Here is a 68,992-nt window from a genome sequence, read left to right on the forward strand (position 1 = left end):
AAACTTTAATTGAATGTCTCCTTTCTGGGCCCTTCCTGGGCAAGCATCGGCCCCTCCGCTCACCTGGTGCAGCCGCTGTTTTTCTTCTTTATTATGGCCTGCCACAGCCGATTTAACGGGACAACGGGCGCCGGCCTAAGCCAGACAGGCAGCCGGGAGCTGACAGCCGAGACTGTCCCGCTAATTAAAGGAGGCGGCAGGGCCGGGCCTGGGAGCGCTGGGGGTGGGGGGGGTGGGGGGTGGAGGGCAGGGGCCCCTCCTCCTCGCCCGTGCTGAGGGCCAGCGATGTCCTTGTAGCAGAAGCTGTTGGAGGGAGGCAGAGGGGACGTCCCCCCGGGACGACACAGAATCCGATAAGCAGAAATGAAACAATGAGAGTGTGGGGGAGCGACATCGCTCTCGGAGACCTGATTTTCAAGCCGGTAGCGGGGGGAGATCAATCAGGAAACTACTGGGTTTTTTTATTTTCACGGCGTCAGCCCCCTGCCAGGCCTGACTGGGGGAGGAAGGTGGCCCGGGGTCGGGGTCGGGATCGGGGCGCCGGCAGCCGAAAGTCTGGCCGTTAGGGGACGGCTATATGACACGGCACCAACGTCTCCAGGCACAGCTGTGCCTTCAGCAGAGGCGCATCCCGGGTCAGCCTCCGACCAGCGGTGCTGACAGGTTCAGGCGTCAGCTGGGCTCCCCGGGGCTCACTGTCTTCACCTGCTTAGTGAGGACAGCGGTGCCTTGGAGGCGAGGCAAGGGATCCCCTGCCAGGACACAAGCTTCCCGGAGCAGGAAAGGGAGGCCGGAGGGCCCCTGGCCTGGAGGTCACGTGGGGCCTGGCTGCAGCGCACCCCCTCCCGGGAAGCGGAGAGCGAGGGATCGCGCCCTGAAGTCGTTGCCGACGCCTGGTGCCCCGGCCAGCTGGGCAGGGGTGCCGTGGGGCCGTGGCCGCCTCCTGAGAACGGGGACCGGGTGCCAGCGTCACGTGGGACGCTCTCCAGCACCCCTCCTAGCACCCCTCCCACGCGGCCCGCGTCAGGCCAGGATGCTCAGGCCCCGAAGGGTGGTGGAGGCAAGGTGGAGCCCCTCCATGGATGTGATGGTGCAGGGCTGGGGCGGGCCGGGAGGCTGGGAAGGCGGGGCCGGTGGACGAAGTCCTTTGGGCGGAGTCTCCCTTGGAAGGGGGCCGGGCGAGTGACCACTCCTGTTTCGTCATGGCGGAGACGGGTCCCGCTAGCCTGCAGGGGCTTAGAATCAACCAGTGTGCGCGTGTGTGTGCGCGTGTGTGTGCATACGTGTGCTTTGCACACCCATACGTGCACACGTGTGTGGAGGCGCGTGTGCTGGGGCGGCAGGACGACGGGCACCCAGAGGGAGGTCCTGCTCCCCTACTTGCCAGCCGCCCCCCCCCCCCCCCCCGGACAGACCCCCGTCCCTTCCCTCCCGCAGCCACCCTGCAGCACTGAGTCACCAGCCCCCGGGGTTGGAGGACCAGGCACACCGTTCCGGCACCTTCCGCTGCCTGCTGGGTGATGAACAAGCTTCTGGTGACTCACACATGCTGTGCGTGCCAACGGGCAAGCCGAGGGCGGGGAGCGTGGCGCGCAGGGCCCGGCGGCCCCGGGTTCAGGGCCAGCCTGCCACTCGGCAGCGCGTTCCGGCCGCTCCTTGCTCTCCGGGGTCGGCGTCTGCAAAACGCACGTGGTGAGGCACCACGCGGGACGGGGTTTCCCAAGGATCCCTCAGGAGGCAGGACCTCACCGCGCTCTTAGAGTCCTGGCAAAATCTCTGGATTGAAGCACTTCGTGTCACCTCTGCGCGATGGGACGTCACACGGCAGTGCCAAGCAGCAGGGCACAGTCCCGTGCTCCCAATGTCGCCTTCAGGAGAAGTTGCTACACGAGGACAGCAAGGGGGCAGGGGAATGTAGAGGCGGGGCACCTTTCGTATAAGAAGAGTGGGTGTGGGTGAGGCCTCTCCTCGTTTTTGGCTCCGAAGGACTCGCTGTCCTCACAGCCTGTGAAAACAATCTCTAACAGTAGATTTATGAAAATGAAATTACAGGAGACCCTTCTGGAAACAATTTACTCAGGAAATGGAGATTGTTCTCTCCAGACGGCCTCCTCAGTACTGCAGGTCTGGGCCACCAAGGGAGGGACACCTTACCCGATGGTGAGTGGATCTGCCGTGGCCCCTTCACACTGAGAAAGCTCTGCTCCGCCAGGCCCAACGCGCTCAGCATCGGATGGACCGTCGGGCTCCCGGCTCCTCAGGCCCCGGAAAGCCCCCTCCCGTGCACCCGGGGAATCCAGCCTCCCGCCCTGTGGCGCCCAAGTTCCCACGGCCACTTCCTCCTGGCCTTGATTCTTTCAGTGAAAGTTGCCACGTCTCTTGGAGCCACACCAGCACAGGGGGCTGAGCAAGGATCTGACCCAAATCCCCCTCCGGCCTCTGGGTGGGGGGGGTTCACTTCCCCCCGAGGAACCGCTCGGCGTCCAAACCTCGGCTCAGCCCCGCCCCAGCGTCCACTCAGCCTCTCCGGGGACCTGTAAGAGTCTGGAACATTCAGATGCCTCCCTTCGTGTAGCTCCTCACCGTCTTGTGCACGTGGACACCGTTTTGGGGGTTGGAAGGTCAGCTGCCCTGAGAGACGACTGGGCCTCTTGGAGCCCGAGGCCCCCGATCTGGAGACAGGGAGCGTCACCTCATCTCCAGGGTGCGTGTGAGGTCAGAGGGGCACGTGGGGGCGGGGCGGGTGCCAACATCAGCTTCCAATGTGGTCTGTGCTCGAGTTCCCCTTGGAACCTCCGAATAGAATGCAGGTGACCGTTCCAGTAAAGGACCACCATCCACCCCCGTCCCGTGTGCTCAGTGATCTGTAGTCATCACTGCCCTTCATTTCTGACCCTGCTCACGGATGTGACCCGGCGTCTGTATGGCGCCCCCGTGCTTCCCAAGAGCCAGAGATGACCTCTGCCCCCGCAGCCGCGACCCCCTTCCAGCTGGCTTGCGAGAGAGTGGGCGTCCTCCCCCCACCTGGTCTACAGGACCCCGTGGGTCTACGGGAGCCACAGAAGATTCCACGGACAGGCGCGTGGGGTCAACCATCACGGACTTCGGAAATGGGAAAGCCCCGGGCCCAGCCACACTCAGAACTGGGTGTCTCCTGCCGTGGCCTCGAGTTCCCCCAAAGAGCCGTGGGTTTTGATTCCATGCCAGACTTTTAATAAAGAAAATTCATCCACAGATGTCCTGCCATCAGCCAATATATTCAGTTATTGGAATCTGGGAGATTTAGTGGCTGGCCGGTTGTTTTATTTGCTCTCTGGATGGAACCATTTTTCTTGCGTCTTTAATATCCTGGAGGAATATTTTCCCTAGCAAATACTCAGTCGGAGACAGCAAATCCATTCTGGACCTCTCGGGTCATTATTTTGTTCCTGGAACTCAGAACAGGTATTTGTACATTTGCTGGCCCCTCTGTCATTCGGGGACAGTCCCAAGAAGCTGGCCCATAATTGCAGCTGTAATTACGGAACGGCCCCTGGCCGATGAGCTTGGACGGGCTCCTGTCACACCAGGAACGGGCAGGGGCCTTGGAGGCTGAATTATCGCTTGACCGAAACTTGGGGCTCTTACGTGGATGACCAGCTCCCACGCGTCACGGGGACGGGTTTGGATGCCTCACTCCCAGAAGACCTGTGAAAACGTGAAAGTGTGACCCTGCCTCCCCCTTTGACCAGCTTTCCCTGCAAGCTCGTCCTGCAGTGGTGTGACAGCCGTCTTGCTCATGGGGACGAGGATCTAATTAAGGAGCTGGGCATCCCTCTGCCCGCCCCTCCTCTCCTGATGTCACCGGTCAGGGCCTCTCTGAGCTCCCTGGCAGAAGGACGCTGGGGTTCCGGCAGCAACAAGAAAGCAGGAAAGGATTTGGGGTGGGGGGTGTGGCCGGGCCCCCCTCCGCATCTACAGGCACCTGTGAGTCGGCCTGGGCTCCTCGGATGCGCAAGGTTCTCTGTCCCTCACTGCGTCCAGAGATGTCCCTGGAGGAGACCCCAGGGCAGGGTGAGGTGGGGTCCCGTGGTGCAGCCCCGCATTCAGATTCACCCCAGGGGGCGTGGAGCCCCAGGCTGGTTCTCAGGCTTTTGGTGGCAGTGGTGAGGGGATGGGGGTTAGAGACCCGTGGAGAGCGTGTGTCCTCTGGGGAGAGGACCGCCCAGACTCTGGAATATGTCACAAGGGGCCGGAGTCTCCGTCCCTTCCAAAGCCTCAGGAATGACAAAGGGAACAATATCTCCTACTATCTTTATTGTTCCTTAGATAACTGGACAGTACAAAGTTCCCCTCATATCTACTTAAAACCTGTACGTCCCGCGTTCTGTTACCCTCAGGAACGTTCCTTTCCCACTGGAAACGGAGTTTCCCCAGACAAGCCCTTGCCACCCATGGTTACATTACTGAGATAATTTAACAAGAGGAGTAGAATTCCTTTGATTACTATCAACATGAACTTGATTACCTCTTTCTAAGGGTGAACACTGAGTATTTTTTTTTTTTTTTCTTTTTGGAAACAAAAACCATCCACTTATTAACCCAAACTACGGCACGGCATTTACAACGTTCACAGCATCAACTGAACACACAGAGCTACCGCCTCAAGGAAAGGACAGACGGACGCGGCACGATATATCTACGGGGGACACGAGCTCAAACAAGTGGGCGCTGCGGCCGTCCGCTCCACGCGGGTCCGTGGGGACGCCGAGCCTCAGCTCAGCTAAGACAGGACACGCGGTGGAGAGACGGCGGCCGTCACGGATGAGTTACACTAGCCTACGTCGGCCCCTGCGGACGCCCTGCGCGGCCCGGGGCGGGGGTGGGGGGGAGCCCTGGTCGGGACACGGCGGTCACGTCCACCGGAGCTGGGCACGATCTAGGGGGGATGTCCATGCGACCTGACGGTAGTTGTTCTCGGCCGAGAGCCGGCCAACAGTCATTGCCTTGCTTCTGCATGAGATTGTTTGACCGGAACGGGGGCCGGGCGGGGGGCGGCGCTTGGGGGTGGGGGTGGGGGGTCAGGGAGCCCTGGACTGCAGGTCCAGCTGCAAAGACGGGGGGTCTCTTCCCAAGTGTGTCGCCCTCTTGCTCGGACCAGAAGTGCACGGAGAGAACGCTGCTGATGATCGTTTCGAAGTCAGTATATTATTAGCATCGTGAGCTTATCTTGGCAGCTGCTTCGCAGAGACTTCCACGCGGGTGAGGACCCGGACCCTCGGCCTCCGGGCGGGCGCGACTACAACTCATCGGACCGGATGACGTGGAACAGGGTGACGTTGTAGAGGATCTGGTGGCCGTTGTTCCAGGCGTACAGGGCGCGGTCCTTGGGGTTGTAATCCAACATGGAGATGTGGGAGTACTTGTTCTGGAAGGGGATGTCGATGTACTCGTAGGTGGAGGCGTTGGTCTGGTACGCGTAGTGGACCTTGGTGCCCCCCGAGTAGCCGTTGGTGACGTAGAGGGTCCCGCAGATGATGAAGGCCTCGCCGGCACTGCGCTTGGGGTAGCTTGTGTTCCAGGTCTGTAGCACCTGCAGGGACACGGGGTCCAGCTTGCTGATCACGATGTTGCCGGCGTTCTGGTTGGTGGCGTAGACGGCCCACAGCCCGTTCTCGTCCACCATGAGGTCGATGTCCGAGTGGCCTCCCCAGGCGTAGTGGTACATGTTGTTGTAGCCGGCGTAGTCCAGGCTGCGTGTCTTGAGGATGGCCTCCGTCTTCAGGTCGAACCTGATGACGATGTGGCTTTGGAACTTGTTGAAGTAGATGGAGCCGTTGTAGACCACCTGCCCCGTGCCGGACCAGGGGTGCGGGAGGCGGTGGGACGTGAAATTGTCCGTGGTCATGAAGTCGGCCATGGATTTGTACTCGCGGACGAAGCGGTTGTTGTGGTAGCCGTCCATGTACCAAACCTGCGGAGAGGGCACACCCGTCAGCCGCTGGGGGTGGGGTGGGGGGAGGGCTCCTCCCTCGGACCAACCCCCTCCCCCCCCGCCCCCCCCCCCCCCGACTCCGGGCTCAATCTACCGGCCATCGGGCCGGCACCGAGAGAACCAGGGAGGCCACACGGGGTCCCGTCATGTCCCCCCTCCGAGCCCGCAGGGCGCGTGTCCAAGGGCCCAGGGCTGCTCCCCGCCTGGAGAGAAGGGTCCGGTGCAGAGAAGGGCTGGGGGAGCACACCCTGCAGAGGGGGCTTGGGGGCCGCCGGGCCCGAAACGGAGCCCTCTGCTCGGGCTGTGTCCACTGCTCCCTCCCCAGCCGGGTACACAGCAGGTGCTCATACTCATGGGGGGGAAGGAAGGGGCTCCATCAGGGTACGAACCCCCAACCAGCGAGACGGCGCCGGATGAGAACGCCCGCAGCCGCCAGCGGCTCCTGTGGCGTGGGGGCCCACCGCCAAGGGCGCCACGGAGGGCCAGCCCCCTCGAGCCAGGGGCCGCCGAACACGGGACCTCTCGCCCCTCCAGGCCGTCACGGCTGCCCTGCCTGCCGGGCAGGAAGGCACCGATTTGGCGTTTGGGGCGCCGCGCGTGGGATCTCTCTGCCACACCCGACGCGGCGGATTTTTCTCCAGGAAGAATGTGGGCTTCGCGCAGGGCCCCCGGTGTCACAAGCCACCACGATAACAAACCCAGTCGTGGCCCCCATTTGGGGCCACGGTGGAAGAGATTTCCGATTATCGCTTAAATGCCGGTTGACTCGAAAACGGTCTAGACTTTGTACAAAACGCTTTAGTCATTTTCCACCAATACGGGAGCAAATTAGAAAGCAATGCAGTTAGTCAGAGGAAAGTCTGCCGGGCTAGTGCAATCCCCAGTGCATCTGTCTGGCAATGAGACAGCTGCTTTATCCATCAAGGGCTCTGCCGGCTGCAGGAGAGATTAAGGGCGTGGGGCTTTCAGACATGGCATTACACACGCGTTAAAAAATTTACAGAAAATCATAACCTCGCTCCTGAGGCATCCATTCGGATGCTTAGAGGCAGGTGCGCTTTCTGTTTTTAACGAGATAAACACACACACACACACACACACACACACACACACACCAAAAAACCCGGGTCTCGTCTGGAGGCTTTTATTGCCCTTAGCCCCCCGGCAGACCAGCCCACGGTGATGTGGGTCTGGGATCAGAAGGGGCAAGTGCCGTGAATCAAGGGGTTTCGGAGGCCGTGACTGCGCGGCCGAGGGGTGGCCCTCCTGCCTCCGCCTGGCTCTCTCCTGAGACGGGGAGCTCACTACTGATTCCAAGATGAGGCTCCAATGACACCCCCCCCCAAACCCTCTCCTGACCCGTGCCTGCAGGAACTGCCTCTCTCCCTCTCTGAATGAGCACAGACATCTCCTCCCCCACGAGTGGGCCTGTGATCCTAGAGACCCCCAGGGTCCGGTGCCTCCTTGCCGTGGGCAGAGATGGGTGAAACGGGCATCGAATTGCTCAGGATTTGTAAACTGCCTTTTCTTTCCGGGAATTAGCAAATTGGATGCAGGGCACCATGCTTTTGGAAAATGCAATTTAGGTTGGGAGGGAACATCAGCACAAGGGGCTAAACGTTTAACCACAAAGAGACAAGACACACTATGCAGAAAGAGGCACATGATCACAGCCCCACGGGCCCCGAGAGGAGGGGTCCCTGCCTTCACAGAGGGCACCTCTCCTCACTCTCCTCTCCCGACCGGAATGCCTTTTCCCTCCTTTCCACGTCCCCAGGCTCACACGGAATCCCGACTCTCCGGCCTCGTCCTGAACCCCCACAGCTGAGCCCCTAGAGCCTGGAACCCGGCTGCCCTCTGAGCCCCGGGGCACGCCCACTCCCCAGAAAGATCACACCGGACTCCAGGGACGCAGCCAGGCACACGTGTTGGTTAAAGCTCCCGGGTGAGGTCGGACCCTCCGGCTTGGAGCCCCCGCTGCTTTACTGTGGACCTGACCCTGCCTGGCTCCTCCCGGGACTCTCAGCCTGGGCTCCTCGCCCCCCGGCCCCACCACTCCCACGTGACTGGTTTCCCACCACTCCCACGTGACTGGTTTCCGCCCTGGCCCCAGCACCAAGATTTTTAAGACCCATCTCTGGATTAGACAAACCAAGTGGAAAACCATTTCCCCAGCTACACAGGGTGAGTGTGGGGCCAGACCGTCTCCCCGTGTCCCCTCCCGGGCAGCTCAGGGCCCGGCCCAGAGCAGATAAGCAGGGGGGTCCCCTTGACAAACCGACCGTTCGAGAGTTCTTGCTCCCAGCCCAGGTCCAAGGCCAAGGCTCCCGCAAGGCTGAGCTTCTGGAACGTGTGGGGCGGCCACGAAAGGGTGGCCCAGGCCCGAGCTCCCGGCTGGAGGCCAGACCCTACCAGATGTTTGGGCACTTGGCATTCACAGCCGGGTGGGGGCGGGAGACCTTTTTCACCTCTGGGCACTCGTGCTTCCCGGGAGGACTCCTCTTCCGTCTGAGACCCAAGGCCGGCCACCCAGGTAAAGGCCCAGGTCAGCACCGCCGTGTCTAGAAGCCCGGGAAGAGGTCTGTCTTCACACACACGGGACTCTGTGGCCGGGACTGGCCCCCTGCCGCTTCTGGTTCTCATGCCCACCCGAGTGCCGAGAGGGCTGTTACCCCCATTCAGACAGAAAGCTGAGGCCAGAGGGGTCTGGTGGGTCTGCCAGTGGGCAGAAGCTATGCCCACACCAGGTGGCCAGGCCCCGGGCTCCCAGCCAGGAGGGGCTCTGCCCCAGGGATGGGGGTGCCCCTGACATCCGGGGGGTAGAGGCCAGGGGGCTGTGGACCACCCTCCTCTGTACAGAGTGATGCTGTCCCCGGCGTCAGCCGGTGGGGCCGACGAGCCACGGGGGTGCTGGCCTGGCCCGGAACCCGGCATTATGCCCTCAGGGCACAAGGTCTTGCCCTGGAGCCCGGAAATGCCCCTGGCTGAAGACCACCGAAACCCTCCCTTCCCCTCCTAGGAAGAGGGCCGCACACCTGTGTGGTGCATGGCAAGCGGGTGTGGGCGACACCCAGGCCCGAGGTTTCTTTTGCTCCCGCTTAGGAGCCCAAGCAGACACATCTTTCCCCGGGCGAGGCCGAATTCAGAAACATGCCCACCTTGACCTTCGTAGGCGCCAGTGATCTTGAGGAAGGGCCCTGTGGACGACCAGTCCTCCTGGAGAGATTGTCCCAGATACAGGCGCGGACCCTCGGTCTCTGCCTGGCCTCAGTTTCCCCTTCACAGAACGCGGCACGGATGACGTGACCCCGAGTGCCCTCCCCTGGCCTCCTACATCAGAGGCTCAGAGGCGGCCGTGGCCACAGCAGGCTGCTTCAGAGCGCATCTCACGATGGAAACAGTGGCCTGTGCCCCCGTGCCCTCAGTTATGCCATCAGCTCCCTGCTGGCTCCGGGGGCCTGATGACGAGTGAACCCCCAGACCATCACTCTCCCCAGCTTCCGCCTGCCTCTGCACCTGCCAGGCCAAGTCCCTGGCTCCCGGGGACTGAGAGGTGCTCCCACCGCGATGCCCTCTCCCCCCACTGGTCAAGCTCACCGCCCAGAGGCCGTTTCCTACGCTCCCCCGGAACCCCCTGGGGCAGGGAGCTCTCAATTTTGTAGTGGGGTGAATGGTGGCCCCCCCAAAGATATGTCCACATTCAGGAACCTCTAAATGTGACCTTATTTGGAAAAGAGAGTTTTGCAGATATCGTTAAGGATCTCCAAGTGAGGGCCTCTGGGTTAGGGTGGGCCCTAAGTCCCATGACTTCTGTCCTAAGAAAAGAGACGTAGACACAGAGGGACTGACACCTGGGACATCCACGGCAGAAGCCAGCCAACAGGAAGGAAGGTGTTCTGGACTCTAGAAGGTTGGTCCACAGAGTGGGCAACAGGTCTCAGAATCGGGGCAAGGGGTCTCCTGGGGGTGGGTGGGGGGGCGGACACAGCCCGGCATCAGGGTTAAGAGCTTCTGGAGTCCCGGTGCCACCACAGGCGTGTGGGCCCGTCACGGCCGAGAGAAGGCAGCATCTGGACACAGTGGAAGGACACCAGAGGCCAGCATAGCGCCTGGCACACAGCTGGTGCTTAATAAAGGAGTCAAGGAAGGACACAAAGGCGCCCTGAGCTAACCTTGTTCTAACAGCTCAGCGCAAGGGCATCGGGAAGCAGCAAGCTGTGGCTTCTACTCTGCAGCCCCCCATGGGTCCCCCCTCCGGCCGCCAAGGACCCCCGCACAACTTCCCCGCCCCCGGCCTCTGGCCGCGCGCCTCTCGCTGAGCCTGCCCCCAACACTGACACAGATTCCTGTTTCCCTTTGCAGCACGTTACTGGTCTCCCGCGTGTGTGGGACACCCCAGACGGGAACACGAAACAGATCACACGAAACGGCGCTCTTCCACATCAACGGCAGGGCCCGGGGACGCGTCGCGCAGCCGGCTGGCCGGGAGCTGGCGGTGGCTCCGAACAGCCCCAACCACACGGGGGCCGGGCTCTGAGCTGCCGAATGCCCAGCGCCCAGCGGCCCCCACCAGCCAGCCCCGGCTCCTCCCTTCCCCTTGCTGGCGGCTCCCCGCGAAGCCTCCTCCCGCCGTCCCTCTCTGGCACGCTCTGTCCGTCACCAGGGCCTCCTCTCCTGGAGGGCGATTGAGTCATCGAGCAGAAAATAGATGTCTAATTACCAAGAGGATGCATCAGCCCTCAACAGCCCCGCACACCTCCATCCTCCCTGTTCGGGGCGGGCAAACAGCTGGGCCTCCAGGAGCCCCGACACGTGGTATCTCTGGGAAGAGAGATCCTCTGCCCGGTGCTGTTTACAACAAAGGAAAGCGACATCAAAACGGGGGCCAGAGGCACGTCTGCAGCGTCAGACGCGGGCTCAGTGCCCCCGACTCGGGTTCATTCTCCGCAGTGACCGAGGCTGGCTCCAGGCTCCCCAAGGGCCTGTCTGGGTGTGTGTGTGTGTGTAGGGGGCGGGGAGGCGGGCTGCAGGCAGGAGGTGGGGAGAGCGTGGTCTGGGGAGACTCAGCCTGCTGCACATGTTCGTTAATAAACCCACGGACCGGCCTTTCCCGAGACCTGAGGCAAGAGACTGGACCCGGGTTTTCTCATCAAACGGCAGACGTAAGGGTGGTCTCCACACTGGCAGGTGGCTGGAGGGTCGCAGGAGGCCCGACCGGGGCAGGCACGCGTGTCGAGGCCCAGCCGCTACCTTCCCTTGTGTTGACGGACCTGCGCGCACAACTGAGAGCGTGAGCGGTGCCGGCACGGAGAGCGGTGCTCTCTCGGGGCCCTGCCTGCGCGCCTTGCTTTTGTTTCCCGAGTGCCGCCCCAGAGCAGAGCTGGGGTTCGCCACGAGGGATGTGGACCAGAAAACCCATCCGAATAACAACTAGCCAATCAAACTGTCAGAAAACTTGCCAACGCCAGCTGACTGTCCAGACTCTGGAAACAAAACGGAAATGCCCGGCAGACCCGTGTCTGCACGCATATCCCGGGTTTGCAGTCAGTCCCTGGCCGGCCCCCCCAGAGTCCTCCGCGGCAGGGGCTGGAGAACGCCAGGAAGGCAGGAAGGCGCCCCAGGCGGGGGCGGGAGGGTGGGCAGACAAGTCTCAGGCTCCCAGAGAGCCCACAGTCACTGTCCCCCACCCACCTTCCCCAGGAGGAAGTGTGCCAGAAGCATGGAGCCACCCCTTGTCCCAAATACAAGAGATGATGCCTCATGCTTCCCGGCAGGCGTGCGAGTGGGGGAGGGGAGCTGGGGGGATCAGGAATCTCGGGGAGAGAAAGCCACCCACCCCTTCCCATTAGAGTCGCCCAGACAAGGCCCTTAGAAGGTCTCGGATTTCTAACCCCCCCTGCTCTCAATCCTGCCTGAAGGAAGAGGTGAGACTTTTTACAAAAGTGATCAGTTTCCAAATGTCCCGCAACCCCCTGAAAACAAGGGGGAGGGAGGGCAGGAACCGCCCCGGAGTCTGGCCTGTTCACGCGGGGCCAGGGCGCATGGCCGCGGGACAGCGACAGCTCTGTGCGGGCTTCCTTGCGCTCAGCCAGCCAGCCCTCACACCCCACACCCCAAAGGGGCTCAAACACCACAACCTAGGCCCTGCGTTTCTCTCCTTTTCTGTGTTTTTACCCAGGGGAAAAGTCTAGAAAAAAAAAGAACACAGCCTCTTCCCTAAATCAAAAAGGAACACGAGTTTCCATCAGCCTTGAAAGGAATAACAAATGAAATACAAATGAGATGTCATTAAAGTAAGGAAGGCCAAACAGTTCTCCTGGAGCAGAGATGGGGCTGGAAACGTCTGGGGCGGCTGCAGCCACAGAGAAGGACTCCAAGCACCCCTGCCCCCTCCCCCCTCCCCAACCCCTCTCCCTGCATATCCCTGCCCCCTCCCTCTCCTCCCCCGCCCCTCCCCCTGTCCCCTTCCTCTGCCCCTTCCTCCCTGCCCATCACCCCCCTCCCCAGCCAGAGAGACAGAGTCGAGCCTCCTCGGAGGCTATGCACGGATCCACCTGCTCTGACGGTCACCGCAATCCATCTCAGGGCATCCTACAGTGACCCATCCCTGTGGTCTGGGGCTCTGGGTTAGCACGGGGACCTCAGCGAGGGACCTGGGCCCCTCTGCAAAGCTGCCTGGGCCCAGGAACACACCCCCAGGGGCCCCAAGCTGTGCTCAAGCCACAACCGCTGGAGTGGTTTTCTGGGTAGGTGGGCACCCAGGCATCGGAGCGAGGGCCAGACACACGGGGGACGGAGACAGGCTCGCCTGGCCCACGAGGGCACTCTTGTCCAAACAACCTCACACCCAGGCCCGACGGAGGGGGGCACTTACCCTGTTATCCCCTTCTGGGGCCAGAGGGTCTGTCATCCAGGACCCGAACCTCGAGCCAGAGGTCTTGATGGTCACGGGGTCACTGATGCCCGTCAGCTTGCCACAAGCTGGAAGACAGTGCACAGTGCAGAAGGGTGAGTCCCCCGGCCCGACCCCAGCCTCCCACCGCAGGAGGACGCGGGTCCCCTCCGCCCCTCTGGGTCTAACGGCTGCCCTTGTTTTCCTGGGCAATGGGCTCAGCCACAGCTCCAGCCCATAACGCGGCCGGAGAGATGGCAGGGTGCATCCGAAGGCCCCGTGCTGCAGGGTCACCCCAGGGCTCCCTGCAAGGTGCCGCCTGGGCCCTGAGGTGCCTCTCTGGGAGGAGCCCGCTGCTCTGCACCCCTCTGTCAGTCAGAACCAGACTAGGGGAGTGGCCAGCTCCTCCTCTGCCGGACAGCCTGCGAGCCTCTCCCGCAGAGGGAGAAGCTCCCTTCTGCCTGGGGGGAGCCCTGCAGCCTGAGAGCAGAGACCCTGGAGGCATTGATGGAGCAGGGCAGAGGGACAGAGGGGCCCTCGGATGTGGCCTGAGGGCCGGGACGGACTCAGGGCCACACAGCCACTCGGCACCGCTGAGGCTGGGACCCAGCACCCTTCCCACAGTCCCATGGGCCTCCCAGGCTGCACCTGTCGGCCCAGCAAAGACTCCACTCTCGGGCGAACACCAGCCTGTGTGCACAGCCACTCAGCCCTTCCAGAATCCTGGCCACAGGGCGCTCCTGACCCATAGGAGCCTATCAGCACGCGGACATGCGGTCCGCAAGGTCCCAAGAAGATCCGGGAGTTTTCGGAAGATTGTCAGTGACTTAACCCGGGGACACAGTTTAGCCAGGATAATCCGGCAAAGCGGACGGCAGGCCAGGCCTGAGAGACTAGTCTCTCTCTACAAACTTAAAGCGGGGTGAGTATATACATTAGCATCATCGCACAAGACTGCCGAGACAGACCCCTGACACCGCGGCCCAGTGCCTGGCAGGAGCACGGAGGCCGTGGCGGGATAGGTAAGAGCCACCAGCAGGCAGGAGCGGGGCTGGCTTCGCCTCCAAATTCCCATCGGTGGTGCCGCCCTGCTCCCGGCTGCTGCCTTGAGTCCACACCTATTTTTACCCGCCTATCCCTTCCCCTTCTCCAGATTTCCTGTCTGTTCCGCCTTCAGGAGCAATCGTGTGCTCTCCCACGTAAGTACTGTCCCCTCACAGACCGCGCTTCCGGGCAGCAGTCATGGCTCGCAGGCTGCAGGCGGGCCAGGTCTCCGAGAACCACAGCAAGCTTGCCGGGCCCTGTCCCCCCTCTGTGGGAGGAGAGAGGGTGGACGAGGGGACTGGACGGCCGTCCAAGGTTAGCCAGCGTCTACAGGGACTAGAAGTAAGAAAAAGTGGGTGGGTTCTCGGAAATCTCAGGAGAGCCCGTACCAACTTTTCACCTAACGCGCCTCTTGAGGATTCAGGGTGGGGTTCCCTAAGTGTTTGGTCTGGAGGAGGGGGAACGTGGGAGAAGCAGGACCCAAGGCTGGTGTCCCCCTGCCCGGTAGGGTTCCTGTGACCTGGGGGCTCTGGGCTGCCAGGAGACAGCAGCTTCTCTGAACTGGGTGGGAATCTGGAGATGCTGACCAGGGACCCCTCCAGCCTCCCCACCGCTGAGCCAGGGGACAGCGGTCCTGCCTGGAAGGAGGAGTCCAAAGGGGCCATCGCCCCCAAGGATGTCATGGCTTGGGGAACCCAGTGGGCCTGCGGGTTTCTATCCAATCGCCCACCGAAGTTCCGGCCAAGTCTGTGCAGCCATACCCCCCCCCCCCCCCCCCCCCCGTGCTGGACGATGACTGCCCGAAGGAGAACAGATGTCTGTCCCCCACGCCATACTCAGAAGGCAAAGAGCCGGCCAACGCCGCAGCTCGGCTCAGATGCCGGGCCCTTCCTGCCTCCACACCTTTGCTGGGGATGTTCCCTCCACCTGGAATGCACCCCCCCACCCCGGCTCCCCCCACCCTCCCACCGGTCCTCTGTGGCTTGGCCCAAACCCACGCCTCTTCCCGAGACCTCTGCCTTCTGAACTCGGCCCACCTTGTCCCCACTGACTCATGCTCACGACCACACATTTCCTGGGGCCGTGGACCCAAGCGGCCCGGTCTTACCGCCCCAGGCAATAAGCCCGTTGCACTCACGCTCTTTCCGCAAGGCCCAGCCCGGGGAGCTGTCCGTGAATGAGTGAGTGAGTGAGTGATCGCTCAGGTACTTAGAGGTGAAATTACTCCTCTCAGAAAATCCTCATGAGTCTACTGCTTTGCTATGTGCCCAGCACAGGGGACAGCAAGGGAGCGAGGGTCACCCTCCCCCGAGTGAGGCACAGACCTTCTTCCTCTTCCACGAACTCAGAGGGGAGTAGTGGAGACTGAAGGGGTTGACCAGGGGGGAGAGTCCAGGAGGGCAGCTGATGTGAATCATGGCTGTGAACTCAGACTACGGCTGTGGAGAAGACGGGGTTCGTCCCCAGCAGAGTCGGGGTCACGGCTGCCCTGAACCGCTACACCACGTCCTGCCCACCGTGAGCCTCCTGGCCTGGGCTGCGGAGCAGGGGAGCAGGGCCTATGGGGCTGGAGGCAGCCAGCCCTGCTTGAGTCAGGGAGTTATTTTTGGTTCTCTGTCCAGACGGGTTCTGCCATGACCTGGGGAGCTGACATGATCTCAGAGAGCCCCGTGGCAGGGCCTCACGGAAGAGTCTTGGCACATTCAGTTCAGGAAGGTGTCCCTTTCTGTCACGAGGGCTCAGGATGTGCGTAAGGTGGGGAGGAGGCTCGGGAAGCGCCCCTGCGCAGGTGCAGCTTGGAGGGGGCGGAGTTGCTGGGCCCGCACGGCCGCCCTCGAGAGCCCAGGACGGGTCTCAGGAGGGAGGATGCCCGCAGAGCCGGGAGCCCGGACGAGGCAGTGTCCTGCAGACGAAGTCATTTGCCTCTTGCCATATTCCTAGAAGGAACTCGCTTCTGACAACAGCCTGGACAGTCTCCACGAGGAGCCGTGAGCGGGTCCGGGGCCACACGCCCGCCAAAGAACCAGGCCAGAGACCAGACCGTGGGGTCGACGGCCCCACGGCAGGCAGGCCGGGCCCCCCGGGCTTTTGGTCTCCCTTGCTCCCAGCTTTCATCCCTCAAGGACTGGGAACAGTTCGCAAAGCTGGGAGCTTGGGCAGACCCGTGTCCTTGCAGGGAGAGCAGCCTGAGGACAGAGCTCAGGCTGCACACAGCCCTGGAGCCTGGGAGGGGCACCCGGAGAGGGCCGCTCACCCCGCCTCCGCTCACGGGCAGGGCAGGGCAGGGCAGGCGTCAGGAGACCTCTCAGCAGGCATAATCCTGAGCGCTTCCTGGGAGGACTCCAGAAGGCGACGCCGGCCCTGCCAGGATCCCACCCAGGCCAAGACGTGAGGAGGGCCTCGGATGCGGGTCTGCTTCCTCCCCGCCACTGCCTCGGGGTCTCCTGCAGGCAGAGGCACCCACACTCAGCTCTCAAGCCTCGACGGGACGCAGCACCCTTGGGCCAGCAGCTCGCTCACCGGCCCCTGCAGGCCCCAGGGAGCAGGTCAGGGCCAATCCCTCTGCCTCCCTGAACCTGCCACACCTCCAGGGCCAGAGAACAGGAGGGAGGCTTCAGGCTTGCCTCCTCCAGGAGAGCGAGCCTAGGAAACGGTGCCGAGGCAAAGCGCCGTGCCCGACACCCAAAACTGGCAAAAACGTCTACAGTCTGATGGCTAGCAACGTGCACGCTGGGCTGGTGGGGTCGGTGATGCCCCGGGGCTTCATTCAGATGTGTTCTCCGTGGGACAAGAAAATCCCCCCCACCCCGCCACCACAGATTGTAGTGCTCTGGGTGTCTGGGCACTTCTTTCCCACCCAGGATGGTATAATGCGGGAAGCCCTAAAATCAGCTATCCCTCCCCCCATTCTTAAAGACAGGAAAACTGAGGCCTGAAGCTAGCAGGCACACGACATGCTCAGGATGTGTTGATGTACGAACAACATTTTGCACTGGATCCTGAGTCTCTGGCTCGGCTGGTGTAGCTGCTGGGTCACCTGACTCCGCAGGCTCCCCCCAGGGAGGCAGTGAAGTTTCACGCCCCAGCTCAGGGGACAGGGCCGCTGGGCAACCGTGGTGCTCGCTTATCTGGGAATGAGGGGAGCTGCAGGGGTGTGGCCGGAAGTGCCCCCCCCCCACCCCCGCACAGGAATGCCCAGAGACGCTGAGCCCCCCTCCAGTTTTCAAAAAGGAGTTTCAGAGTCGTGTTTTTCTGGCTGGGCCATCGGGAAAAACATACAATCCCCTTGAGAGAGAAATCTTTACCAACAGAGACAAAACAAATGGAACCTTGTTTGTTTGTTTTTCCCCGTGTATGTTTTGGGGTCAGGGATCACCAGCATCGTGGACTTAAAGAGAAGGCGGCCACAAGGAGAACCCTGATTAGAGGCGCTGCACCGTCACACCGGGCAGGTAACGAGGTGCCGTTTGGCAAGCCAAGGACCAAGAGACAGACTGGAGACCAAGGCACCGAGGCGCCGGGGCGGGGCGGGGCGGGGCCGGGGGGGGGGGCGGCCGGGGAGCTGCGGGAGCCCCAGCCACCAGCCCCCACGGAGCCACCAGCCCCCACGGAGCAGGAGGCGGGCTCCTGTGCTTCGTGCTCACCGGAACCTCCAAGCAAGCAAACAGCCCGCTAAGATGGGGCCCGTTTGCAAGGCGGAAATAAAGACCAAAACAGCAGCCGCAGGACGGGAGTGTGGTCCTTAAGTTACTGAGCCTAAGTGACAGCCCAGGGAGATGGGACAGCTACTGCTCACTGTATCATCCACTGTTCATCTACCCCCACACCTGCTCACCCACCTGGCTGTTCATCTATCGACTGACTGACCGCCTACCTTCCTGCCTCCCTACCTACTTACCTATCCTCTGCTATCTGCCTGCCTACCTAGTTATCTATCACCTACTTCCTAACTGGCTGCCTACCTATCACCTACTACCTACCTCCCTCCCTCCCTCCCTGCCTGCTTGCCTACCTGTCACCCCCTACTCTGCCAGATGCAGTGTGCAGCCATGATGGGAACAGTGTCCCTGGACTTCCACCGCGACCCCAGGGCACGGGGACTCCTACACCCTCACCGTACAGATAAAGCAGGTGGCAGTGCCTTGGGAGAGTCACACGGCCACAGAGCAGCACTTAACCACTTTACCGCACTGCCTGCCCCAGACGGAGGGTTCTCCCGCTTTGGTGTTGTTTACCTGAATCGCCCGGGTGCTGGTTAAATGCAGATCCCTGGGCCCCACCTGCAGACTCCGATTCAGTGGGTCTATCTACAAGTCAAGGTGTTTCTGAACAAAGAAACGCAGAGGCGAGACCACACGGCTGCACTCCCGACACGTAGAGAATGCGGTCCCCGGGACTGGTCCTCTCTCTTCGCTCCCAAATCAACCATTTTGGCGGCCCCAGGGGAACCACGTGAAAGCCCCAAGGTTCAAAGTTGCAAGGAAAATTCACGCAGCTTCTAAAAATAGGCCAAGTGTTTTTAGGGGGTGGCATCCCCCTCGGAGAGGCCTGCGGCTTCTCTGCCTTGGTAACTTTCCACTCTGAATTTCCGTTTTGCTCCCTGACCCCTGACTGGGAAAGCATGGAGGTTTCATCGCCATTTCTCACTGGTATACACAGTCAGTATCCCAGCGAGGGGAAAACATAGTCAAAGAGCCCTCCCCCACCCCCAGAGTCCTCAGAGGCTGGGACAGACCTCTCAGTGGGGGTGTTGGCAGGGTGTGGCCAGAGAGAGGGGATGGTCAGCGTGGGGTAATTGTGGCTAGAAACCCAAACCTGTGCCCAATGGTAAGAACCACACAGCCCATCGTCTTAAACATAGCCCCATCATTGTGAACATTCGAACATCCACACGGACCCCTGCAGTGTCAGAACAGGTCCCGGGTCCCCCAGCCCCCGACACTGGGGTGCGGTGAACCATGTCACTGGAAAAACGCAGCAGACGATCCCTCATGTGACATGGCGTAAGTGCCCACGGTAAACCAGATTAAACTCCCAACGCCTCTCGCTGTCCCTTCCGGGGCTGAGGTATGTAACAAGCGTCTGCCTTTGCTGAGGTGCCTAGAACGGCATTTGAGATAATCTGGATGTTCGGACCGGCTCAAACGGGTGCGGGGGGCGGGGGAGGGGGCCCTGCCGACTCCTTCCTCGCTCTCTGGACATTCCCTTTCACCTCACAGCACTAGGGATTTTAAAAAGTATTTGTGACCTTCGGGACGTTGTAAGTTTATAAAGAGGCATTTGGGGTGTGTTTTTGTGTGTGGGGGGAGAGGGAACAAAAAGGGAATCAAGTTAGAATATCAGATAAAAACCTAAGGGAAGCTTCTTCGTAAATCAAAATGACCCTCCGTCACCCTAAGAAGTACACGGCAGGGACACGAACCACCTTGGTGTCAAAAAACGGTAGGTGAGAAGGGCCAGCGAGTCTCGGTAAGAAAACCCAAGAATTAATTGGAAAAACTGAAACGTGCTAGAAGAGTGGACCCAGACGCTAACGAGCCACGACTTGTGGAAGCAATCCACGGGAGAGTTGACAAGGCGAGCGGGTATTCGATCCCAAGAACCTGAAGGGGTTCCCCCAGCGGCGGGGGTCCTTCCCGGAATAGGACAACGGGGTGGAGGGGCCGGTGGGCTCAGAGTTGCTGCTCTATCCAGGCTGTTAGGAGGGACTCGTGCCTTTACTCCCCGTGAACGGCAAGTCCTCTACCATGGTGTGACTGGAGTTTCTCTTGTCTTTTATTCAAACTACGCCCGATGCGTTCTCTTGGGAGTTTCCTCAGCCCCTGTCCCCAACCCGGAGAGAATCTGAGATGTACGTTTCCAGCCCTATCGACCTCGTGTCCTAAACTCACCCGGGGACACACGCGCGCGCACACACACGCACACGCTCGTACACATCCTTCAGATGGTGTGTGGCATCTGATGCCTTCTCCAGATGTGCGACTCCACGGGGTCTGTGAGCTGGCCTTCTCTGCACAGGGTGGGACAGTGCCCTAGCCTGAGTGCCGCCTACCGGGGAGCCTAGGCGGGAGCCCTGCCCGGGGCCTCTCTGAAGCCAGGCGGGCGCTGTCCGCTTCAGCACCACTCCCTAAGCCTGTGTGGGAGCGGAGGTGGGCGGAGCAGAGCCGCGCCCCCGCAGGGTTCTGGTCCTACCTAGTTTTTGCATGCATGCACGGAGCCTTTCTTCAAGATTGGACACTCTGCTCTGCAGTTCATCGTAGTCATAGGCGCCAATCTCCTCTTGCAGCTCGTTAAGCACTGACGTCAGGTTCTGGACCTCCTCTTTAAACTGCAATACCAATTTGGCATCGGCCTTGTACTCCTCCAACACAGGTATCAAAGGCCTAAGTTCATCCATTTTCGCTTTTATCGCCTGCAAGGTTAAAATAAGCTGGGTTCAGTGCTCTGCGTGCAAAAACTTGCCACACCCTGCCTTGGCCTGGCTTCTCTCCCTGGGTGAGGGAGGGTGTGCACCTTCCTGCTTTCTTTATAGGCTTATGTATTCTGGTCCAAACGGGGTAGAAAAGCATATTAAACAGTCTCCAGAACACCAACATATTTGGGAAAGTCTTTATTGTCAGTTTAGAATGCAACATCTTAAGGTTACATGCTTTTAGTCACACACACAGAGTTTCTTTTTTTTTTTTTCTTTTTCAAAAAATGCATTGACAAGGGTTCAAACTATCCATGAAATGCATCTACAGTCACATGCAAAAGAGGATCCTGGTTGTATTCAAGGTTCCTTAGTGATATGGTGCTAAGTATTGGAAAATAATAGCAAAACTGCATGGTGCCCAAGCTCTCTGACCCTCTTTCATGGTTACATGGGAGTGGACTGCCTCTTCAGTCAGTGCAGCATTGAAAAAACGCTTTTAAGTTAGCCCTGCAAGCAAGAAAATGAAATACTGTTGAAGAGCTGCCTCACTAGCTTGCCTTAAACAGACAGCCATTAATAGACAAATATTTTCATGGTCACTTAAAAAAAAAAAATCACACTGCGATGTTAGATTTCGTCCAAACCAACTGCTTTAACAGTTACAGAGCTTCCCTCGCAATTCCTGTTGAAATTCTCAGTGCAATTAAAGCATGGTAAAAGGCAAGGGGCTGCTTCTCCTCCCCCGGGGCCATACTGCCCCCAGTTTTGGAACCGGGAGGGGGATGCCTGCGTGCACAGTACCAGCACGGCGCAGCTAGCCCTCGGCGGCTAAAGGCACCCTCTTCTTTAGGGGAATCTGAGTCTACCACGGAGAAGGGAATGAATGCTGCCCTTTCAGGGAGAGACACAAACTCTTTTTGGTCAAGCAGGTCAAAATCTCTCTCTGAGATAATTCGCAATGACGTGTCAGGAGCAAGGACGTGTTCACCTGCCTCCGACGTGCGCAATCGCTTCATTTCTCCTCAACAGGCTCAGGCCTGCTATCGTTTTATTTATAATATAGATTTATGACTTCGTTAGCCTGCCATTTTGCCTATATAATGTATCGCTCTTAAAAGCGGATTAGTTCTTGCTTCATGCAGGGAGCACATCAAAGGAAAACATTAGCATAAAAAGGACAGGAAGACAGAGCATCAGCAATTTCTAGTCAAGCAGGGTTGTGTAATTTGACCTGTTCGTTTATATCTGGGCTAGATTGCTAATTAACATGCATGTATACCTTAATTGAGGTGCGTATAATTTTTCAATTTGAACATTTTGAAGCTGACTAAAGTAGAAATGTATATATACATATTTCTACATATGTATATATAATTTTAGGGCCAACTCTGGCTTTAATGTCCAGAGTTACCCGGGGGGTGGGGGGGGGGGGGGGGGAGAAACACTTACCAGGAAGTGAGAAAGATGTTGGTGTCTCTCTCCTTCTTCCCTGCAAATCTACAGTGTGCCTTGTCATAGCTAAATTAGGTCAGATGTGAAAAATTGCCCTGAGTGATCCCCGCTCAGAAACGGCTCTAATCAATGAAGCTAATCCTTGGCTAATGTGATTTACCTGCAGCAGCTTGAGAATGACAACGACCAATCATGTCCCTTCCCGGCTAATCTGTGACCTGGCTCGAGAAGCCAGGTCTGGGGATCCCCCTGCACCCCCCCCCCCCCCCGCCTCAGAAGCTCACGGGGGTCTGAAAGCCATTCCTCAACCCACCCCTTTCAAGGTGTCATTCGCCAAACCAGGGCGGGGACAGGCTGCCTGTCTATTTCCAAGGACAGCAGCCCCCTTGCAAAGGGCGATTCTCGCTGGGCTCCTCCCCGGGCTCCCGGTTTCTATTTCCAGAGGGAAGGGGTGAAGCCTGAAGGGAAACCAAGCCTGGTCTCGGAGGAGGAGGGACACACTTACCTTGAACTGCCTGGCCAGGTGCTGCCTGTGGCTCTCCTCCACCTGTCTGAACTTGGACTCCAGCCCCTTCATCTGGTTCTCCATCTTTTCCACGTACTGTAAGTCTCTCTGAGTCCGCCTGTCCAGGACCTCTATGGACTGAGACATGTTCTGCACCTGTCAAAAAGGCAACAGGTTCAAGGAAGGAGCCGTAGCAGGTGCCCGCCCATCGTATTTGCCTTCTAATACACGACCGCGACCTTTTCCACATGGCCAACACACAGGGAACCGGAAGCGGCCCACACATCATTTACTAGTTAATCATCAACACCGGGGAGTGTTATGACCAAGGACTCCCCAAACAGAGCAAATTGCTTTGGTAAACATTTCGCCCGCCACGTTCCAGAATGCTTTTCCTTGCAGCCAGGGCTGCCAATCAGGGGTTCAGGAGCGTCAGGTCCTCCCTGGTCACGGCTCCAGGCACATGGCTTTGGGTGACTCTTTTTCTTCCCTGTGTCAGGGATTGTGTTTAAGTCTCTCTACTCTGCAGGATGAAACCAGTTAGGCAGGCACGCATACCAAGAAAGACGAATAGTGCCTTTGGGCTGCCCCCACCCCAGGAAGAGCCTCTCTCTCCTCCTAAATCTCCCAGCCGTCCTGTTGCCAAGGCTGATGGCAGGAGCGTGGAACCAAGGAACAAGAGAACTGTTCTCCCTGACTCTCTATCAACCCCTTTCCCCATCCTGCACACCATCCATCACGCCCCGCGGTATCACAGGTAGATGACTGCTCTGCAAACATGTACATTCCGAACATACAGTCAGGAATCGATCACCCAGCAAATGAATAATCACTGTTTTACATCTTTGCAGGCAGATCAGAATTGAGTCTCGCCTCAAGATGGAACTTTAATATTCAACAGGATTCCAGGGAGCTTGAAAGAAAACAGTTTCAGTGCCGCCACCTGCCAGAGCGTTTTATTTTCGGGAAAGTGGCTCGTGCTCCTGGGCACAGGCATTTGGGGCGGTGGGGAGGCAGAACGGAGCTCAGGGTCGCTGCAGCGGAGTTTGGGTCATTTTCCCCAGAGTCCAATCCAATTACGAGGGAGGACGACACCTTTACAACCGCGCACTTTCAGCTCTGCTATTCCGCTGCCTTTGAAAACTCTCTCCCTTTTAGAAACAGAATCATTTGGGTATGACACGTAGTCAGACTTGGCCAGTGGAAAGCTGGTAGTGGTTCGGTTTCTGTGCCTCCTGTGCATCCTCCACCCCCACAAATAAAATAAAATAAAAGAGCACATCTACAAGGCTTCTCAGTGGGAGAAAAATTGACATTACTCATTGCAGCACTTTGAAATGCCCGGAATTTTACGGTTAGTTATTTAAAAGTAACACACAAACTCAGTTTAAAAATTCACGTTTGTAAAATACAATACGTGGGTGACTCTGACTCTCTCTGATCCTTTCTCTTTAGACGTTTCACGGGGACCTGGAATATATTTGCTCTCTTACCTTCTCTCTCCCTGCCCTCCTGGCACTGAATAACCAGCTGTCTTACCTCCTCACACTGAGTAACTACAGCACTCCCTTTGAGAAGACTCGTGAGTTTTGGTTACCTTAAAGCCCAGCCCGAACACCACCTCCTCCGGGGAGGCTTCCAGGATACGCCAAGCCAGGAGTGGCTGCACACTGCTTGGAAACAGCACTACCTTGTCGGTGCCATGCCTGCAGGGCAGTAACCCACTCGTCTGCTTCAACAGCCAGGGGGTGGGAGGGGGCTGGGCCTCGTTCACTCCTGTAACCACAGCACGAGGCCCACACATCATAACGTGGGGAGTGTCCCCCCAGCAGCCACAATGCTGGGAGCAGGAACACAAATGGCGCCTCCAGTCCAGACCCCTCTCCCCTCCTCTCCTGGGACATCCGATTCCCCAGGAGCAAGGGCCTCCGTGGGCAGAGCAGAAGCCACTGGGTCCGCCGGCTCCAGTCTCGAACTGCCAACAGGGGCCACACGCTGCACAACGGGCTTTTCATTTGCCGGGGAAGGAAGGCTTGTAACCAATTTTAAATAAGATCAAATTTAAGATTTAGAAAACAAAATTTAAGGATGCCAAGCTACCCAGCTGCCTTAACACAAAACGCGACTCTCCCTCTGCCTCTCCCACCTCGAGGGAGGGTGGACCCTCCTCTCTGGCGGGTCACAAAGCGGAAGGGCACAACCACTCCCAGGAGCGCCGGAAGACCCCGCCCGGGGCCACCCACCCTCTCTCCTGCTGGATGTGTCCCTGAGAAGCAGACCTAGGAGCTCAAGGTCACGCAGCTGCTAAATGACACCGACCCCCCCCCTCCCCCACGCTCTGCCCAGCGCGGGAGCAGGAGCTGGGAAAGCGGGGGGGAGGGGCAGCGACAAGCAACGGACACACCCGGCCTCCAGGGATTAGCGAACCGCTAATTATTTACTGAATGTCTTCAGTGTTCCAGGCAGTGGGCTAAGCCCATCACGTCACTACTCCGTTCAAGCTCCATGAAACCCCGGTTGGCGAACACTATTTCCGGTCCCACTTTCTGCATAAGGAGAGCCAGGCTCAGAGAGGTCGAGCAGACGGTCTGCCGCCACACGGCGGCCAGCCACGATTCAAGGCCTGGGCTGACTCCAAAACCCACGCTTCCAAATTCAGGGCAGGTGGCTTCCTCGAGGGGAACAGAAACAGAGCCCCCGGCCCCCCGCAGGCCTTTTCCACTCTGTGGGTTTCCAGGGGCCCTCATCCCCCCGCCCCCGGCCCCGCGTCAGAACCGGGCTAGCTAGCGGTCAGGCACTGCCTGCTGCCGCCAGGGCCCCTCCCAAGGGCTCCGGGCCAGTGACAGTCAGAGCCCCGGGCGTGCGGCCCACGACTCCACCGCGGGAAGCCCCCCGGGTGGTTTCACGTGAAGCCAGGCCTGGGAGACACAGAACTAGACGCGAGGTGGCCGGCTGGGACCCCGGCCCCACCGACGGCACGCACGATCAGACCCGCACAGCTCGGTGCACGCTCCCCACGGCAAGAGAAGGGGGGGCGGCGACCGGAGGGAGGCCCCACGACGAGAACGCTGAAGCCCCCTCTTTTACAACAAAAGCTGCTGCCCTCTGAAAACACGGTGCCCACCGGGGTGTAAAATAGGACCTTAAGTCGTTAAGCCGTGGCGCGGTGGCGTCTGTAGGCAGAAAAGAGGGCTCCCGGGCCGGCGCTCTACCGGCTCTGAGAGCTTTCTAGAATTCAGAAAGCACCTCCCCCAGGAGCTCGGGGTTCTTCCTCACGGGCCCCCAGCCCCGCCCCCAGCCAGGCCCTCAGCCCCGCCCCCCAGCCAGAGCACGCCCCCCCCCCAGCCCCGCCCCTCAGCCCGGACCCCCCAGCCGCGACGCCAGACAGGCCCCCAAGCCCGGCCCCCAGACAGGGCCCCCCCACCCCAGCCCAGCCCTCCGCCCGACCCCCCCCTGCCCCGCCCCCCTCGGCCCATCTCGGCCCCGCCCCCATCCCCGCCCCCCAGCCCGGCCTCAGCTGTCCCAGAGGCCCCTTCAAGCTCCACCTCCTGCCTCTGCAATTCTGAATAATTAAAGGCCCAATTAGGCTTTGGTCTAGTTTGGTGTTAATGAACGTTTGTGGAATCTGCTAAATGCGTTTTACATTAATTCTTTGCAAGTGACGTACTGGGTGGGCTAGAGATGAGAACAGAGACCACACTGTCCTTAAAGGGGAGCGGGAGCCACAGCCCAGCGCCGCCCAGAGCCTCGGCCTCCCTTCTTCCTCCCCATGAGCCGAGCTGGGAGCGCTCCCCGCCCCCTTCCCTCCACACTTCCGGGAAACTGAGGGCAAACTGGGACCTGGTCGTGTGAGGGGTGGTGGTTGGGCGGGGCCCAAGCGAAAAGGTCCTGACCTAGCACCACAAGGTGGTCCCCCTGCCAGCGACCTGACCTGCCCCAACACCCTCGCGGCTCGGCCGGCGCCTCCTCTCGTGTCCTCAACAACGGCCAACGTACAGTTTTACTGGCGTGTGTGTGATGTGTATGTGGGGTGTGGGTGTGTGTGACTGTGTACGTGGGATGTCCACGGGGTATGTGTGGTGTGTGGGGGTGTGTGTAGGTGGCCCTGTGCATGGCGTGTGCGTGTTGTGTCCATGTGTGTCCGTGGGTGGTGTGTGTGCGTGCACAGCTCTTGGGGGGGGGGGGCAGAGGACGCCAGGCGGGGGCGCCGCTCCGCGGTTTGAGTGCCGGCCCTCCTCCCCCCCCCCCCCCCCCCCCCCCCGAGAGCCAGCTGCTTGGCTCGGGACAGGTGGTCCACCCTCTGACTTCCACTCTTGAAACGGGGTGAAAAATCTCACCAAGTTTACATGATCCTCGTGGAGATTATTTGGAACGATGGCTTCCGAGTGTGTATTTGAGCCACACGGTGCCGTTCGCAGTGGGTGCAAAGGTGAGGACCCAGTGTGATTTTGCTCCCAAAGGCCTGCTGTGGGGGGGGGGGGCAGGGGGAGAGCCCCAGGGGCAAAATCCAAAGGGCTGCAAGGACGCCCCCCGCGGAGCTGCTCCGCGCCAGCCCCCAGCCCCCTGGACTGCGGGTTTAGGGCATCGCCAGGAGGGACCGAGAGGTGGTGGCAGCGAAAGAAAGCACCCGGCGTCCCCGCACCCCGCTCCCACGTGGCTCCTCAGGGGAGCCTGCAGCAACCGGCGGGGTCTACTCGTCTCCTCCTGGGCCATCCCTGGGGGTTCTGCACCCATCCATTCACTCAGTCACTCGTTCACAAACATTCTGAGTGTGGACGTGCCAAGAAAGAGGGAGGTCTTGAAGCAGGACAGACCCTGCAGGCTGGCCGAGGCTTGGTGCTGGTGTGGGCGCGCGCGCGCGCGCGCACACACACACACACACACACACACACACACACGCCCCACACGGACTCACCTTCTCCAGCAGCTGCCTGAGCTGTTTCGTGCGGGCGTCCCGTGAACACATGGTCTGCTGGGGGGCGACCACTGTGCAGATACACCTGCCCTCGCTGTCTTGGGCAGAACTATAAACCTGCCAGCTCTCCTCGGGGTTGGTGGGCAACACCTGGAGGGGGGGGGGTGGTGAGGGAGCGAGAGGGAGAGAGAGGTCAGACCGTAAGGCAGTGCAGCAGGAAAGACACCCGGGGAGGACTGTCAGAGTCCAGCCTCCAGGAAAAAAGGGCAGAAACGGTCCAAAGACGCGTTGGTTCTGACCACGGGGAGGGAAAGGGGCCCCCGAGAACAAAGGGGCGATCTCCTATCAGGGTCCCCAGGGCCAGAAGGAAGTGAAACAGACACGACTCTCTTAATTCTTTTTTTCAAATCCAGGGCATTTTTAAATTCCAGGGATGTTTGGAGTTCTGGCATCTGACCAAATTGATAGGTTAGGAGGACGGGAGGGAAGAGGCCGCAAGCCGGCGAGGAGCCAGGGAGGAAAGCAAGTGGCTGGTTCACTCGCAGCACGTAATTCAGAAAGAAGATCTCCTCCCCACAAGGCAAGCAGGGGTGGCTGGCGCAGCCTCGCTCCGCCGTCCCTGACGCGAAGGGATGTGGCACCCGCGGCAGAACCCGGGATCCAGCCGCCCGTCAGCCCAGAGCCGCAACGCCCCGAGCCCCGACCGTCCCCGGCACCCCGGCAGAGGCCGCCGGAGGAAGCGCCAGGCTTCCGACCCGGCTGCCACGCGCGGTCCTTCAGCGGATGTCACCAAGTTTCTGGCGGCATGGCGTTCGCACCCAGCCTCGGTCCCGGGGTATGCCCAAGGACCCACCAAGGAACCGGAGCCGCGTGTGGCCGGTGTCACCTTGCCGCCCGGCTCCGGTCCCGAGCGCCAGGGGCACAGGGTGGACGCTGCTGTGGGAAAACACTCCCTGAGCACAGACCCTCCCCGGCAGCCTGCCCGGGCGCCTCAGGTCACCTCCCTGCTATTTTTAGCCCGGCCGGGAGGAGAACCTATAGTAGTCATACATTTGTTTCATTCATTGCCAACCCCAGAGGCTCAGGACCCAGACCCGGGAGCAAAGTCATTATGAGAGCACTGGAAGGAAGCACTTGAAACGGCAGGTGAACGTGACAAGGGTCTCAGGAGGGGCTCACACGGAGACCTGTGCCCAGGGCAGCAAAAACCAGGTGCGAGAGGAGCCTCCTGCCCGCCCCCCCTTCATTCCCCACCAGGAGGGGCCCGCCTGGGGTCCTTCCTTCCTCCGTTCCCCTCCGCTCAGGGCTGCTTCCCGCTCGGCCTGCCTCCCAGTGGCTCCAGCCAACATCCGACTCAGGCCTGCCCACAGGCGCCCCGGCCACTCGCCACCCGCCCCCCCCCCCCCCAAGGCCTTGATGAGGGAGGAAAAGCCACCTGGGAGGCAAGGCAGAGGGGCAGAGGGGACAGGAGGGGCCAGCTCCACAGGCAGTGCCCCCCAGGGCCACTGCACCCTCCCTGGCCACCAGGGCCGGGACCGTCAGGGACCTGGCTTGGGGACTCGCAGCCGCCTGCTCCCCCAACGGCCGCTGGCCCACTCCGGCAGTCCGTCTGGCTTTGACAAAGTAGGGCGGGCTCCGCTCGAGCCCTGGCTGGACCAGCCCTGACAGGGTGGAGCACCGCGTCCCCACCCCTTACTTGCTGAGTGACCTTGGACAAGTCCCCAAGTCCCCTGCCTCAGTTTCCTGACCTTGTCCGCGAGGGACTTAATATTAGTTGATGCGGACTCCAGGCCTCCGAGTCCCTGAGGCCCCCTGCCCCGAGAGGAAACCCCGGCAAAGGAAGGAGGCGCGCCCCTGGGGGACCGGGGCGGGGTGCCGGCCGGCGGGGCAAGCGCGGGGGGGCACGGTCACCCCCGCCGGCGGTAGCGTGGGGGAGCCGCCGCCGGGGACCCCTGCCCGTGCCCTTGGCCCCGCGCCCCCGCGCCCCCGCTCGGCGCCGCCCAGCCTGGGGTCGGGGTCGGAGGGAGCGGGCGGGAGGGCCCGCGGGGTGGCGGCGGGGACTTACGCCGGTGCTGCGGTCGAGCGTCCCGCCGCTGGCCGCCGAGAGCTTGGTGGTGTTGAGGCCCACCAGCGAGGGCAGCGTCTGGGACATCCAGTTGGTGATCATGGCCATGGTGCTCAGCACAACCCCGATCTTGAGCAGCGGCACCGACATCGCGCCTCGAGTCGCCTCCTGCGCCCGCGCGCGCCGGCGCCGGCTCCGCGCCCCCGGCAGCCTTCAGGCGGCGGGCACCGCGGCGGGGCAGGGGCGCCCGGCCGAGTCCCCGCGCCCCTTCGGCCCGCCGCCGCCGCCCGCCCGCCGCCGCCGCCCCGCGCGCCCCGGCCATGGCTGCGCCGCCCCGGGCGCCGGGGACGGTGGCCGCTGCCCGCTGCCCGCTGCCCGCTGCCCGGTGTCCGCGGTGCCGCCGCCCCTATCCGCGCTCCGCGCCTCGCCGCCGGCTCGGGCTCCGGCTCCGGCTCGGGCTCTGAGCGCCCGCGCGGGCTGCGCGCGGGGGCCGCGGCCGGGAGGCGGGGACACGGCCGGGCGGCGGCCGACGCAATCTGCCCAGGAAATGGGTGGATTTTTCCTCTCCGCTCCGGCTCCCCGCCGCCCCCTGGCTGCTGGCAGCGAGGCCTGCAAACCCCAGTCGCCAAGGGGTTGAGATGGGTGTTCAAGGAGGAGAGCCGACCACCGCCCCCAAGTCCTAAAATCGCGGCGGCTTTAGCGTCCAGACTGGTGCGCCGCTGCTCCCTCCCGGCGGCCGGAAGGACTGAGCGAGGCCTGGGCACCCCTTTGGGACCCCCCCTGGCCACCCCATCGCGCGCTCAGCCTTCGCCCTCGCTGCCCTGGACCTACTTGGGGGGTGGAGGCTCCACGCTGCCCGCCAACCCTGTCTCCCCCGCACTGGAGCCCAGCCGGGAAGGGGTCTCCAGCCCCAGCGCGGGGAGGGGAGGGGCGAGGAAAAGGGTGGGAAGGGGAAGGCTTTCTGGAATCCCCGGGGATGGGGGGGTGGGAGGTGGGGCAGGTGCTCTAAGGCCTCTGGGAGGAAAGGAGCCTCCTGGCAGGTGCAGCACCCACCAGTGTGGGCCCCTGGGTTGGGGTGGGAGGGGTCCAAGGGCAGGGCAGGAGCTGCGTTTAGGTTTGGGCTCAGGCATCTGGGCAGGAGAGCTGAAGGTGCCCGGCCCATGAGGAGTGTGGAGCTGGGCGGGGCCTTGGGGTGTGTGGGTTGGGGGCAAGAGAGGAGCCCGAGTCCTGGGGCCCAAGTGGAGGGTCAGGGCAGCCTGGCGTAAGTCCCCAGCCCTCTGCGGCATCACGGCAGGACACGCGCACGTCTCCGAGGCACGGGGCTGACTGGGTCGAGCACCTGAACGCGGCTTTAGCATTTGCAGGAGCCTTTAGGGGACGAAGGGTCCGTCCGTCCTCAGTCCCTCCCACTAAGCGTCCCCGGAAGTTTGGGAAGCATTCCCAGATCACTCACCACACTCTTTTCTGCCTGGGTGAAAATAAATCTCCCTTCCTGAACCGGGACTGGAAGGATCCGGCCTTCCCGGGGCCGGCGAAGATGGACACCACCTTCCCAGGGCGTCTGTCTCTGTTCCACGCCCTTTGGGAGAGGGGACGATGACAGCCAGGATGGTCCTGGCCCGAGTGTCGGGTGTCCGGTGTGAGACCCCAACGAAGGGTTTCCTGATTTGTCTTCCCGAGGGGCACAAGGGAGTGCAGGTGGCAGGTTCCAACCGTTTGGGGAAGGGCGCCACCTCCCAGTGTGAGCCGGTACTTGCAGGCTCCGCGGCGAGCCCCACCCGCCCGCGCAGGTCACGCCAGGCCCACACGCGCGCAGGCCGGGTGCGAGAGGCAGCATTCACGCGACTACCGGAGCTCAGCCTCCTTCCCCTGCCAGCGCGTGACCGGCAGATTCAGGGCCGCGAGCCACGCTGGCCCGGATCACTCACGCTCAAATCCCACTGCGGGCAGTGGCCGCTTCCTTGGCGGAAAGAATCTCCAGTCGAGCCCAACCCCGTCTACAGAACTCTCGGGCCGCACATCCAGAAGCGGCAGGGGCTTGGATACAGCCTGCCGTGCAGCCCGGGACAGGAGCGACACCAACACGGGAGCCGATTCCTGGACACTCGCCATGGCCGGGCACCGAGCGTGAATGAAAAACTCTTATTAGCGGCCAACACGCCGCTGCCAGAGAGAGGCGTCTCGGACGAGCCGCTCAGCACGGAGAACGCAGACTCAGGGCAGGCGGCCTGGGTTTGAGCCCTGGCTCTGCCACTAGCTGTGAGGGATTGGGCCTGCCGTGCCTCAGTTTGCCCATCTGGGAAACGGGCTCGCTAATAACAGTCAGCTCTCTCTCCGGGGGTACCATGAAGACGGAGCGCGTTAGTGCGGGAGCGGGTTTGACACCCCGTAACGGTGCCTTTCCCGATCACCCCGCTTGGCGGGAGACAGCACGCACTCGGGAGGCCCCTCCGCTGAGTGACCAGGGCTCAAGTGCATGGCAGGGCTGGGACTCGTGCCCCCGGGGACCCCTGCCGCCCCTCGTGACCGCTGCTGCTGTTGATACGGACGCACAAGTGCTCAGAAGGTATTGCTGGACACGAAAGTAATCCCCCCCGACCAGAGCCCCATTCGAGGAGGATGAGGGTCCAGATGGGCAGATAGAAAGAATGAAAAAAAGGAAACAAAGGAGATTCGAAGGGCACCACGTCCGTCAGGCTCCCCAACTGAGAAACCCAAGACCAGGTAGTTTGCGACGACGGGGCCGACGCTGCTCCGGGGAACTCGGGAGGCGGGAGGACCCCGGGACCCACGAGCTGCTTCGGCTCCACCCGCCTGGGACCCCCTCCGACCCTCGACCCTCCTCGACCCTCCCGCGCACGGGCACTGGGGGCAGGCCTGGGGACGTGAGCCCTGCAGCCATGCTGGGGAGCTGGGAGCGTTTGTGGCGTCCCCCGAGGCGTGGCTGGGAGGCCGTCTTTGTAAACACCGGGCTCTGGGTGACTCCCACGGGGTTTGCCAACTGTGGACGGTGCCTCGGAACTGCTACAGCTGCCTGGGAGCCGAGCCGACGCTGGGAGGTCAGAGAATTTGAGCGGGACTTGGGGCGACAGCTGGCTCCCACCCAGCCTGACGCCTGTCAGTCCTCCTCACCACCTCTGCATCCCTTTCTGTGTTTATAAAGGAGCAAACGGGCACCATTCACATCCCTCCCTCCCAGAGGGCGTGTGTAGACAGAACAGGGGTGTGTGGTGGGTATAGCCCTGCTCCTGACCCACAGTGAGCCTGCACCCCTGCCGCCCTGCCCTGCACCCCTGCTGCCCTGCCCTGCCCTACACCCCATGACCTGCCCTACAGCCCTGTTGCCCTGAACCCCTATGCCCTACCCTGCACCCCTTCCACCCTGCCCTGCCTTCCTGCCCTGCACCCCTGCTGCCATGCCCTGCACCCCTTCCACCCTGCCCTGCCTTCCTGCCCTGCACCCCTGCTGCCATGCCCTGCACCCCTGCCGCCCTGCACCACTGATGCCATGCCCTTTCCTACACCCCATGCCCTGCCCTGCACCATTGCCACCTTGTCCTGCACCCATGCGACCCTGCCCCACACCCCTATGCCCTGCCCTGTACCCCTATGCCCTGCCCTGCACCCCTGTGCCCTGCCATGCACCCCTGCTGCCCTGTCCTGCACCATTGAGGCCCTGCCCTGCCCTACACCCCATGCCCTGCCCTACAGCCCTGTTGCCCTGCACCCCTATGCCCTACCCTGCATCCCTTCCACCCTGCCCTGCCTTCCTGCCCTGCACCCCTGCTGCCATGCCCTGCACCCCTATGCCCTTCCCTGCACCGCTGCTCTGACAAGCTGGAGGTTGGAGGTAAGTCACTTCTGACTCCTCTAATCCCAAACCAAAGTCCTCTCCAGGGACTGGAATCCATGAGTCAGTAGGAGAGACTCTTGCTTTTAATGCATTTGAAAGGGTCATCCGAGAAGCCTTGAGCAAGTGTAATTTGATTTAGGAGGCCACACAGTATTTCCGAAAGCAAACTGTGCATTGTTGAAGAATGAGGCATTTGGATTAAAGGATCCTTGGCGTCGGCCAGCCCCAAATGTTCCTGAGGAGGAATTTAAATCCCAATTTCCACACGGCTTCCCTGGAAGCAAGGGCTCACTTACGCTCACCACTCTCAATAGCCACCGTAACACTAACTGAGCAGCTGCTGTGCCCCAGACGCCCTCACACCGGCTGCATCATGTCCCTTGATCCTCGCGGCCGCCCATGGGCGACGCTCTTGCTGCGTCAGGCTCGGGAAGACGGCAAGACCTTCAAGGTCATGGGGGGAGCCGGCCATTCCCAGGACCGAGCTCAAAAACGTGGCACACCTCTGCCTGTCAGACGTCACGGGGTCTGTCTGCTCCGGCCGCTCTGACAAAACACCGCCGACTGGCAGCTTATGACGGCAGGCATTTGCCGCTCGTGGTATGGTCCAGCCCTGGGAGGTCCTGCCTCCGGGCTTGTGGCCCGCGAGGAGGCACGACGTCGGAGCATCTCCGTTCTACAGACAGAGCACAGGTCCCCAGAGCAGGGACTCGCTCGGGTCTGGGCCTTGGCAAAGGGACAGCCCCAAAGAGCAAAGTTGGGATGCCCTTTTGCTGTGGAAAAGCAGGCACATTTTCCCAGGGAGCCTGGGTGGCTCAGTTAACTGGTGGACTCCTGGTTTTGGCTCAGGTCATGATCTCACGGTTCGTGGGATCGAGCCCCCGTGTCGGGCTCTGCACAGCGAGGAGCCTGCTTGGGATTCTCTTTCCCTCTGTCTCTCTGACCTTCCCCAGCTTGCACCCGCTCTAGCTCAAAATAAATAAACATTAAAAAAAAACTTTTTTTTTTTAATGTTTATTTATTCTCGAGAAACAGAGACAGAGCATGAGCAGGGGAGGGGCAGAGAGAGAGGGAGACACAGAATCGGAAGCAGGCTCCAGGCTCGGAGCTGTCAGCACAGAGCCCGACGCGGGGCTCGAACTCACCAACCGTGAGATCATGACCTGAGCCGAAGTCGGACGCTCAACTGACTGAGCCCCCCAGGCGCCCCAATAGATAAAGTTTCTTGAAGAAGCATGCATATTTTTCTGAAGCTATCCGCACATAGCCGGGTTGGGGGAGAGAGGGAGGGCAGACGGACATGGGAGAGGGTTAGGGGGGCCACGTGGGGCTACTCTGCTCCCTCACCCTGTGTGTGACCTTTCCATCACTCTCCTGCTGGGGAAGAACGTTTCTGCAGCAGCGAAAGGTCTGGTCTGGAGCCGGGCACCTTGGGACGTTTGTTAGCCCGGCTGCAGAGCAGAGAGCTGACCCATCCTGCTGCGAAGCCTCCTCCCGGGTCCCTTCCTTCCGCCGTCCACGCATGCGGGCTCGAGGTCCTGTGGAGCTGGGACTCACGGTGTCTATTCCAACCCCCCGGGAAAGAGCAGCCACTTCCCCATGGGACAGTGCTCTGTGACCCACAGCTGTCACCAGGGCCGCTTCTTCCCTCAGCCACGAAGCCCCCTTCTAGCCCTCAGTCCCGATTCTTTGTGCTTCAGAGAGCTGACCATTTGTGGCCCCTCCCCGCGGCCCCCCACACCCTCTGCTCCTCCTCTGGAAAGTTCCATGCTGCTTTCATAAACGTTGCCTCAGACTGGCTTGCATCCAGACCAGGAGGCCACGGCCGTGTGTCCTCTCAGTTGCCCAGCGGAAATGGGGTCTGCTTCTGGGAGTGGCACTTTGGAGACCCTGGACGGGACGGCCCTGCAGGCAGGTCGCCCTCTGAGCTGAGCTCGTGGGTTTTGGGGGCCCCCCAGACATTACTGCTTCCTGTCTCCTATTAAGGGAAGTCACCGTAACTGACTGAGGAGAGCAGTGTGGTTTCTGCTGAATTTAAGTCATTGATCTGGACACGGGTTCACGATTCCAACATGGCTCAGAAGGCCAGGTCTGCAGGACCAGGGTGCTGCCCGATGCCCCTCCCTCCCAGAGCACACGCTCCGCCCCCAGCCCCGCCTCCAACAGATTAGGACTCTGCCTGATGGGGGGGACTCAGAAACCTTCCCAGCCAGCTCTACCAAAGGGAGGTGTCGTGTCTGGGGAAATCGAGTACCTGGATGCCACGTCCCGCTCGCTCGCGTCTGACTCCGCCCCTAGGCAGGGAACGGGAACTTTCCTGCACCTGGCGGGGCCGGCGCTCGGGGACTCACGTCTGAGAGCCGCGGATTATTTCTGAAAGCCTGCCTCTGTTTCTTCTCCGGGACCTTGTTCGCTGTCAGATTTAGCACCAACACCCTGGGGTGCTGAGTCCGCTACTGATAATATTTATAAATATACCTCGGCTTCCTCTCCGATCCTCAGACACCCAAACCATCACTGAGAGCCAGAGGGAGTAACTTCGTGTCCTTCCGGAACCACCCATGAGAGCCATTTTGCACACTGGAGGAGTCGCTGCCGTGAAGGCCAAGCTCCCGGAGGGCGTCGCGCCCGCTCCCTAAACCCGCAGGACCGGAGCGAGAGGCTCTCTGGGAACGCCACGCCCCGCGCATCTGAATGGGGACAGAGCCAGGAGATGGGCCTCGGTGCGGCCACCCACTCTCCTCCTGGCCGCCAGATTGTAGATGTCGTTAAACCGCGCACAAGGAGCACACAGGCCAAACCCCTGTGGCCAGGATCAGAGCAAGCGGGTTGGAAAGCTCGCGTCTTCCAACACTGCCCGAGAGCTAAGAGGGCAGCTTCATCCCAGTCACTTGGCAGGTGTCCCAGGGTGGAACCTGGGCACAGAGGAAGGGGGAGCTGCGTTTGCCAGAAGACCCCGAGCGGGGCCTGGTCCCTCCTCCCCAGCGCTGTCTGAATCACGCCCAAAGCCGCACGGAGCTGAGTGAGTGTGTGTGTTTGTGTGTGTGTGTGTGTCCCTGCCCGCTTCCTGGGCTCAGCCGTCAAGCAGACGTAGAGCTCCCTCCCGGACCCCCATTTTGTTCCTGAGAGTGTCCACTCTCCAACGCCCGGCGGGTGGACACGGGGACTTGTTTGAGGCCACCCGCCCTTCGCGGTGGGAAGGGCTCCGCAAGGTCAGGGTCATGCCAGACGCTCCCGTGCCCTGCTGCCCCCCCTTCTAAAAGCCGAGCCGGCAGGTGGGAGCAGGCAGCACACGGGGCCCCGCCGCGGGAGACGCGGGAGACGACGGGCTGCCCAGGGGCGCTCCGCGAAGCTCGGGGGTCTGGCGTGGCGGCCCCAGGCGCTTCCCTGCTGGCTGCTCAGTGGCACCAGCCTCCTCTCCGCTGTTCATGTGTTCACTCCGTCTTAACAGAGACACGAGCTCGGGTGTCTCAGGCATCAGACGGACCTGGGAGCACACGGAGGGGTCTGTCACTTACGCGCTGGGCCGCCAGAGGGGCTGCGTCCCCTTCCCCAGCCTCGGTTTCCTAACTCTGAGGGTGGGGATACGGCACGGGGCTGCTGGCCTCGCCGCCTCCTGCTCCAGACGAAACTCCTGGCGGGCAGCGTGGCGCAAGAACCCCCCCTTGCTGGTGTCAGCCCCTGTTCCCCGTGTGTGTGTGTGGGGGGGGTCACCCGAGAGGTGAAGGGACGGGTGTTTTCGGGTCCCACCTGCTGCCCCCTCCCTCATCCCCAGTGGGAGCCGCACTGGCCAGCAGAAGCGGCCCTGCCGTGGCAAGGACCCTCAGGCTGCCGGTTTCGGGGTACGCGGGGTGTCCTCGGGGCTTTTCTCCACCGCCGAAAATCGGTTCGCGTCCCTGTCAGCCCGGCTCACGGTTGCCATATGTGTCTAATTCAGTTTAGCTTGTAATTAGTTTTGTATTACTTTACACGGTGATGTTAATACTGATTACAGGGCCTGATAACTTTAGTAATAAATACAACCCAAGGCAGAAAATTACCTTTCTTTTTATCGGGGAAGGCTGAAGTCAGCGCGGGGAGGAGCACATTGCTTTCGGACTTGAAGCAGCCGTCGGCAAGGACGATCTACAGCTTGATGCCCCCCCCCCCACCCTCCCCGGGTGTCACGGCACCCTCCTGCCCGGAAGGCGGCCACTTGGGAATCGGGAGGGCTCCTCTCCGGTGGCCTACCAACCCGCCAGCCGCCTTACATGCCGTGTGTCGTGAACTGACCGGTTTGGGACGAGACCCCGGTGCTCCTGAACCCCCACCCCGCCTCCGCTCGCACTCCAGCGTGCAGGGCACCCGTGGGGGAGTCCAGGTGAGTGGGGTCATCGGCCCAAGGTTAGTCTAGAGCAGGCCACACAACGGGGCTGTTGCAGTCTAGTTACATTGGCTCAGGGAGCGGGCTGGGTTTTCTACAGCGGGACCAGCGGGATCTCAGGAGGAGAGGACAGACTTGAGGTGATGGGTCCCGGTGGGATTCTGGGGGCTAACCCCCACGCCAGCTGCTCTGTGACACCCACCCTGTCCGTCCACAGCACCCCCACCCCTCCCCAAAGGGGGCCGGGGTTTGCTCTCATCTGGGCTCCGGCTCCCGGCCCGGCCGTGCCAGCCACAGCGACAGCAGGCCGCAAGGGCACTCTGCTCATTGTTCACGGCCGGAAGGCCGTCACGGGTGTGCGCGTGGGGGGCTCACGTCCTTAAGAAAGGCCAAGCCCGGCCTGGGGCTCGCGGTAACAACAGAAGCTCTGCGTCTCTGTTGCAACAAATCCCATTCCTCCACACGCCCTCCCTCCTGCCTCGGCCGGCCTCCGTGTAGCCCCTCCACCCCCCTCCCCGCCTATTCACGGCCGGACGCTCGAGCAGCCTCAGGACCGATGCCGCCACCTTCCCCGACGCTCAGCCCCGCTCCGACTCCAGAGCCCTGGGCCCACACGGTCTCCTGCCCCTTGCAAAGCCTGGGGTCCCACAAAGCCTGTCGGCCCAGACGCCAGACCACAGGGATCGGACGCATCCGCACCCTGAGCCCAGGTCTGACTGCGCTAAACCAGACCAGCTGGCGTCTGAGAACAGCACGAGACAGGGAGGGCGAGTGAGCGGACCGAGCAGGACAGGGTCTGTGTGAGGCCACCTCTTCCAGAGTCATCCGGTTATGAAAAGGCAGACGTGCAGGCTGAGAGGTTAAGAGCTTCCCTCAAGGTCACCTCGATGGCGCCTGGTGGGATTGGGGTACGAGCGCGGGCAGCTGGGGTCAAGGTCGTCGCTACAGAGCCCCCCCTCATTTCACACCTTCATATGCAGGCAGCATGCTTCTATCGGTGGACCAGGTAGGCCTGGAGCCCAGGAGGCCCCACAGCCTGACTCCCCCAAGAGGGAGGGGGCGGCTCCCCCGTGCCCCGCTGGGACACTCCCCAAATCCTTCCCAGGAAGCGTGAAGCACCAGCCTTTCTTTGGAAATCACGGAATAAGGCCAAGAAAGGCCTGTCTGTCTGAGGACAAGCTTCACCTGGGCCCACCAGCCTGGCACGTAGTAGGCCGTCCGTCACTGGTTGGCATTCGGTGGCGCGGCTCATCGTCCGCGAGCTGTCGGGAAAACAGGTGGCTCGGCCACGCGCTCCTCTCCCCCGCCCAGCCGCGACAGGTACCAGCCCCACGTTCCTGACTCGCTCCCGCTTCAACGCGGGCTAACCCGCGAACGCAGCGGCCCTGGAGCCCTGTGGGCACGTCCCCGGAAAGGCCTCGAAGGGGGGTGTGTGTGGCCATGGGGGCCACTTACAGAAAGTGGGAGAGAAACGGAGGGGGGTGTGAGGGGGAAACAGACACCTCGCAGCTCAGCCGCCGGTGCTCAGCCCGCCCTCTGTTTGCTTATCTCAGCCACTGACGAGTGCACTTGGCTTTGCTCATGACATCTGGCTGCCTAGGGCTGGATTACTTGGGGATCAGGAGAGCAAGACTTCGGAGCGTGGTTGTGCCAGTAGCTCTCAGACTGACCGCAGCCCAGCCCTGGCCCACACCTGCCCCACTCCACTCCCCACCTCACAGGTTACTGGTGGCCACTCTCTGACCCTTCACAGGCTGGGAACAACCTGAGCGAGCTTACCTGGTTGAGCCTTTGTTCTAAGATCCCGCCGCCGGGATACGGGACAATCGGCCTCCCACAGAGGACTCTCTAACCTCCCAGGGAGGGAGGGGCCGGGCCTCCTGGCTGCACCGAGGGACACAGTCCCCTGAGACATCCCACAGCTCAGCCTCAGAAAACATCAGCCCCCCTGGGGCTCACCCGCAAGCCCGGGTCAGAATCCCCTCCCTTTTAAAAATTTTTGTTTGAGAGACAGAAGGGTGGCTGGCCCCTGGCTGGCCCAGGGCGCTGACCTGGGTCCTGAAGGGGACCCGGAAGCAGGAGGAGGAGGACGCAGGTGTGCGTGCACAGGGCTTGGCTGACACCCCCCGGGGGCCGGAACCGGCAGCGTGGCCGGGCAGACGCCTTCGCCACCGAGACAGAGCTTCCAGCTGAAGTCGGACCGAAAGTTTCTTCCAAGAACAGGGGATCTTTACACAGACCTGAGGAGGAGACCTCTCGAGGAAAAGCCTGCGTGGTCTGGGAATGGAGACTCGGGGTGCCTGGAAGCGAGGAGGCCGTTAAGGCTCGGAGGGCGCTGGGGGCGGCCACGTCCAGGGCCACGGACAACCAGCATTCTCTCTCCCAAAACGTGTAAATAAGGCACACGCTACTCACTACCTGCCTGGCTCCTTGCTGCCCACGTGTGCTCCCGTCTGTGGAGTGTGAATGTGTGAGTGTGCACGTGCGTGCACGTGTGCAACTGTCCATCAACGCTACACCAGCCCGGCCTCGGCCAGGCTCTCCCCACCACCGAGGAAACTTCTCTCCCGGAGACCACGCGGCACCTCTCTAGGGGACCCGACCGCCCGCTGGCCCCAGGGCAGGGGTCTCTGAGGGCGGCTGGGACAGGACCCTCCGGACGCCGGGGTGGGGGCTGCGTCTCCGGGGCAGAGCCAGGGAGCCGGCAAGGGCTTCAAGGCAGAACAAGGGAAGACTGTTCCAGAGCCTTCTCTTCCGTGATCCTCCTCTTGCCCTCTCTTCTCTCTTTGTTTCCTCTTTTCTCCTGAGATGGAGGGAGGCGGAGGGAGGGAGGGAGGGTCAGGGGCCGCTGGGGGCTTGCAGCAAGGTGCTGGCGGCCCCGTCCGCCCCCTGGACCCGCAGCCCCAAAGGGCCAGTGTCTCCAGCTCCGAGCGTGGCACGGTGGCACCACCGAAAGGGCATTTTAATGTCACCCCCGAGCAGCCTGGCTCCTGAAGCTGGCAGCGTCTTCCCAGCACCCCGCTGCCAAGGAGACACCCCCATTCCAGCGCTCCCAGACAGCCCTCTCCTCCTCCCAGACCTGCCAGCTCCGAAACGGATTTTTAAGATGGAGAATACCAGCCAGAGACGGGCTTTCTATTGATACGTTGCTCAGGGGGGTGGCAAGCGAGCCCGCTTCAAACGCCCAGCGGTCCCCACACGCGCACACGGCCCTCGCCTGGCACTCACGCTTCATGCCGCGCATGTGGCCACAACCCCCCAAGCCTCCACACTGAGTGCACAATGCACCCAGCCCTGCTCCCGCCGCCAGTCCTTCCCGGTCTGGCCTCCCAGGCACAATTGCCACCCCCTGCTCGGGGGAGCCCCAAGGGCAGCATTACAGCAAAGGCAGAGACACAGGAGGCTCCAGAGTGGGGGGGGGTGGGGGTGGGACTCAGAGCTTCGGCTGGAAATGCCAGGAGCTCGGACACCCTGCTCTGTCTCCCCCGCCCCGGGTGCCACCATGCCGCCCTCTGAACTTCTCAGGGCGGTGGGGGGCTGGGGGTCCTAGGCGAGAGGGGCACCCCCTCCCCCCGCGGCGCTGGGCCGGCGCTGGGGGTTCCGCGGGTGGGGGCGCCCGGCGGCGGTCTCCGTCGGCCTGCACCCCTCCCTCCCAGCCGGGTGCGCGGCGCTCCGGCCCCCTCCCCACCCGGGCGCGGAGCCGCGAGCCGCTCCCCGACTTGGCCGGCCCGGCGCTGGGCGGACGCCGCGCTCCCTCGCTCGCAAGGAGGAAAATGGCGTTGGACGCACGTACTTGAGTGAGTTCGGTGCCCATCAGGACGAGGAAGAGGAGGCTGAGGAGCTTCCGGGCCGGTTGCATGTCTGGCTGCCACGGCCGCCGTCCTGGCATATGCAGGAGCCCCGGTGCTGGCGCCGGCGCTGCGTGGACGCGGACGCGGACGCGCTCCCGGCTCTGCTGGCCCCGCGCCTTCAGCACCCGGAGCCTCCGCTCTGCATGGCGAGCGCGTCCTGCGCGCTGTCCCCGCTGTCCCCGGGCGGGCGGGGCGCGGCCCTCCGCGGCCCCTCCTCCCGCGCTCCCCCCCCCCCCCCCGCACGGGCGCGCCTGGGCGGGGGGTGCCAAAAGTTTGCGAGGAAGGCGGCCGGGTGGCGCAGAGGGACCCGCGCGCCACGCTCGCGCGCGGGAGTGGGGAGGGCGGCGGCGGTGGGGAAGCAGGCTGGGACAGGATGTGACATCAAAAAGGCGGGGGAAATTTAACTCGGACGAAGAGTCCATCCTGGCTGGCGGCAGCTGCGGGAGGCCCCGGACCCCCTGGGGTTGGGATGGGAAAGGCAGAGTGGGGGTGGGGGGCCTGGCCGCTGGGGGAGGATCTGCAGGCGGGCTTCACATCTCCGGGAGGGACAGAGATGGCAGCTGAACATGCCCTTGGGGGTCACCTTTTAATGAGACAGAGGAACGGTCAGACCCAGGAAGGATGTCCGGGGGGTGGGGGGGTGGGGGGGGGGTGGGAGGGAGTGTGGGCTGGGGACAGAGCCTGCAAGCAGGGCGACCGGGGCTGAGGCCTGTCGGCCCGGGGTGATCAGTGTGTGGGTACAAGGGGAACGGAACCTGTGCTGGGGCCCCTGTCCCATTGGGTGTGGGGGTGAGGACGTGTCCTTGTGTTCACGGTTGTGTGCGGGGCAGGGGAGTGGGGGGCACACGCCCTGTAAGGGTCCCCGGGGGTCTGCCTTGTGTTCCTCCTTGTCCTTTTACATGTGTTCCCGCGGAATTTACGAGTCCCCCACCAGGGCGGCTGGTCCTGGGGGCCACATTTTCCAGTTAAACGCTCCCTTCTGGGGAGGAGAGTCCCCAGGCACCTGTTTTCTTGGAAGTGAAGGTGGCCACAGGAATTTAGAGGCATCTGTCTGGTCTCTGTCCCGTTGTTTAGTGGTCAGCCTTTTGGAAATAAACTCTGTGAAGGAGGCTCCAGGCCCGAGAATCCCAGAACACAGAGCGGCTGGGGGTGGTCCGGTCCGATCTTCCCACGTCGCAGAGGGAGACAGTGGTGGGGGGCAACTGATGTGTCACCCAGCAAGGTCCAGAGCAGGGGTGAGCAGGGACGAGCGGGGACTCCCAGCATGTCCCCGTGCAGCCCCCTGACGGAGGAGGTACCCTGTGGGCACCGGCTCAGGAGCTGGGCTCGTGCACCTTGGGAAGAGAAGGTGGGGGAGGGGCTGTGTCCCCTGGGCCCTGGTGAGAGCTCCTGGGGTAGGTCGTCTGGCAGGGTGGGCCCGAGTGCCCAGAGGAGGTGGCCCTGGGAGAAGATTCGAGGCGAGGTGAGGCCCTGGGGGCTCTTTGTTCTCTCAGCCCCTCTTTGGCTTTCATTGGCCTGAGAGTGAAATTGAGCTGTTTGTGAGCCCCTGGCCCCTCCGCTCCCTGGAAGGCTGAGAGAGGCTGCGGGGGGGGGGGGGGGGGGGGGGGATTGGAGAGAAGGCTGCTCGGGAAGCTGGAGGGGCTGGTGTCTTGTCCTGGCCCTTCCAGGGTGTGGCTCTCCGAGCCTCAGTTTCCACTCCTGTAGAATGGGAATGAAAGATGCTCATACCAGGGCCTCCTAAGCGCAGTCAGTTAAGCGTCTGACTTCGGCTCAGGTCATGATCTCATGGTTCATGGGCTCGAGCCCCGCGTCGGGCTCTGTACTGACAGCTCAGAGCCTGGAGCCTGCTTCGGATTCTGTGTCTCCCTCTCTGTCTGCCCCTCGCCTGCTCATGCTCTCTCTCTCTCTCTCTCTCCCTCTCAAAAGTTAATAAACATTAAAAAAAAACCCTTTTGTAAACTCGGAAGGATAGGGGGAGGCTCTGAGAGTTCACTCAGCACCCTCCGTGCCCTGGGCATACTGCCTGAGCGTCCCCTTCAACCTCTGCGTCAATGCCCTGGGGCTGCTGCCGGTGTCCTCGTGTGCGGAAGAGGTCAGGGGCTCAGGACACGGTCGCGCGTCAGGGATGTGAGCTCCAGTCCTGGGGCCTGGGGCTTTTCTTCCTGTGGAACAGAGAGGCTAGTCTGTGTCGATTTCCTCAAGTAGACTGAGACCTAAGGTCTGACTTGAGCAGGAATTGTTTTTATTTTCAAAACGACACAACTCTAATGACCCAGGAAGTCCACCGTGGGGTGTACTCAAAGGGATGGAAAGCTGAGTCTGGAACAGATATGTCTACACCCAAGCTCACCACAGCATTATGCACAATGGCCAAGAAATGGAAACAACTCAGCGACAGAGGGTATATCAACAAGGTAGTATATTGGGTGCCGGCATATTAATCGGCTTTTCAAAGGGAGGGGGAGCGCCTGGGTGGCTCAGTTGGTCCAGTGTCCAGTGTGCGACTCGGGTCATGATCCCAGGGTCATGGGATCGAGCCCTGTGTCTGGCTCCGTGCTGAGCATGAAGCCTCCTTGAGCTTCTCTCTCTCTCTCTCTCTCTCTCTCTCTCTCTGTCTCTCAAACAAAACTTTTTAAAAGGGAGGGGATTCTGACCCGGGCTTGCGGGTGAGCCCAGAGGACACAGTGCCAAGAGAGGTAAGCCAGACCCAGAAGGAATACCCTGTGGGATCCACTCCCACGAGGCCCAAGAGGAATCAGGCCGTAGAGACAGAAGGCAGAGCAGAGGCCGCCAGGGGCCGGGGGATGGACGGCGGGGAGTAATGACTCATGGGGACAGAATTTCTGTGTGGGGTGATGAACAAGTTCCAGAACTGGAAAAAGGTAACGGCTGTGCGACATCATGTATGGGATTAACGCCACCGAGTTGGACACGCGAAGATGGTGAAGGTCGACACACGCACGGCTTTGAAAATAACGATGCAATCTACCAAAAGCCCGTCGAATCACACGCTTCCCTGGGTGAATTGTACACTACGTGCAGTACATGTTGGTAAAGCAGGTTTTTTAAGATGACACGCTGATCAGAACAACAAGAAGCCGGTGCCCAGAACCGCCGGTGTCGTCCCCGGGGGCGGCCGTCCGCCTGTGCGGGTGTGCCACGCCAAGCGCCGACCCGCCAGCGGGGTGTGGGCCACGGCGAGGGAAACGCCCGGGGCCGTGCCGGGCACACGCGCACACGCTCAGCGGCTGGACACAAGCAGGAGGGATACGCAGGCACCGATGCGTAAGGATGAGATCATCCCCCACATGCTCTGCAGCCTGGAGGTATCAGATCGGACCTGAACTTGACAGAAGGCTGGGAGACCAAAGTGAAACAGAAGAAACTGGGAACTGGCAGCTCGCTCATCACCGTCCGAGTACACGTGTCCCGGAAGGACCTGCTCATCGGGAGAGAGAGAAAGAGAGAGAGAGAGAGAGAGAGAGATCCCTGTTAGCTGTTGGGTTGGACGTGTTTCTATCCCACGTTGCCATTGTGACCCCATCGGACACATCCTGGTTTTATAATATTTCTGTTGACTCTTGCATCAAAGTCCCCTTGTGACCTGGTCCTAGCTCTGGTTTTTGTTTTTAATATTTACTTATTGTATTGGGGGGGGGGGGAGATCGCATGTGCCTGGGAGAGGGACAGAGAGAGAGGGAGAGAGAATCCCAAGCAGGCTCTGTGCTGTCAGTGCAGAGCCAGACCTGGAGCTCGGACCCACGAACCTGAGCTGAAACGAAGAGTCGACACGTAACCGACCGAGCCACCCAGGCGCCCCCTGGGCTTCTCCCTTTGACTCTCCCCTTTGGGGCTGAAGTCAGGTGCAGGGTGGCCACGGCCAGCGGCGCTGTCACACGTCTCTATGCCTACTAAGCGTAGACTCTAGTCTTCCCTCCAACCCACTTGGGAATCGCGGGGAGCCTCAGAGCCGCGGCTCCAGGTGGAGGTGGGGGCGGAGCCTGGCGCCGAGGGCCCTGCCCCTTCACACCAGCCGGGAACCCAGGGGCTGTGGTGCCGTGGGGGCGCCACTCTGCTCCTTGGCGGGTGCGGTGGGATCCGGGTACCTCCCCCTCCACTGCTGTCCTCCCCATGGAGCTGGCGCCGCCAGCGAGAGCCTGCCGAGCTCCTGCCGAGACCCCCTCGGGAAGGCGAATCGATATGCTTCACGCTCCTTTAAGACAAGCCTCCTTCTGCTCATTACAATGTGACAGAGTGGTTGCCAAGGCAACGGCACTAACTCTCCCCTCTCCTCTCTGCGAATTTCCTAGCAAATGGGGCTGCACCCACGCAAGGTGTCGGCCGCCTGTGCTCAGAGCGGGCAGGCCGCCCGGCTTCGCCTTCATCCGGGCACGGAGCTGAGGGCCCACCATTCCTTCCCAGCCCCTCCCGGCCCTCGATGGCTTTGCCTCATCTGACTCCGGGGAGTGACAGGTGTTGACCGAGAGCCCGCTATGTGACAGGCGGGCCAGACCCATGGCCTCCCCGGGGTGTGGTCCCTGAGCCACGGTGACGGGCTCTCACCCACCGCCCAGGGCCAGCTTCCCTCGCCAGTTGCTGGCCTTTGGGGAGGGAAGGGGGCTGGCCCTTCAGGACCACCCGGCTTCCCTCCTGGACTGGGTGTCCTGTCACCGGGAAGACGCCGGTCACGGCAGCACAGACCACACTGCCGCCACCATCCCTGGCCCTGCTGGGTGTCTGGCCTGTGCTAAGGCCTTCAGTGTGCCTGCCACGGAATCCCCGGGGCCTCGTGGGGGTGTGATGCTCCTGCCCTTGTCATTGTCTCTCAGCAGAGCCCCTCCCCCAGTCCAGCCGGGGCTCCGGGGACCACCCTGGGGCCGCTCTCTGTCTCCGGGAAGGGCAAACGAGCGGCCTTCCACCGGGGAGCTCCTGTCCCACCCTTGCTGGACCGGATCGTGCACAGCACAGCCTCGCCGCAGGAGCGTGCTTGGAGGGCGCAGGAGAGGTGCGGCCAGGGTCCGAGAGGCCTGTGGCCACCGAGGCAGAGGCCTCTGGCCCTAGAGCCTCACGCGCGCAGAGGTTTTCCGCAGGTTCACAGAGCCTCCCTCTTGGTTCTCTTTATCCTTCGTTGGCCGAGGGTCTTATTATGATTGGAAATTTAATTCTGTCCAGGAATTTTTTTCTGTGTCCACTGAAAGGAGCATCTGGTTTTTCTCCTTTATACCGTTAATACGGGTCAACTGCATGAACTGATTTTCAAATGTTAAACCGTCCTTGCTTTCCGAGAGAAGTCCTCCTTGGTCGTAACGCATCGCCCCTTCTCCGTGTTGCTGGCTTTTCTGAGCTGTTCTTATGCATCCATGTCCCTGAGGAATGTTGGTTTTCCGTTGCTGTTTGTTTTGTTTTGCTGGCCTCGTACAAGTTGGGAAGTGCCCTCTTCTCTGTTACCGACAGGGTTTGCGAAATCTGACGTCACTTCTTGGACAGTTTGATAGAATTCACCAGTGAGACCGTCAGGACCTTGAATTTTCCCGGTGGGAAGGTTTGTTTGTTTTTAATTTAAAAGCTCATTAAAAAAAAAAAAAAAGCTGTAGAGATACACAGACTTTCTCTTTCCTCTGGTGCGAATTTCGGCATCTGGTATCTTCCAAGAGATTTGTCCCGTGAACCAGAGTTGTCAAAGCATCAGCGTAAAGTTATGAGTGAAACTCTCGTCAAATTTTTAACGTTGTTGAATGTATTGGCATGATGATATTTGTAACACTTTCTTGTGTTCTTAAGATCTGAAATAGCAATTTTTAAAAAATTTTTTAAAAATTTATTTATTTTGGAGACGGAGCATGAATGGGGGAGGGGCAGAGAGAGAGGGAGACACGGAACTCGAAGCAAGCTCCAGGCTCTGAGCTGTCAGCACAGAGCCCGACGTGGGGCTCGAACTCACGGACTATGAGATCATGACCTGAGCCGAAGTCGGACGCTCAACCGACTGAGCCACCCAGGCGCCCCTGAAATAGCAATTTTTTGACTGCTGATATTGATCGTTTGTGTTTTTCTTGTTTTTTGTTTTTTTTTCCCCCTCGGTCAGTCTGGCTCCGATTTGGTCAACTGTGTGATCTTTTCAAAGAATCAGTGTCTGGCTTTGTCCCCATTTTCTGGTTTTTGTTGGTTCCCTGTTTCTCTGGTATCTTTTCTTATCTTTATTCTTTTCTCTGGTTTGAGTTGATGGTTTTTTTTTTAATCTTGAGTTAGAAACTTTGGTGTTTGATTTTGGAACTTTATTCATTTCTGACAGAAGCCACTTAAAGCTACGGATTTCCCTCTGCACCCGGCTTTAACCGCACCCCATAAACTGTCACCTGTTGTGTTTCCGTTATCCCCTCGGGGTGAAGTAGTCTCTAATTTCCATGGTGATGTCCTCCCTGAGCACGCGTTACTTAGATGTTGTTGGCATCCGTACGTTTGGGAGTTTCCTAGGTCTCTCACTGTTGATTTCTGGTTTAATTGCTCTGTGGCCAGAGAGCACACTCTGTCTGACTTCGATTCCTTTACACTTAGTGTATTTGCTCCGTGGCTCAGAATGGGGTCCGTCTGGTGAGCAGACCATCTGCACTTGGGAAGAATGTGCATCTTTTAGTTGCTGGGTTTAGTGTTCGATATCAATTTTGTCAAGGTGATGGATGATGTTTTTCAGGTCCTCTATGTTTCTATTGACTTCTCTCTCCAGCCCTTTTGCTGTTACAACTATGGACTTGCTTTCTTCTTCCAGTTCTACCCAGCGTTTCATGTACCCCGAGGCTCTGTTTGTGCTTGTTTCCTTGTCCTGGCGAATGGACCCTCTTATCTTCATGAAATGTATGTCTTTATCTTTGGCAACATTCTGTGCCTTGGAAGTTATTGTATTTGATGTGAGTAAATCCACCTTAGCTTCTTTTTTTTAAAAACTTTTTTAATGTTTATTTCTTTTTGAGAGAGAGACAGAGACAGAGCATGAGCAGGGGAGGGGCAGAGAGAGAGAGAGAGAGAGAGGGAGACACAGAATCGGATGCAAGCTCCAGGCTCCGAGCCGTCAGCACAGAGCCCGACGCGGGGCTTGAACTCACCAGCGGTGAGATTGTGACCTGAGCTGAAGTCGGACGCTCAACCGACTGAGCCACCCAGGTGCCCCAAAGCCACCTTAATTTCTTATCCTTACTGTCTGCATGGTGTAGGCGTTCCATCCATTCACTTTCAACCTGTTTTGTCTTCGTACTTAAGGTGCTTCTGTTGCAGACGGTATGAAGTTGGGTCTCGTTTTGCATTTTATCCATTCGATGACCTCTGCCTTTTTAATTGGATTACTTATTCTATCAATGTTTAGGTGTGTTGTTTTGTATTTATTTTTTCCTCTTTTTGTCTGTTACTGCTCTTGTACTTTCTTACCTCCTTTTGGATTACATGACTATTTTTACAACTAATTCCGCCATGATCTACGTCTTGACTTTTAAGTGACACATCCTTGTGCCGTTATTTTGGGGGTTATTCTCGGGATACGGCATACACTCCCCAATTTTTCAGTCCACCCGGTCAATGCTGTGTCCCTTCAGCCCAGAAGGGTGTTCACACCCTGATCCTTCATGGGATCGTCATCAAATGTGTTACTTCACACGCGTGATAAGCCCCAAGACAACGTCTACTTTTTGCTGTAGGCAGTCTTAGGTGTTTGCAAGAAATTAGAGGGGAAATGCTCATGTTCTATTTATCCATGTACTTTCCACTTCTGATGCTCTTTGCTCATTCTTGAAGACCCACATTTCCACGTGGTATCATTCTCCTCGGCCTGAGGGAGCCCCTTTACATTTCTTGTGCCATAGGGTCCTAGAGGAGGATTCTCACGGTTCTCCTTCAGCGGGAACATGTTTATTCGTTGTTGAGGAGACTGCTTTCGTTGGACGTAAAATTCTTGGCCGAGAAGGCTTTCCCTCAGCACTTTCAAATTGCTAAGATGCTACTCTTTCTCATGGTGGTTTTCTCCCTCTTCTTCACGTCGGGTGATTTCTATCTTTCAGTCTGTATTCTACTTCACTGCGTCTCTCCTCCGTCATCTCCAATCTGCTAATTAAGCCCCACAGGTAAATTTTTTCATTCATGATACTTTATTTTTCAGTGCTAGAGTTTCCATGTGGATGCTTTTGACGTTTTCTGCTTGATTTTCTGCCTCTCCATTGACGGTGAGGCTGTCTTCCCTTCCTTCGTGGAGCATAGTAGCGTTGGGTTTATCTCAGGTTCTTCTCCCTTGCAAGGGTGTCACTCTCCTCACGACTCGGTTGTGCGACACTTCTGGAAACCACTGCTTTCTTACGAGACTCTGGATTCTGTGACATCACTCCAGCTTACCTGGATGGACGCGGGCAGCACAGTCTGCCACACCCGCGAATGGCAGGGGTGCAAATCTCGGCTCCGTCAGCTTCCCCTCTGCCCGGTGCACGTGGCTTCGGGGGCCCACCCAGGGCGCCAGCGTTCACGGAAGCTTTGGGGGACAAGATTGGTTTGTTAGGTAATCTACACCGGAAATGGAACCCTGGAAGCCATTTTTTACTTGTCGACGTGTTTACCAGCCAGAGGGGCAGGGAGGAGAGTTCATCGTGTGCTTAGATGTAGCTCGTCCCGGGCCCTTATGTGGAACGGGCCCACCTTCGCCTCTCCCCTCTCCCCTCTCCTCTGGCATTTTGTCGCTGGCCCGCATGAGTGACCAGGCGGCACTTGGAATATATTGTCTGGAGACTCCCGGAGGTCGTTGAGCGTATTTCTGATTTTCCACCGAACCACGGGCACCGCACTGGTAGCAGACTTCCGCCCGGGCGTCACAAAGACCGCGTGGCATCCACTGACCTCCCACGCCCTGGCCGCCGGCACTCTATGGCCCACGAGGTTCTCGCGTGCTTCCCGCCCCTGCGGCCCCCTCTTGCCACCTGGTACCAAAGCCGACCTCTTATGTGTCAGGTCTGAGTTTTGGCCGCCCCGTCCGTGAGCCACACTCTGCCCCACGCTTACCGTGCGTGACGTCACCCCGACCCGGGGCTTGCACAGCATCGTTGTTTACTCTGCGCACACAGCTGCCATTTTAGCAGGGCTCCGGAGGGACGGCTTGCGTCTGCCCCAGAGAGCGTCGGCTGGGGTGGCCTGAGGGCCGGGGAAGACGCGAGCGCCCGGGGCCGGACTCACCGGAGCCCTCGTCCCTCGCACGCGGGCCACTGATGCTGGCTGTCTGCCAGAGCCCCCGCGCGTGGCCTCCCCGTGTGGCTGCTTCCTCCCAGTATGGCGGCAAGTGCCAGGGGAGGCCACCCCAGAGAAGAAGGTGGGAGGAAGGGCGTGGCATGTTCGTGGCCTGGCCCCGCGTCCTCTGCGCCTTCTCGGTTGAGGTGGCACGACGCGTGCCGGGTCTGAGGACAGGGGACACCGGCCTGGCCACGAGACGATTGCACGGCCGCCGGCTCAGTCTGGAAAGAGCACAGGAGATGGGATGTAGGAGGTGATAACATCCGGCAGAGCATCAGCCACAGAGATTCTCTGATGAGTGAGGGAATGTTAATAATTATTGATGAATAAGTAGCTCTCCCGTCTGCCGCTTTCAAGAGCTCAGGGTGGACTGTGCAAAAACACTCATTTGTCCGAACAAATCTATTTGCAGGGTCCGCCAGGCGCCCCTCAAGGTTCCTGGTCTCCAACGGCCAGTAGCACCCCGTTCTTACATGACACAGGGCTTGCATCGCGATCCTCGCGGGCCAGGCCCCTCGAGAGGGTTTTACGGGTGTTCCCTCATCTAGTCCTGTGCCTTCTGAGGACCACACGCTAGGTCCGCGGGTGACGTCTGCACATCGTGCGGCAGGCGATGGGCGACCACACGTCACTAGGGATCCTTCTTCCCGGTGCCGGCGTCTGGGTCACCACGCTCCTTTTCCCTCGCGGTCCTGAGGGTCTGCACCCCTGGCGAGCTGATGACCCAAAGTGTGCAGGACCCAGTACGCCAGGCCCAGATCACGGCCGGAGCCGGGGACGGTCGGAGGGAAGGCCTGTCTTAAATCTGCCGTGGGAGGCGAGGGCTCGGGGCGGGCGGAACAGGGTCCGTGGGAAGGCAGAGCAGGGGAGTCGGGTGGGAGGGGCATTTAGCTGAACGTGTCTGGACGATTCTTTCCGGATCTGTATCCTGCTCTGGACCAGAACCAGAGAGACCTGGGTCTTCTCGTGTCCGCTGCGACGGGAGGGCAGTTTGTTTCCGCGCGCTCAGTGCGGGCCTGTGCCTGGGGTCCCGAGCAGGTGCCGAACCGCCAAGCATGCGTCGGGGGATGTCTGTGATGGTCCCACAGGCTCCTCCCACGCGGCAGGGGCCGGGTCAGCGCCGACCCGGAGCACCGTCTCTCTCATCCTGCCCGTCCAGAGACCAAGACCCGGGCGGAGTCCTCGGTCACCGGGCACGGTCACCGGAGCCCCTGCGGCGCCCTGCACCCCTCTCCGTCCCCCGCCCCGGTGTGTGGCCGCCTGGAAGGGGTCTTCCTTCCACACCGGTTTGCACAGCTTGCTCGTTACTTCAGAACCCCGTCCCGCGTTCCGTGCCCCCGAGGTCAGGGTCACCCTCCACACCCGGACCTGATCGCGGCCGGTGTCCCGGAGTGAATGAGAGACACCCCCTTCCCCCGCGGGGAAGGGATTGGCTCCGTGGCCGGGGCTCTGTCAACAAACGTGCCTGTGGAAGGATGTCCCGCGGGGTCTGGCGGCCACCCTTCCGCGCATCACGCCCGCATCGCCCGCCGCACCGTGACTGCTGATCCGGGACGGAGGGCTTCCCGCTTTCTGGTCTCGGGGCCCCCACTCAGCTTTTGGCTTTGCGCCTGAGCCGGGAAGTGGGGGGATGGGGACTGCAGATGGTGGGGCCACACGGCGCCGGGCAGTGAGGCCGCAAGGACCGTGGCGGACTGTGGCACCCCTGGAGTATTGCGTCCTGCCAACGATCTGTTACTGATGTGATGTGGAGGCGAGGTCTGGGGCGGGGACTGACTTATTCCTGGAAAAGGGGACAGAATTAGCAGGACCCCCCACCGTGATTCAGCCCAGGCCTGAGGGCAGCCAAGGTGGGGCCGCCCAGGCTCCCTTCTGGTTCCAGGACACCCCCCCGCCCCCCGCGACCGTTCCCGGGCCCACGTCCATGGCGGACGGCTGGCTTCTGCAACGGACTGTGTCCGGTCACGGAGGAGCCGTATCGATTGAACAGCTGAATCGTCCCAGCAGGTGCGGCTCAATCTAGCCCCATTTTCTGCAACACAGAGGATTCATTCCCTCGGCGGACGGCGCTGTCTAAACGGCCGCCGCGTTTGTAGGTCGGGGGCCTCTCTTCCCTGTCCTGCCCCTCGGAGCCCCCTGCCCTGCAAACGGCGGAGAAAATTGATGTGTGAACTGCCCACCCGGGCACATTGGGGGGGTGTGGAGAGAGGAGGGGAGACAGACATTCGTCACTCAGCCAAGTTCCTCTTGAAATCGAGTCTTCGGAGAGGAGCGCGGAGCCGGGAGCCGTCACGCGGGGTCAGGGATGCGAGGGCCTCGCCCAAGCTGGCGTCCCGGGCCAAGGGCCCTTCTCAGGGAGGACCCGTGTTGGGGCATCTTCCCCGGGCCAGCAGGGGTACTCCCGGGGCATCTGCTTTGGGGACCCGCATGAGTTAATCCCTTTGCTGCGGACGTGCCACATGGCCCATCCGGGGCTGGGACAGCACTCACAGGGCCGGGTCCTCTCCACGGGGCTGACTGTCCCCCCTCCAAACCCCAGTGGGGCCTCCACCCAGCCTTCAGAGGTGCTCAACCTGTTCCCCCAGCCTTGATGCAGATAGAAAGGCACCCGGAAGCAGGGAAAGGAGGGACGTGGTACCTCCAATGTCAGCGTGGGACCCAACCCGTCACGCCGCCCCCGCAAGCTCATGCCTCCTTATTCTGAGGGCCCCTGTCCAGCCACCCAATGCCGTCCGGGCCACACCCACTCCAAAGTTCCACGGGCGAGGCTCCGGCCAGCACATGGTGCGGCTGATGTACATTTCTGATATAATTCGTGATCATTTTCTTGGCATTGAAACGCCATTTGTGCGTCCTTTGTGTTGAGTCTTTATTCGTGCACTTTTCCAATTTCTTCTGTGGGCTTCTTGGTCCTTCCCCAATGGATTTGTAAGAGACCTTGAATGCTCGGGTAGTAACCCTTTGCCGTGTGTTGAAGACACATTATTCTCAGTTTACCAGGTGCCGTGGGACCTTTCTTGATGTGTGAAAAGACCACATTCTGGGGACAGCATGTTTATGCGTCTTTTCTTCTCAGGCTCCGGTTTTCAGGGCGTCTGCCCTCCAAGGTCATGATACAGATGTGGCTGTGCCCTGGAGGTGACTGTGCGATCCCCAGCCCGTGTGTCCACCCGGCGTGAGGGGACGCGCCTCTGTCCCCTGCCTGGGCTGTCCAGCATCAGTCTGCAAAGAGGAGGCAGTTGTCCGTGGCTCAACTGTCCCCTGCCTTGGAAGACTTCCCAATGTCGCACCCCGCCCTTGGCCCCCTCGCTCTGTGCAGCCCGCGCTCGGGCACCAGCCCCGGGCAGCCAGGTGCCTCGGCAGCCCCTCGGTGGGCGCCGAGGAGCTCCAACACGCGAGGTCCCCTGGGCTTTCTGGCCAGGCACGGGGTCCCCCGCTCCACTCAGGTGTGACCCTTGATCCATCTCAACGCCTGCCCGTCCCACATTCTAGGCCCTCGGGTGACTGAAAATCTCCATTCAAAAGAGAGTGTGGACTTCTCAGAGATGACCTATAGGCAGCAGAGGAGGGTCTGGCTTGGACAGGAGCGCCTCTGGGCACCCGTGGGGACCGTGTGCTCCTGCCTGTCACCGCTCGGCAGGCAGTGATGGCTGGGGACTGCGTGGCCGCGGGTGCACCAGCTCGTCTTCAGCACGTCCGGCCGGCCAGCCCAGCGCCCGGGTGGGGACACCCGAGGGACAGCAGGGACGGTCCCTCAGCCCGCGCCCTTCCGCCGGGGTCCTGCCCAAGAGGGTGTGTTGTCACCAGCACTCTGGTGGTGAGGGTCCCGCCCGCAGCGGGTCTGTGAGAGCCGGGGATCAGAATCACACAGGTGACCCCATGCGTACACATCACAGGACAATCGGCTCATTACGGTGGCCCTTGATGGCAGCCGCCCGATGCTGCACGTACCTGGGTCCTCACGGCAGCGCAGGGCAGGCGGCTGCAGGCAAATGCCCCCTCCCGGCCTCCACTACTCCGTCCACGGCACCGGAAGGATGCTGAGTGTCCCGGGTCACAAAGCCAGCCGGGAGAATCCCAAACGGAACCGCCCACAGCCTGTCCCTCCAGACTATTCCTCTGCCCCTTTTCTATCCCAAACCGAGTCCAAAGACTTACTCCGCCCCCTCCTCTCTTCTCACGGGTCCCCTCCGAGACCCTGCGCCCACTGACTCTTTGCTTTGGTCAGTCTCCTGCCGGTGTCACTGAGGTGGCCCCTCGGGACGTACCTCCCTGGCTCGTCCCCAACAAGGGGCCCCCCCGGCCTGCCCCTCCATGTCCTCCCCCTCCCCCTGAGCCCCCACCCCATCCGATCCAGGCCTCCAGCACCGCCGGCACGGTGACCCCTTCCAGCGGGACGTCCAACTCAGCCGCACCCCCCACGCCCTGCAGAGAGCACTGGCTCCACCCCTCCAGGTGTTTGAGTGCAAACCTTGGAGTTGTTCTAGAAGCTTCTCTTCCCACATCCAATCCACGAGCAGACCCCAGTGATGCTCCCGTCACAATACGTGTGTCCATCTGGCTTCTTCCACCGCTGCCCACCCCCCAGGCCGGCCTCACGAGCGTGCAAACTGGGCGGGCCCCCGGGCCCTGCACTTGGCTTCAGGCTCTGTGGCCGGAATTCTGAAATTTTTCATGATTTTTTTCTATAATTTCTTTTTTTCTTTCTTTCTTTCTTTTTTTTTTTTTAATGCTTATTTATTTTTTTTTTTAATTTTTTTTTTAACGTTTTATTTATTTTTGAGACAGAGAGAGACAGAGCATGAACGGGGGAGGGGCAGAGAGAGAGGGAGACACAGAATTGGAAGCAGGCTCCAGGCGCTGAGCCATCGGCCCAGAGCCCGACGCGGGGCTCGAGCTCACGGACCGCGAGATCGTGACCGAGCTGAAGTCGGCCGCTTAACCGACTGAGCCACCCAGGCGCCCCATTACTGCTTATTTATTTTTGAGACAGAGAGGGCACATAAGTCAGGGAGGGGCAGAGATAGAGAGAGAGGGAGACACCGAATCCGCAAGCAGGCTCCAGGCTCTGAGCTGTCAGCACAGAGCCCGACGCGGGGCGCGAGCCCACAGACCGCGAGATGGTGACCTGAGCTGAAGTCGGACGCTCAACCCACTGAGCCACCCAGGTGCCCCGTAGAGAAGAGGACATTTTAAAACTGCAAGTGTCCTTTCTTGATGAAGGCTCTGTGGGGAGCGTGTGGACCCACCGTCCTGTTGGGAACCACAGGCGCACGCGACCCTGAGGGAGTGCGGACTTGTGCCTTTAGGGGAAGGGGCTGGGAGAGAAGGGGCTGCCCAGATAGACAAGGGAGGAGTCCATGGAGCCCATGCAATTTCCCGGCGTGCTGCCAGGGACCGGCTCGGCGTTGGCGCCCCTCCATCCGGGGGGCCGGGAGCGACGTGGTGAAGGGGAGGGAACAGGACGGAGCCCCAGCGAAGGGGGAGCCCAGGACCCCAGCGGGTTCCCTCTCCCTTCACTGCACACGAGGATACCGACCAGGAACCCACTCCCCACCTTGCGCTGCACGGGCCGGGAGAACGCGACCCTGACGTTTCTGTGACTCTGTGTCATACCGGCAGACGTTTTTGGGGGACAGGAAGTTCCTATGAATGATTAATGCCGAGGTCTTCAGTTTTATGTAATGAAAATACTTTCTGGTCTCTCCTCTTTTTATAATCTTGGTATGTGCTACAGAATTTAAAATATAGGCATCTTCGTAGTTCCCTTTTTGATATATTGTTCACCACGCTTAAAATAAAATCCTGTGCTGCAAATGAAAGGAAATAACTCGGTGCTTTTCGTCTACGAGGGAAGAAAGCTAACTGGCGTGTGTATGTCCCTCCTGCTGGCTTCAGGACCCAGACTTCTGCACGGAGCAGGGGCTGAGTGGAATTTTGGGTGATGGGTGAATGGGTGCCCCCGAAAACCACCGGCCAGCAAGCCTGTCACTGCTATTTTGATCGGATTTTTGCTAGAAATGCAATCAAGGGAGGCGGGGGGGGGGTGGTGGTGGGGAGGAGCGGGTGGAAGATGGGATCTCAGCTTTCTAAATAAGAGGTTGGCGTGGGTTCCAGATCCCCGTGGAGCTGGCTGCCTGAGTCGGGGGGGGGGGGGCTCAAGGCAAAGGCGTGCAGGGCTGGGCCTGGAAGGTGAGACCCTCCCCCCCCGAACTCAGGGACTGTCGAGGACCCCTCAGCTTGGCCCAGAGGCTGGTGGTCCGGGTCAAAGTGACAACGCCTGGGGGCGTGCGGGGGGCTCAGTCGGTTAAGCGTTCGGGACTCTAGATTTTGGCTCAGGTCATGATCTCAGTTTGTGAGGTCAAGCCCCGCGTCGGGCTCTGTGCTCACCTTGCGGAGGCTCACCTTGCGGAGCCTGCTCGAGAGTCTCTCTCCCGCTCTCTGCCCCTCCCCTGCTCGCGTGCTCACGCTCTCTCCCAAAACTAAACAAAAGCAAACATTTAAAGAGAAAAGTGATCACGCCCGGGCCGGAGCGTGTGTCCCTGGGCACGTGGCGTCCAGTTATGGCTGGCGGCTTCCATATGCTGCCCGCTGACCTGTGGCACGTTGCGGGGCGTGTCCGGTGTGCAGCTGGACCCTGAGACGTGCACCTGTGCACCGGGTGTCCTGAGTTCCCTGCCCTTGGCCTCCGGCTGCCACCTGGGGAAGCAGAAGCGGGACGGGCTGCAGGGTGTATGGGGAAACTCCATGTCTTCAACCGCTTTTCTAGAACCTTCCAACCTTGGCTCTGGGTTGTGAGTCTGACGGGGAGTGAAGTCACTGTCATCTCCCAGCCGTTCCTGTTCTCCATGGGAACCGGAAGCCGCAGGCGGGACGCTGCCGGGCCGTGGCCTTGGGGGTGGCAGTGGTGTGGCCCCATCAGTGAACATTCTTGTGTCCACGCTGGCGATCTGCGTCGTCCCCTCCTCTGCCGGGGGGGTCCCAGAGGAAGGTGGGTCTGCAGAGTCTCTGAAGACCTGTCCCAAGAAAGCTACAGTCCCTACAGGTTGACCCCAATCCCCTCAGGGGGACAAAGGTCAGCAAGGGACGGACACCCGGGACTCTCCTGATATGAGCAGATGTTTACAAAGCCGAGAAGATGTCCCATTTCTTGTTCTGTTAACGAAACCCCAGGAGAGGTTGTGTTATATCCTTCTTGTGAGACCCGGCTTAACCGTAACCGCTGGGCCTTGCATATCGCCCAGAGGCCACGTCCTGGGGACCGTGGAGCCTCTCCTGGGACAGCCCTGGCTCAGATCGTCTCAGCTCAGCCCTTGAGAAGGTGGTGAAGGCCGGGTCCCCAGCAAATGGGGGAAGCACCGAGGAGCCGGAGACGTTCAGGGGGACGCGGCGTCCACGGATCGGGTTGGAGATGCGGAAGAGGCAGAGGGGCCGTGGGAATCAAGAGCCGTGCGTCCCCCTTGACGCTGGCTTTGTGCAAACTGGAAAGTCATTTGTAAGAGAGTGGTACGGGCTTTTTTTAAACAAAGAAAACCTTTTTTGAAAAGGACACAGCTTGTAGGTACACCCACTACGTGGGTGATGAGACATTTGGGCCCCAAAATAACAGCTGTAGTAAGACTGAAACACACCAAGTACATGGGCATCTATGAGCTCAGAACTCAGCTCAGGAAGGCCATCCCGGTCCTTCTGGACACGCGGGAGCACCGGGGAGAGCCACACGTCCCTCTGGCCTTTCCTGTGGGGACGGAGCCTCCTGGAGACGGTGCCGGAGGATGACAGCCGTGGCAGAGGGCTCTCGTCAAGACTCGGGTCAGAGGACGCCACAGGGAGGACGGGGACAGAGGTGCCCAAGATGCGGTCGGCAGACTCTGGACTGTGGGGGACCCCAGGGGACAAGAGATCCCATTCCTCTGACCCAAGAGAAAGGCGAGAATGCTACCCGGCGTGGGGCGGGGGACACCGCTGGCCGGGGGCGGCCTGAACGGCAGCGTGCGGCGTGTCCTCTGGGCCCGTGTCTGCACCTGGAGGACAGTAAGCGAGAGAGCGAGTTCTCTGGCGTCTCATGAGGGCACGGATCCCGTCACGGGGGCCCCCCCCTCAGGACCTCATCAAACCCTAATCACCTCCCAGGGTCCCACCTCCTAACGCCATCACGTCGGGGGCCGGGGCTTCAATATACGAATCGGGTGGGGGGGCACGAACGGTCCGCCTGGAACTCCTGTGGGCTGAAGGAGCCCCCGGGAAACCTGCCGACAAGTGGCAGTTGTGTGGGGCTTCGGAGCCTAATTCAAGCTCGCGCGCTGCAGAGAAGTTTCGGAAACCTACGGTCAACGCGAGCACCGTCAATCAGATGGCCGTGGGGGTTGGACGCCCGGCCGTGCGCGGAGCCCCTGGGAGCTGGCCCGTCCTGGGTCCCCCCTCCAACGGGGCGGACAGCAGAGGCCCCTTCCCTTTCCAGCAGCTCTGACTCCAAATCCCGACCACTGACCGTTCCGTGGCCTCGAGGGGCGACACCACCTGAGTATCCAGAGCTCGTCTCCAGCTTCTTGGTGACTTAAGGCTAACAAAGCACCTGGAGCCGTTGCTGGCACAGAGGCGGGCTCGCCGAGGACTACCCTCTGCGACCCTAGCACAGACCAGGTGCCTGGGCCACGCGGGCGCAGCCCTGACTGCCTCCCGCCCGTCCCCTCCCCGGCCTGGGCCCCCCGGGACCCCAAGCAGGTGCCATCTGCGCAGTGTGGCCTGGGGGCGGGGAGGAAGCTGGTCAGCAGACCCCTTCTCCCCGCGGCTAGAACCCTGTCCACAGCGTCCTGCCTCCCGCCCCGTGGGCTTCCCCTGAAGGGAACGCAGCACTTCCCGGGCCCAGGGGTCCATGCACGGGCATGACAAGACGTGATGGGAAGCCTTGCGGGGTCTTGTTTTTCGGGGGAGGCGGCAGTCATGTGGTCTGGGCCGCTGAAGACTGGCCGGCCTCAGAGGGCGTAGGACCGTCAGCCCTGAGGGTTTCAAGGCAGGTGCTATTGGGGCCCAGGGAGGGGATTCAAGATGTGTGTGTGTGTCCGTGTGCAAGGACACGCCTGGATATGTAAGTGCACGTCTCCCCAGGGACAGAGGAGGGTGTGGGATGCCACTCCGGCCCAAAGCCTTGCTGGCAGTGCAGCCAGGGAGGGGTTGACTCAGACGCTGGGATCAGCTTGAGATCCTCTGGCCCCTCTCACCCCATCCTTTCCCGAGGTCGGTGGGACAGACCCCCAGGTGATGCCTGACACTCGGGACGGGTGAACCAAGCTCTTAGCCACAGAGGTTCCCTCCCACCATCCTTCCCCTGGAAACCGGCCCCCCTCCTGGCAAGTCCCTGGCCAGCTGAGGCTCCTGTGATGACTATTTTGGCCAAGACAGGTTGCCCAACGCGTGGGCCCCAAATGCTCCTTCCTGGGCTGGCCTCCCCCAGACACAGGGGTGCACGCGCACGGCTTGGGGGCACACCCCGCTCCAGGGACGGGAGACGTCCCACGGTCCCCCCAGAGACACCTCACCCTGACCCGGGCCGCGCTGACGAGTTCCGGACACAGCCGCCAGCTCGCGAAGGTAGGCCAGGCGCGGGCAGGCTGAGTGGCTTGCAGATGGAGGTCGCTAACTCGTTCATTGACCAGAGAACTGCCTTTCCCTCTCCTTCTCCTCAAAGATCCTTCCCTTTCTTGGCCCTAAAATGTCCGCCAGGGTCTCTGGGGAAATGGGTTTCCACGCTGCCCACTGGCCCTTGCCGACCTGGGGCTCGATCCCCTGGCCTCTGCCCGGGCTCCTCACCCGCCTTGCTGGGGCCTCGATCTGACGGCCCGCAGCCCGGACGTGCGTTCTCGCCCCTCCTTCCCTCTGTCTGCACCCTGCCTTCCCGGGGCTCCACGCCTGAGGGTCCCCCCCCGAGCCCCCGCCGCTGGCTGTCCCATCTTATCAGCCTGACCTCCCCCGGGCAGACCCAGGCCACCCTTGGTGGTGGCCACTGGCTGGTCCCACACACGCTGTGGTGCTCACTCATCCACGATTCATTCATCTGTTCACAGCCGTGCTCATCGGACAAGACAATACTGAGGGTGTTCTTGGGGGGAAATTGAAGGGTCCCCGCTGGGCCGGAGGCTGGGGCCTGGCTTGGGGCCCACCGGGAGCTCACTGGCCATGTGACATGGGACGCTCCTAGCCCCTCTGACCCAAGTGTCCTCGCCCGCAGATGGGACACCTGCCAAACAAAGGGACAATGTCCAGAAGGCCACCCGGGACGGCGGGAGAGCTGTTGTCACACACACACACAGAGGCAGGAAAAGGAGGTGGCAAGAACCCGGGGCACCTGGCCCGTGCGCTGCGGCCGCTCTGGAGATCAGCACCGGGCTCCCTCAGAGCAGCAGAACTGCCGTCACATGGGCCTGTCATCCCGCGTCCAGGAGTGTCCCCAACTGGGAGTGTCCCTAGCAGAGTCGTGGCAAACGTCACGAGCAGACCCTGGCACACTCACGTTCTCAGCCGCAGGGTTCGCACCAGCGAGAAGGTAGACGCCATCCGGTGTCCTGTGGCGGGTGACCGATCAGTCCCACGCCGTCCGTCCACGCCACGGAATGTCACTGTGCCACGGAACCACGTGGATGAGCCTTGGGAGGAGGTTCAACACGGCGCTGAGCGAAATAAGTCGGCCTCCATTCCAAACATGTGAAGGACGCAGAGGAGGCGAACCCACAGACACGGGGAGCAGGGGGTGGGGGCCGGGGGTCAGGGTCTCACGGGCCACCTTGGGATGTTCCTCGTCTGCAAGATGAGACAACAGGGGCTCCCCTCCGGCGTGTGTGAGGTTCGGGGAGCCCGCACACGGACGAACCGGACCCCCTTCACCAGCGCTCACCCCATGGTGGCTCCGTGGAGGTTGCGGGCAGAAGCAGGGCAAGCGTGCGGGACCAGGGCGGGTACCGGGTCTACCGAAACCTCTGGGAGCGGTACGGTCCTTCTCAAGGTCGCCTTTCCCTTGCACGCTTTGTGTGGGCCCAATAGAGGGGCTAACGGGTCATAGCCCAGCTCCCAGGAGGCCCGTCCCCCTTTACAAGGACCTTGCTCCCCGGCAGCTTGGGCGTCACCCCAAGAAGTGACACGAGCGGCCCTTGTCGTCCTCGTCCACTTGCTCGCGGGCTCTGCACCCAGTGTCCACCGCGGGCCTGGCCGTCCCGGGTCACTCTGCGTGGGACGGAAGTCATTGGAGGACGGGGTCCCCCAAGGTACCCCTGAGCCTGTGCACAGGGCTGCTCGGCGTCACCATCACTTGCCCTCAGGGCTCCCTGGTCCCCCAGACCCCTCTTCGTTCCAGCAGATGGTTTGTGTCTCGGTGGGCGCCCTGGGTCCCTGCTCAGCCCGCTGCCAGAGGGCTTCGAGCCCACAATTCCGAAGCGCTGTCACCTCCGGGAGGGGAGCCCAGCGCCCTGATCCGTAAGCCTGTGAGGGGACAAATAGCAAACTCCTGAGGCTGACGGGGGCGAGGCAAGGAGCTAAAGACACGCCCTGAACGGCACCGGCACTGGCTGTCCCACTCATGCTGAGATGCGGGTGACGCGGAGCCTGGTCAAGACCTGACCCCCATCTGGCGGTGGGGGGACAGCCCCACTGGGGCAGGAAGTGTCCCTTTGGTGGGAAGCACAGGCTGGGGGTCCTCTGCTGTGGAGGGACAGCGGCGGAGGGGCGGGACCCAGGCCTGGGTGCAGGCAGGACACCTGCCTGTCTCTTGTGCCCTGCGCCCTCCCCTGGGGACGAGCCCACCAATTCCCCAGACAGAATCCGATCGGTCTCCCAGTGATGGACGAATTGGCTGCCTCCAAGTGATGTCCATTCCCGGCCCATTTGGTTTCTGCAGGACGACGTTGGAGAAGAGAATCGGGGACGTAGCACTGTGTCTTCTAGAAGCTTCTGGCAGAACAATTGAGCTGCTTTGAGTTGCACAAGGAGGCAGATTGGCTCTAGTGGCTGCCATAAGAGGGTCAGGCACAGGTCCTGAGAGCAAAACCTCCCCAAATTGGGGGAAGTGCAGGGGACAAGGGGCTCGGGGAGCCCTGGAGCTGGTGTGCCCGTGCCCCGGGGATCTGGGCTATGGGCAGGGGTCAAGGCGTCTGCCTAGAGAGGGTCGCACGTGGCGGGGGGCAGCGTCCACACATGCGCCAGGCCCTGGCGAGGATAAGGGTGAGGGTCTGCCCCGCGCAGGGCAGGGGCGGCAGAGCCCGGTCTGGGGACTGAGCAGCCTCGTGGTTCCCGCCCTGACGCCTCCATGCGTCCCCTCCCAGGGCCGGGCTGCGCAGCGGGAGCTCAGGCCAGGGTGGGGGGTGGGGGAAGGGGTTCCGGGGCTTCCCCAGCTCCATCCGGACCCCCAGCTGGGCAGCGCTCTGGAACCTCTGAGGCACCAGCGTGGACCGAAGTGCCCATGGCCCCTTGTCACTGGGGAGTTAGGCTGTTTCTGCCGCAAGGTGGATGCCTCAGGAAAAGCTTTTTGCCTGGATGTGTGAGCACGTCCACTGTCACGGCTACGGCCGGCCTGGAAACAGGTCTCCTGCGGGGGGCCCTTGTAGGACTTTCCTGCCAAATGCACAGTCTGGATCTGCACCCCGTCCCCAGCGCCCGCTTCTGGGGGAGAACGGAGGTGCCAGACCAAGGCAGCCTCCCTTCCCCCCTTCGATCAGGTCCCTAAAGCAAGTGACCTCAGCAGAAGAGTCGGGCGGGTCTTCAGTGCCCGGAGCACCCCGGGATGCAGACCCCGCTCCCCTCTCTCGGCGGTGAGCACCCCCTGCTCCGGGGATTGCTGGGGAGGGGGGGGGGGGGTCGAGGCAGCCGCTGCTGCATATCCATGACGGACAGAAGCTCAGAGACTCCCTGCTCCTCTGGTTGCCGTATTTCACGCTTACGCGGAGCCGAGTTGGGCTGCAATGAGCCCCACACTCTGGAAAACCCCCCTGGGGAAGTGTGACAAGTGGCGCCCCGCCTAGGCGTTCAGGGGCGACTTCCGAGCACACGGGGAATTTCTGGGTACCAGGCGGGAGGTTGCACAGCACAGCTTGGCCCGTGGGCCACACCCAGGGCCGCCCTCTGGCTCCTTCCCTCGGCCAGAGGGGCTTGGTCCCAGGTTCCCAGGGCCCTGCCAAGCAGTAACCAGTGGCCAAGGTGCCCCAATTCCAGCCTTTCTCTTCTCTTAACCCTCGTCGAAGCTCCCCCAGCCTCCCTCTTTCCCCACCTGTCACGCGGGGGCTCAGCCGAGAACAGAGGTGACCAGCTCCTGGGAGAGGGGGGCCGGCCGGCGGGAGGAGGGATGGGGGGCACACGTGTCATATGCCCTCCCCCTAGGGAAGCTGGCGGGGTTCTTCAGGGAGGGGGAGCAGGGTCGCTGAGGGCTTCTTGGAGGAGGAGGCCAAGTGGAGACCCCGGGCAGAGACGGCCGTGTGACTGGCCAGTGGGGGCAGCGGTGGTGGATTGCATCTTATCTCCTGTGCTGACATCTGGGACCTTCCCTCGGAACCTTCTGGAGATGATGCTTGTGCCCTGCCAAGCCCCCAGGCTACCTTTTCCCCAGAGATGGCCCGGATGGGAAACACGTCCTTCCGGCCGCCCCGGGGTTGCTGAGGCAGGGCGGGTACAGGATCCGGGCGGCTCCAGCCAATATCCGTGTTCAAACACAGCCTTGTCCGCTCAGACCCTGTCGGGGCGAGTCCCGGCCTGGCAGAAACCCACGGCCCTGCCTTCCGCGTGGAGGACTCGGCGAGTGCGTGGGGGACACGCGGACCCGACGGCTGGGACGTGGCGGGAGCCGGCCCTGGACGAGGCCGCTCGTGGCGGAAGGTTGGCCAAAGCCCCTCGCCGCGCGTCTCCGGCGGCCGAGAGCAGCCCGGGAGGAAGCCAACCTGGGCCCGCGCTCGGGGACTTCCGGGCCGTGGGGCAGCAGCGGCCTCCGTGTCGCGGAGCCCTGTCCACGTGACAGGGGCAGGCCGTTCTCCGCGGAAGGAAGTCTCAATGTACCGCCCGCACTCGGGGGTGTGAGGGCCCAGCAGCCACAGACGTTATTCGGGATTCTTCTGTCAATGTGTCTCTTCTTCCCCATTCGTTGATCGACTCCGTCATTTCTCGGGTCAGTGTGGCCTCATGCAGCCGGCCTCGCCCGGGCAGGGCGAACAGGGCAAGACTTGCAGTCAGGGGACGGGTCTCCGGACGGACGCCCCCGCCAGCCCCCACAGCTGCAGGTAGCCCTCTGCGGTCCCCTCTGGCTTCCGCCACCAAGGGGGCGCTTTCCTGCTGTCCCCACACTCCGGGCCTGTCCCAGGAACGCGCTCTCCCTGGCTCACCCTCAAAGTCGCACCCCTCCCTGCCCCGGCCGCAGAGGCCCCTGCACGAGGCTCTCTGGGACCCTCCAGTCTGCAGCTGCTGGGTAACACGCGTGTGGCCTACGTGAGCCCGAAGAGGAGACGGGGCGGAGCCGATTTGTCAGAAATTCTGGGAGCAAATGCCCTTCGCAGCTCTTTAAAAATGCAAAGCCAGGGTCAGGGAAGGCGGAGCCAGCACGCCCCATCTCTGTGCCTGCTCTGGAGCATGTAGGTCAATGTTTCCATTTCAGAAAGGCGGCCGCCCGTTTCTGCTGCTATTAAGTGGCGTGTGGAGAGCAGGTCGCAGGCCCTGACCGCGGCCGGCAAGGGGACAGTTGCTCTCTTTGGAAGCGCGGTAACGAACCCCAGGCCCCAGTTAGCAAGAGCAGCCAGGAGGCTCTCTGCAAACGGGAGGGAGGAGGGCAGGTCAGGCTCCGGCCTAGAAAGGGCCCCCGGCTCTGCTTCCTGCGGTGGGACCGCCGGAGGGACCACACGGGGCGCAGATCCTGGGCTCCACCCGGGCACCGTGCCAGACGGGGACGGCAGCAAGTCTTCGAGTCGCTTATGGTCCTTCCTGACCTGAAAGGAATACGTAATCCTGACGGAGAATTTAGAAAATACACGCGTCGTGAAGACCAAAATGAGAGCCCGCCATCTCGCCAAGCGGGGATCACGATCGTGGCTGCCGTGGGCTGAGGGTGGGTGAGCCGTGCCGGGCGCCCATCCCCCGATGCCCCCAAAACGCGCGAGCTTTTCTTACCCCCCCCCCGGTCTTGTTGTACCGGTGGGGAGGCTCCAAGCTAGGTGAGGTCCCGTGTCCACGATCGGGCACCGGGGAACACGTCTGGGGGCCTCCACCACCTCGGCCCGGGACGCCTCCCGGGGCGGCTGTGCTCGGGCTCAGAGCTCAGCACACCGTGTCCAGTCCTTTCCCTGCCGCGTGTGCGTGCGTGTTACAAAGCCGAGGCTGCCCGGCATCTACACAGCTGTATCTTCTGCTCCCCCCGTGATCCCCCCACGTCCGCGTGTCCTCGCTGGTGTGGCCGTGCCGGTCGCGCCCGCCTCCTGCCCGGCGCCCGCACTCACTGCGATTCCACGGACCCCGAGGCCTCCCGGCCGTCTTCCTGCCCAGGCGCAGGCGCTCGTGGTGAGTCTGCAGTGGAAAGATGGGGCCGGCCGTTCTGGGGAACCCCTCGGTGCTCGGGAGCGGCTCCAGGCCCTGAGACCCGCAGGCGCTGCGGGAGCGGGTGAGGCTGCTCAGAGGGTCCAGACCATCCTCCCAGCCTGCAGGCAGGGGCGTCTCTGCGGGTCTCCAGAAAGGACATGGGACCACCCTCAGATCAGAGCTGGGTTGATCAGCGTGGAGCTCAGCCAGCTCCAGTGCTAGGAAGACGGTGCCGCCCGCCAGCCCCGGGTAGCCAGGCAGAGAGGGCTCGAGAACCCAGCCATGCCCGGCGGGGGCCCGGGTGGGGACCCAGCCGCACCCTGCGGAGGTCTAGGCCAGGGCCGGCTTTGTCCTGGGCGGGGGGTGGTGGGGGGGAAGGAAGAAGGAACCTCTCTCATGGCTTCGGGGAGCCCCCACCCCCAGTGGAGGAGGGGCCACCCAGCTGCGTGATGGGGGCGGGGCCTTCAGAGCGCAGGTGAACTCTCGTGGGTGGGGGACCCGCTGGGCCTGAGCAGGAGGAGTCAGAGACGTGGGTGGAGGACGAGAACGACCAAGAGGGGTGCCGGGTACGGGGGTCCCGGGAGGAGCGGGGGGTTGAGGGCGTGGGGCAGGGATCGGGCGGGGTCCCTGGTAAGGTGCAGGCGTCCGAAAGCCAGGGCCACAGCCTGGACGCACCTGAGGCCCTCTCTCTGCCCCCGTGGGTTTCCAGCCGCACGTCTCCGGTGGAAGCTCTTGTGCCTCCCCGTCTGTCTCCAGGGCATTTGGTGGGAACGAAACCCCACGAGGGATGTGTAAGTGCTTTTGGAAGCCGTCAGGCACTACACCAACCCGAGCTAATATTATTATTATTGCCATAATTATTGTTGTTCTAAGTGCACACAGATGACGGACGGCCCGCCGGGAGGGTCCAGTCTGCCAAGACATCCTCATATTTTAGCACCGAAATGCTCCGAAATCCACGGAGGAAAGAGGCTTATAGCCAAAGGCATTTGGTTACCGTTGCGCGTGAGTTAACGCGCCTAAGACCCAACTTCACACGGAGGAAAGTCATCCACAAAAAATGAAGTCGGGTTTTCCCCCAGCCCTCGCTGCCGCCAGACTCCGGGCTCAAGAGGTAAGAGCGCAGGACCCATCAGGAAGAGGCTTCCCCCCTAACAGGATTGGGCTCGGGAGAAGGGAAGAGTGAGTGATCACTAGCACCCTCCCAAGCCCAGGTCGCAGCCAAGGCCGGCCCGATGGCCAGACTGCCCTGGGCTGGTGACCTCAGGTGCCCAGAGCCCAGCTCAGCGGGGTCAAAGCCGGGATCAAAGCCCCGGCTTTGCCCATCACCCAACTCGGAATCTGAACTGGATGCTGTCTCCCTGCCGTGTGTGCAGCCCAGCCACGCGGTGAATCCTCCCGTGGGCATCTGGGGCCGTAAGACACCCCTTTGGCCCAGCACGGGTTTTCAGGAGCGTCGCCCGCCTCTCGGGAGTTGCACCGAAGGGGTTCCGGGGATCAGGCGGCCACCGTGGAGACAGCATCATGCTCCGTTACAATACTGCTCTCAACGTCCCCCATGATCCCAAAGCCCTCGGCCCCAAGGGCCCAGGAGAGGGGCTCTGTCCTGCCCCCTGTGCCCAACCGCACACCCGGTCACTGGGCTCCCCGAGGCGGGCAGGTCACCGAAGGGTTAGACCAGAGGCAGCACTGTGGCTGCCCAGTGCGGGACACAGGGGCCGAGGGGCACGTGCCCCCCGCCCCGCCCCAGACACCCACCAGGAGGCCCAGCGAACTCCTAGTCCCCACTGCTATCGCTACCCTCGGGCCAGATGGCGACGTGGGGCTCCCGGCCCGCGGGGAGGGGCGGCCGTGCGGAGCTCTGCCCAGACCACAGCTGACGGTGGCCTCAGCCCAGGACCCGGGGTGCAGCGGCTGGCTCGCGCCCGGCTTCCAGCCTGCCAAGGCTTTTCTGGGTCTTTTTTTACAAAAATTTTAATGTTTATTTATTTTTGAGAAACGGAGAGAGACAGAGCATGATGGGGGAGGGTCAGAGAGAGAGGGAGACATAGAATCCGAAGCAGGCTCCAGGCTCCGAGCCGTCAGCACAGAGCCCGACGCGGGGCTCGAACTCAGGAACGGTGAGATCACGACCTAGGCCGAAGTCGGAGGCTTAAGCGACTCAGGCCCCCAGGCCTCCGCGGCTTCCTGGGTCTTATTTGAGGAGCCAGCCTCCTCGCTCAGGTGTGTGTCACATTATCCTCTCGATGCCCGGGAAAGGGGCTCTGCCGAGGCCTCAAGTGCACGGGACCAGTGGAACCCGGTGGAGAAAACACGAAGTGACACGGATCCCACACCACCCAGGCCAGGGGAGGGGCGGCCGTGGGCAGGCTCGGGGGTGCTGGACCTGGGCACAGGACGCCGTCTCCGTCAGCTGTCCAGGCCTGCGGTTGGGAAACCCCAGGCCATCGGGACGGGACAGACGTCCACTCGGGGCCAGAGGCTCCTTCCCCCAGAGCAGTGTGTGCAAAGCCCCCGCAGCTGGGGCTTGAAGGGCCGGGCTTATTCTCTCCCAACTGTGCAGGCGCGAGTCTGAAATCACAGTGTCACGGGGCCCAGCTCCCTCCGGAGGCTCAGGAGAGGGTCCCTCCTGCCTCTCCCGGCTCCTGGTGGGCCCAGTGCCCCAGGGCGGTGGCCCTACCTTCCAGCCTCTGCCCCGTCTTCACGCGGCTTCTCCGCTTCCGGGTCCAATGTCCCTCCATCTGTCCCTTGCAAGGCCCCTTGTGACAAGAGTGGGGCCCCCTGGATAATCCAGGGCACCCTCCCCATCTCAGGCCCCTCCGTCACATCTCAAAGGGCCAGTTTCCATGTGACGTGACACAGGCTCCAGGA

The 68,992-nt window shown here is 61.4% G+C and overlaps 1 protein-coding gene across 5 annotated transcripts; it reads right to left on the reverse strand.

The window, feature by feature from the left end:
• Positions 1-4,276: 4,276 nt before the first annotated feature.
• On the reverse strand, positions 4,277-41,647 carry OLFM1 (olfactomedin 1). Of its 5 annotated transcripts, none has more exons than XM_053908499.1 (6): positions 41,272-41,647; positions 27,198-27,347; positions 22,283-22,438; positions 20,103-20,322; positions 12,849-12,955; positions 4,277-5,953 (listed from the first exon to the last, which is right to left on the reverse strand). In XM_053908499.1, exons 1-6 carry the CDS (start codon positions 41,365-41,367, stop codon positions 5,279-5,281), a joined length of 1,404 nt encoding a protein of 467 aa, XP_053764474.1. In that variant the 5' UTR covers positions 41,368-41,647; the 3' UTR covers positions 4,277-5,278. The 5 variants fall into 5 exon arrangements, 4 of the variants coding, with proteins under 4 accessions (XP_053764474.1, XP_053764475.1, XP_053764476.1 ...); XM_053908500.1 differs by lacking the exon at positions 41,272-41,647 and adding an exon at positions 29,263-29,664; XM_053908501.1 differs by lacking the exons at positions 27,198-27,347; positions 41,272-41,647 and adding an exon at positions 26,620-26,743.
• Between the last annotated feature and the right edge of the window lie 27,345 nt (positions 41,648-68,992).

This window comes from Panthera pardus, unplaced genomic scaffold (assembly GCF_024362965.1).
Source record: "Panthera pardus isolate Hobbes unplaced genomic scaffold, ASM2436296v1 HiC_scaffold_20, whole genome shotgun sequence".
NCBI lineage: Eukaryota > Metazoa > Chordata > Mammalia > Carnivora > Felidae > Panthera > Panthera pardus.

What these genes read in the sequence shown, in the direction of transcription:
- OLFM1 (XM_053908500.1), bottom strand. Translation starts at nt 29,412, where the DNA reads ATGTCGGTGCCGCTGCTCAAGATCGGGGTTGTGCTGAGCACCATGGCC. An exon ending in CGCTCGACCGCAGCACCGGC is followed by an intron (nt 27,348 to 29,262) that starts GTAAGTCCCCGC and finishes CCCCCCCTCCAG; the next exon opens with GTGTTGCCCACCAACCCCGA. An exon ending in ACCTGGCCAGGCAGTTCAAG is followed by an intron (nt 20,323 to 22,282) that starts GTAAGTGTGTCC and finishes TTAACCTTGCAG; the next exon opens with GCGATAAAAGCGAAAATGGA.